A 72,089-nucleotide genomic window follows, 5' to 3' on the forward strand; every position below is an offset into this window, starting at 1 on the left:
CTCAAAGGGCTACAAAATCCATAGCCACATCACCAATATTGTCCTCCTTTGAAAGGGATGGGAGGTACGAGGGAACCACCAGAGGAGATGGTGGGGGATGAGATGGAACCTGTGGGATAAGTGGTGCACAAGAGCGGGAATAGCTACAACGATAGAAAGCTACCTCAGAGGACCCTATACAAAGGAAGGGGAATGGATCATAGCTAGCTCCCACTCCATCCAACCAATCACAAAAGTGGCTCTTATAGAAGACACCTCAACAAAGATACCCTGCTTGATGAAGACAACATGGGTCCCAAGAATAGGAAAACCATGAACTGAGAGGAGAGGAAATCCCAAGTCAGAAACATGTAGAGCCTCAGAAACAAACCTTGATGGATGGTCCAACAATACATGCAAGGTGCCAACACCACTAATAGGCACCAAAGAAATTTCACCAATAGTGAAAATACCCTCTAATGGAGATCCTGTAACAAAGCACCTTAGGGAGTCATAGGAATCGATGCACCAATAGTGACAATACCCTTGGATAGAGATCATGTTACAAAGCACCTCAAGGAGTCAGAGGACTTGATACACAATTGTCAAAGAGCCAAGGCTGCTTACAAGTCTAGACAATTGAAAAAGGCTCCTCCACCTGATAAATGTGCAAAAACACTGACTCAATGGAAATAGCATGTGACAAAGTAGAGGTAGACGAAGGCTCTAATGTAGATCCACCCTTCGCTCCCAAACAAAGGTGAGGGTATTTCCTCTAGCACTTCTTAGGGTGTGAGATCTTCCCACAAGGAGGACATGTGGAATGTCCTCTACACTTCCCCTATAGATAAAGATGCATAAGCATGGCCACATACATGAGCTCCACAAGAATTTGGCTTACTATGTGCACATGCTACGCAAGCACCAATGGAACTAGCTCCTCCCAAGTGAGAGTCTATCAGCTATGAGAAGTGAGAAGACTAGTGTAGAATACATCATATGTCAATGATGGAAGATGTGAGAGAAGTATCATAGCAAGGTTCTTTGAAGAAATGTATGTACCAAGGAATGAAGACCACATAATGTGTATATAATGGACTAGATGCTACCACTTGCCCACTTACTAATGCAAGGCTTGGTTCTGCAACACCTGTGCCAAAGGATGATTATAGAAAATGCAAGTCTATTTTGGTGTCACTCGACTAATAGAATGGCAATCCAACCAATTTGATGCTACTCAAGTACATTAATGGTGCTGCCCAACCTAGTAGAGGCTACCTAGGAGTAAAATGCAAATCGGTCTTAGTAAATGCAACCTAAAAAAAGGATTGAAAACAAACTGCCTTGCCCTGTTTGAATCCAAGCACAAGTTCTGCAACATGTGGAGATGACATCTAGCAAGTTTTGTTGCAAACAATATGTTTCTCTTCAAGATCCCCGACTCCTATGCAAGCATGGATCTAATACCATGTGAGAGTGCACAGCAAAAAGAGGAAAGTAAACATAGAGAGAAAAAAGGAGACAAATAGAAGGCATGAGAGAGAAGGAACAATGTGATTGTAATGGCTAAAGGTACAAGGCTACAACAATCAACCCCAACACACAGCTCTATGCATCAATGTGGACGCCAAGTGATAGTAGGGGGATGAGAGAATGAGGAGGACTAATTGATCACGAAGGATCAATTATGGATAATGGACAATGAAAGTGGGAGGACAAGCTACTTAAATATAGGCACAAAAAAAAAATCCCTAAATGTGGTCAAACCCCTAAAAAATAGCCAAAAGTGAACAAAAAGAAATGCATTAATGTGCCCTCCATCTAAAGTGTCTAAAATCCATAAAATGATAAACAAATACAATGTAAGAGCTTGTAATGTCTTTGTCTAACTCAAACTAAGGCTCACAGGCATGAGATGACCACACAAGACATACATGACTACTAACAAAAAGAAATCTCCATCCAAATACTACTTCATTTAGTATGTGCTAGGGTAGTGGATACCCAACAAAAAGAAGTACTCCTTGAAACACATAAGATGGGTAAAATATTAATGAAGACCTTTCTTCAACCAACTTAACACAACCATGTTGTTGCATAATACTGGCTTGCATGTTTTAATCAAAAAGTAATTTTTTTACTATGGAGCTACAATCATCCAAAGTAACACCTTTCCTCTTGAGATTATTCAAAGTAGGTCTACTTGAAGCTTGTGCAGACAAAATAAAAGAACAACTTACAAATTCCTTAGGTTTGTAGCACCCTTGGGAGAGCAATAGCTACCTTTGTTACTTTCACTTGAACACCTATTCAGGAGAGTGATGTTAACATTGTGCTACACCTTCAATTGATTAAATGATCCTTCAATTAGTTTGACCCCTTTGTCTTTCTTGTTACTGAAAAGGTTTGTACCATTTTTTGTAATTATTAAATTTTTGGACATAATAAGCACCATACACTTGTAATAGGAAAATACAAAGAGAAACTTTTATTACCTCATAGGCTTCATTTGCCACACACTTAAAAAATAACAACATTGAGGCTCAATGTTTCAGCTAAGAAAATAATTTAGCATTATTCATCGCATACTAGAGTGCGTGATCACACCATAAAAGTTTGTTATCCTTGCACTCAATACATTGATTAAGAATGTCACAACAACACTTAATGAAGACTCTAAGATGGTTGAAAACTCTATACATGCACTTAAAAGCATGTTTACCCATCATTTGTCATAGTCAACCTAGTAGCCAAGTAGACTCCATAAGAAGAGAGAAGATGTAGCCTCAAATGCTAACTTTGCAAAGTTATTTTCAATAATAGATATATCTTCTATTACGGTAATTTCTATGAAAAATATTATTTATTTATTTACTCTTATGAATGTTAATTATATCTATGAACTACATGATTTGTGACTTTATATGTGCACACATGGCATTAGTCTCATTATGCTAGTAAATAGATGGCAAGAGACTAATATGAATTATGTTGTGGTAAGCAAATTATTAGACAAAGTTATGCAAATTAATTGGTTAGATTGGAGAACAAAGAAATAAAAATAATTGTAATAGCGACATTAGGGAAGAGATTGCTCTAGGTTGCAAACAATTTAGCAATCCGCAACATTAACTGATCCACGAAGTCCTCCTTTTTCTTGATTTTAACCAGTGGCTTCCCCTTACAGTCTTGCCAAAAACACAAGGGATCATCAACATTGACCACAAAGGATGAGGACCAATTCTCATTGACATTCTGAGTAGTCCATTGAACCATGTCAACTTCTTCATTAGTTAGTGCAAACTCCATAGAAACCTCTTGCATGGGCTTGAGGTTTAAAGAAGAGGTGTCCCACAAATCAAACCACTTGTTTTAACCATTCTCGCAACAACTGAGTGCCATGCCCGGATGGACTTCCGAAGGGGCACACCCATCTCTGAAGGCAAAGGGAGAGAGCCAAATCGTGATTGCCAAGGAAGGATCACCCCTCGCACATTCCCTACCCCGCCAATGCATCTTAGTTGTCACACCAAGTCGTTGTGGCCAATCGCAGGGAAATAGCCGGATGACTCACAAATAAAGCGAGCATCAGGAAAAGGAGAGAATTTGAGCTCCACCCAAATCTCAAGGCAAAGAGCTCCAAAACATCAGCTGCTGCCTTCCTTCTGTCTCATAAAATGCAAGCACACTTATCAGGGCACATGAGACCGTGCTAGGAGTTCTCTGACACATAAACAACCCTCCCCTACACTTGATCAGCAAGTATCTGCCACCTCCCCTTCCAACCCGTCAGGAAGGGGGCGGAAAGGGATCCACACAGGGCAGGGCACCCATGGCCCAAAACCTTATCTGCAGAGAAGTTGGCTGACCACGGTAGGACAGAGACATAATCGCCCTTGAAACCCCGCATGGGTTTCGTAGGTTTAGCTAAACCACTTCTCAAGTTCTAGCTCAGATAAAACTCTGTAGACATGAAGTACCGCTCTGGAATACACAGCAGAACGCTGCTTGAGGCGAGGCAAAGAGGAGGGAGCAGCAACATGGCGCACCACCCACCATTGTTGAGAGGCTTAGCTTTGGCCTACGTGGTGATTAAGCACCCGCAGCTGGTCCAAGTGGAGGTCCGCATTCTCCATTTCCGCTGGCGTATCGACGCACTGTCCATCCACTCTTGAGTACTGACGCGAAAAAGTAAGCTCCGTTCCGTCATCAGAAGCTTTCCTAACTTTTGCCATTGTACCTGCCATCCTCTGTCGGGCTTCTGCTACATACGTGACGCGAGGACATCCCACCCACCCAGTGACTCGCATGTATAACTTTTACAGGAGCTGCATTTGTCGCGTTTACATGAGAATTTTGCCAGTACATGGCATCATGCCCTTCCAAAGGTTTTGCAAAAGCTTTTAGGCTTACGAAGTAGGGCAAGAATCAAATTACACAACTCACTTAGTGTCATGGAGGGCTCTACTTTTGGGTTTAAAAATGACAAAAAACGAGTCCTATACTTTATCGTAACATGGCTTAGCAAAATTTCTACAAAGGTGACATATCAGGTCCAAGCAAGATATATTAACACGGTTTGCTAAATCACTACGCCTCTACATATAGTGCAAGAATGTGTGTCATAGTCAAGAATACATTCACATGCTAAAAGATCAAGAAAGGTGCCAACAACAAACAATATGTGTAGCCAGACATGATAAGTCCTAGTTGTTTGCAAAGAGCACAAAATATGTGCATCATAGTTGCTAACATAAAATTATCTATCAAAATGTGGGGAAGAGTGCCTGTCATATGAAAATTAAGACAATTGTGTTTGTTCAAAACAATTGGCAACCCAATGAGGCTCAAAATCCAAATGAAGCTTTGTGCTCCATTAAATCATTATTCCAAATGAATGCACTCAAGGAAAGTTGATTTTTCCTAAGAATGCCTTAATAGGCTTTGTCATCCTAGCCTAGGTTCTATATTGCTTTGATAATCTTTTATCCAAGAAAAGCTAGGGAAACCAAAACATGTGTGACACCCTATATCCACTCTAAAAAAAAGGTGATGAAAAGACTAAGTGGACAAGAAATTAAGAAATTACTATCCTTGACTATGTTTTTTTTAATAATAAAGTAAATATACATTGTCTCCCTGGCCTTTAAGATGCTAATGCTTGACCTTTTAGGAATCTACAAACATAAGTGCACTTGATGAATTGTGTAAGATCATTATCTATATGTTATATAGAAAATTATTCTTGATTAATATTCGAAGAAGGTGCTTACAAGCAAAGCACATTGAAGTAGAGAACTTGTGCCACCTAACCTTATCATTACCAAAAGAACCTCTTAATTTTGGTGAGTGAGGTAAGATTTGTCCTACCATGAATAGTGATTGCCCTCTCTTAGCAACTATTAGAGTTGCCTATGCAATATGCTCATACTAGCAACACAAGTTGCAAAAACAATGCACAAAAAGCCCAAAATTCCTAGCGCAACTCATTTATATGCATCCTTTTTCATATACAAAAGTTCAATGGTCTCAAAAAAGCACAAATACGGATGATTAAGTTTGGACTATTGCCACATTTTCTCATGACAATACTTTCAAAATAACTAAGAGGTAAACTTGGAAACTATTAAAGTAGAATGTGTGATGGGGACCATGTGTCAAACAAGACACATTTGAAATTTTCAATTAAGCCTACACATGGCATGCTCCTTCCTTATGCAAGTATGTAAAGGCTTAAAGTTGTTAAAGACACACTCACATATAAATGCTTTTCAAGTATAGGAGAAACCAAACTTCACCACCACATGAATATTTGCTCATTAGCACTACAACACATTGTTCAACCTTTGAAGCAACTTTCTTCGTGTTGGATAGGCCAAAACTAGTTGCAATGTTAGGCCACGATCACTCTTTAAGCCTAAAAATCCTTTTGAACCATAAGCATAGTTCTAGATGATTTAGCTACTTAACTCGACTCTAGATACATTTTAGTTAACCATATATGCTATTCTAATTACTTTAGAGGTAGACATGGATCTACAGACTTCAATAAACAATGGGAGACAATTGTTATTGAAGAGAAAAATGGCATTCATGGCTCAAAGAAAACTTTACTCATCCAAGTTTCAACACTTCTAGGTTACCCCATCCATGGAAAAAGGTTTTTATCTATTAAAGATATTCAAATGCTAATGATGTTGAGGTAGTACTACTAGGTAAGAATCATTGCAAAGGCATCTAAAGAGAAGTATCTAAATATTGACACATCTATTAAAGCATTTATCATCTTAGATACAAAGACCCATGTCTTTAGGGAGACCCCTCAAGTACAAGAATTTAAGCCTTAGAGTATGAAGCAATTGCCTTTCTTCAATAGAATTTAAATGTTGTTGAAGTGGTAAGAGAAATCAAAACACAAGACTACACTTTCAACTCATTGAGCTTGATGACATTACATTAACTAACCTACGGATTCCATGTAGAAGTAATAAATGATTTTCAATTCATTTGCAATTTTTGTGTTAATATATACAATCATCCTTTATTCTAAAATTAATGACAAGCGGACCACCAATTAAACTAACCCTCCCTCAAAATCTACATAATTAATAAGTTAAACAAGGTTTTAAAAAAAACAAAAGGGTATTCTTTACTTGACCAATTCAAGCAACAACAATGAGGAAGAGGAAGTTATCTCTATATATTTCTAGATAGAACTTTTAGTAACTCCCCTAATTTCATTATTATTTGCTCGAGGATCTAATCTATATCGTTGCTACCCACAAATTTCCATCACCATTCTCATCTCGCTTTCACCCAAGTTGATGTTTATTATGAGGACAACGTTATTATATGCTATTTTACACAAAAAGTTGGAAAAGACTCCCCTTACATAAAGCATAACTTGTTTATAAGTGCACACACACACACACAAGGAGACAAGTATGCTCTAGCAATAGAAGTTTGACACAATTAACAAATGGAAGAAAATCTCACTGTCGTTGACTCTGGAATTAATTTCATGCTTCTCCCTAGATGGTTCTTCATACTCTTCGTTACATGCCAATTAACTAGTGCAAGCCCAAATTGTTACACTAGAGCAACATGAAAGGGAGTCTTAAGCTTTTGGAATCTTGCATCAAGATCAAGGCGCACAAGTTTGTAGTATGCAACTAACAAAAGTTTATGTTTATGACTCCTTCCCAGTAGTTGTTAGGGTGGGTGCAATTCCTTGAAATATAAGTTTTACTTCGACCTTCACGTAACGGTTCCTTTGTATAGAGGTTAGATTTGGTTGGAGCTTTGCTTTGTTTTTTAAATGCTTTAGCCCACATTTACTAATAAAATATTCTGTAGACACCTGATCCATTCTCGCTTTATTCTAAATCCTTTATCATGTAGACGCTCGAATAAGTATCACCTTACTTCTCTATTCAATCTCTTTAATAGTTTCATTTTGTCCTTGCAGTTGCACATCTTTTTTAAATGATTGCCCTTACATGTAGAGACCTTTACATGAATGGCTTTCGCTCGATCGTTTGGTAGCACTCCGCAGAGACTCGGACGCTTGATATCAAAAGAAGCTAACCGTTCAAATTGTGTAGGGTCGTTCCTGTTGATATAAGCAGATGCCACTTTGACTTGCCCTCCCTGTTCCTGTTGATCAATTTTGTAATGGTACAACACTTTGATGGACCAAAACAACTAAGGAGATGCACCTCGCAAAATTGGTCAAAAACCTTGGTATTAAGCTGTCAAGGCATACGATACTGTTGCACTTGATAACATTTGCGACCGGTCATTAGACCATCTGGTACTTCGCCTTCAACTGGAACATGAAGGCTGTCATTTCTGCCCTTCACGTTTACAATTTGCTATACCTAAGCAGGGTTTTATTTTTATAACAGCCTGATGTCCATCCTCCTCACCACTCTGATACAAAAGATTATAGCCCGCCTAGAATCCCTTTCAAAATGTTGCTGTAAATACATCTTGATAGTCTTGATTGCAGATTTGAGGAGTAACCTGTGCCTTGGAGCACCCACTTTCACCATGAAGGGATGACTTTGCACTGGGAACATTTGCAAGAAGGACCTCACTTCAGACTCGGAAACCCTCCCCTCGCTAATACAGTGGTGATAATTGGACATGAATACATAGCTGTGTATAATGACTACAAGTTGACATATCTACATAGTTCCTTACTGAAATCTACCAGACAGCTGAAATCCCTTGTGCACAGTGGACCAGTCTTGTCCTCTACAACAATTATCCGCAAATGGGTGGACTGATCTCTCTTGTGAGATATGCTTGACTCCCAGGCATCTATTCCAGAAGCTTCAGTCCTGACTTTTGCAGTGTACAAGGTCTCCACCTGTTTAGATGCCTATAAAGGGAACCACAAACATACTTGCCTCAATCTTATTGCAAGAATGATGGATTGCACTAGGGTGCAAGAGATTTTGAGCAAACCCCAGGTCCATGATCAGGATAGTTATGTTACAAATGCTTGAAGTGTACACTGCATTACACAGCCATACAAAATGACAATGGCCCATTTCCATGTACTTCACAGGTCCTGCAATTTTAACTCCCAGAAGAGACCTGAACAGCACTTGGAGATTGAGGTTGCAACTCATACTCAATACCAAACTCAGCTACACTAAGCTTCACATCTTCGTCCCACATAAATTTGGGGGATGCCGCATGTCAAGGTTAAACAGTCAAATTTTCAAGAGTATTGAAGAGTCAATCTGCTAATACCCAGAAGATAAAAAGTACAAAATGCAACTCCCCACGTAGTTCAAAATAAATAAATTGGATACAATCACTCCTCCACATATCAGTAATACCAATACCCTCACCAGATAGAAGCCAGTAATCAGCACCAGCCTGTAAGAGCAGCAAAACACACATCATCAGTGACCATGTAGTTATAATGGACAATAACTTTGACAAACTGTACTCACATCCACTTCTGCAGGTATTATTCTCATCATGCCACAAGCATCCTGGGGACTACTGAAACCCGAGCATAATGATTGGGCACTTAAAGTCTCTGGTTCCATGCCCATTGCCATTCCAGGTTCTAGAGCCATTGGTGTCGCAGTGTTAAAAGTCCCTACAGCTGCAGTAGTGATCTCTTGAGGCATTTCAGCCGCATTCATCCCTTCAAATTTTTCTTCAAATCGGCTATCATTCAAATTGCATTGAGTGAGTCTTGAGTTTGAAGTTGTTTTCTTGAAGAAAAGAGAAATATTGATAAGACTCACTAAAATTGAAGGCATGACACCAGTACCTAACAAGATAAACATCTATAGGCCCCATGGCACTTTGTAAGAGTATTTGATATCGCCTTAGGGGATATTCAACAGCCTGCAAGGTTGCAAAACATGTTACAATGCTCATGACAACTGAGAAAAAACCAACAAAATTTCAGAATTCGTCCACTAAACAATTCAAAACCAAGACTACCTCATCCGGATCAGGAACTTCTAGTGTAGTACCGTGTGGTGCTTTGATAGCTATTAAGGTCTCATTCTGACACTCAGAACATAAATAATGTCATGAAGGTCGTTCAAAACCCTCCTTAAAAACCAGTCCATTTGAGAAAGTAGAGGACTGTGAGTAGTAAACAACTGCGTCTTAAAAGGACATCTTACCTGAAAGCAGGGAAGACTTTTAATGTCTTCCTCGGTAACATAGAGCCATCTACAAAAGGATTAGTCAAGCCTGAGCAAAGTTACAGAGCCTTTAAAGACTTTTTCCATCTTTACCTAGCCCCATTTTCAGCCCAATCTTCTATCCTTCAAGAGAATTGAAAAACAACCAAAGGCAGAAGGATACTGCTTATTGTTTTCATCTTCACTTATCACCCTTAGCCGGTCACGTGCTTCCCTGCACAATATGCAATCATAAATTATCAAGGTTTTAGAAAAGTACATTTTGAGAAAGAAATGAGTAACGAGAAAGAACCTGATGCAACTGTCCAGCCTTCTCTCTTTTGAGCGCAAGCCCTCTACCTCCACCTAGTAATATCACTAGAGTAGATTGATAAAAGTACACTATGCCATAATGCACTGACTAACAGGTGCGAGAGTTGCAAGCATTTTCCTCTTCTTACTTGAGGCACTTGCTGTGAGCATTCCAATTTTGCAGTTCAAAAGTGTCATATACTGACCTGTAAGAAACTGGCTTCATTCATTTCTTTTGTGCTTGCAGCCCCCACACCCCTGTGTCGAAACCCCAGAAAACATGCTCAATGTGATACCAGTTTAGAATGGGCGTACCAAAGTAATTTACAAATGTAGCAGTGTTTAAAGCTATGCTTTAGCTACAGCATTTTTCAAAGATATCGACAACAAAATAGGCAATCAATTGATAGAATCTTACCTCCAACGAATCCTATTTTTCAGTTTCTTCTCAATCAATCCAACGCCTTCAAGTACATTTGTGATATCATAAATTCTGCGTTTTTGAACCTACAACATTGCAAAAATCAAGAATATTTCAAGACTTCAGTCTTACATTTCTGTTGCTAAAAGGCCAGTGTAAAATTCAAGAAGAGCAGTTGGGAATCCAAACTCACATGTAACGTATCAGCAGCTTTGTTAAGATCAAGAACCCCGTCATCTGCTTGCTTTAATAAATTTATAAACTTCTTTGTGAGCAAACCTGAGGGAGAGAGCAAGAAGCAGATAAGTTGTATTAGATATCTTCAAAGGCCATAAAGAATGGCACCTCTAAGAGGACCCACGAACTGTAGGCCTTGGGTATCGTTCTCAATTAAGAACAATTTGTCTGATGCATTAGCTCCAAACAACAGCTCATTACCGAGAGAGCTGTCATAACGACAACTGCTGACAGGTGTACGGATCTTTCTAGAAGGCGACACTGTAACATTGAAAAGTTCAGGCTTTGATTATTGGCAGTTCAATGAAACAACAATTAGGAGAAACCTACCAAATATGCATCAAAATCACCTGCATTTGACCCTGGTGTCTGTGGCCCCATGTTTGAGTTTCTAGTAGGCCTGGCAGAGTTGACCCTTCTCCCTGCAGGAGTAGCCGCACAGCTTCCATAAGTATCCACATCAGGAAGTCCCTCATCAGAACGCCATGCATTAAACTCCATCTGTTTAGCCTCGTTCATGAGAATGTTTCCTACCTGTCAAAACACCACCTGCTCTCAACTTTTAGTCAAAACACTACCTTCTTTTACCTTTTACCTTTCAAGACCAAGAGTTTCCTTACCTGTAAACACCACATCTTTCAAAGTTTTGAACTTAAGAGACCAGAAAGTAGTGATTACATATTACAGTGAGCAACATGAATCATGTATCTCAAATTTGGTACCCCCCCAAAAACAAGTTGGGGCCTCAACTCTGAAGTAAATACCCATCTATAAAATTGCTTAGGTATGAGGAGTTTACAAGGGCAAAAAGCAAGTTTACACTTCTTGATCCATGCATATAATTAGCTAGTTAGAAAATCAAGAAGCTACCACTCTATCATTTGTTATTTAATTGCTGAAGCCTCAGAAGTTCTACCAGGTCAAGACACATAGCACCTCAACTCCTTAGAAAATGATGAGAAGCAACAACTTTACCTATCATAGGACCAGGAATATCTGGCATTTGAAATAATACATGAAGCAGAGCCTACTGCCTTTGTTGGGAGACTCTTTCAAGCTTTTGAGTTGGCCTTTTGGCTTCTCGTACATTTTCCAGCTTTCCTTGATGAGTCTCATGAGGCTCTTCACATTTCCTTGTGCACAACAGCTTTTCTCAAGAAGCCAGCCTCAAATGGTGTTAGATTCCAAGAACTGTTTCATATCTGGGATCTTGGGACTGAGGCACTTCTATAAAGATCAAAATTTCCAATTTTTGAAACAATCAAAAAAATGTATTCTTTGGGACAGCCAAATATCTGACTCCTATAAAACCGATTTGTCTGAAATCAAAGGCCAATACTTGGGTAAATTACTCAGTAGCAGCTGCTGCAAAACCCAAACATACCAGCTTGATCGCAACTCTGAGTTTATGCTCCATAATGATTGGGGCTTTTACCTGGCTATCACCAAAAACCTTTCTTGTACGCAAGCAAGAAAAGTTCAAGCAAGGTCCATATCTCAAAGACAGCATACAAATAAAAATATGTCTCATATAATTGCATCCAGTGCAACTTCTTCAACATTGTAATTGTCTCATGAGTCATGGCTCTACCTATGATAACCCAAGTCTAATCTTTGAGTTAAAGGTTCCTTACATTCAAGTGCTACATGCTCAAGTCCAATCACCAAGCATATATCCCTAGGTCTGGATCAATCACAAGACTCTTCTGGAATGAAGCATCGCATGCTACTGGGATATGCCTATCTCCATCCAAAGTTCACATAATGTGTTGTGATTCCACACAGGCAAAAGAGCCTGAAGAACAAACTAACCACTACACACAAGAAAATCTAGCAACTCATTTTGGAAAAATGATAATGGAGAGCTCTAACTGAAGAAGCAAGAAGTTGAACACATAATGAATGAGTGGTAACCATCTAGCAGTGTTGGCAGGCCAGTATAAACTCAATGGTCATACTAATAAATCTGAACAAATTAGGCAAAAACAAGTATGTTGTGATTTGCTAGGTCATCTTCAATGCTCAACCAACTCCATTTCTTTTATGTGTCAGTGGCGGTAATTTTCTAAATATTATTATTAAGACAGAAATAAGGGAATATTATTATTGCAAGCATAATTACAGATATGAGTCAATCATTCTCTGCCAGGTAAAAGGAAAGGATGCTTCACACATAATGCAAGGGCTTTCACCTTGGAGGGTGCCTGCTCTCATAGCCTTTCATACCTTCCAAGTACCCTATTTCACATAAACACAATGCCGATGCATAGGACAATACAAGGGGCGATGCAAGATGTAATGGAAAAAGGGATGCAGTGCATGAATCCAATGGTACCACTTGGGCAATGCTTGCATAGGAAATGGTTCGCTTGCCCAAGCGCCCTTTTACACTCTTTTCCTCTAAAGACAAGCGTTCCCACCAATCTGACCGTCGTGAAGAGCAACACAAAGAACGATGATCAGAGCCTCATTCCAAAAAGCAAAATCACTCTAGCAAGTCTCAAAGATCAGAGCATCTTTCTCCTCCCGCTTCTTTACTGTTTCAAATAGGGCTCGCCCTTCTAGCCCTCATATTACCATGATGGCACCCTCTGTACAAGTGCCAATTTTACCTTCCAAAGAGAATCGACTTGACGGGTCCTCCCTTTGGTCATGCAAAGTGGAGTGCATCCTTAACACCTTTGATATTTGGGATTTTGTTACTACTGCTATTCCTCGACCCATGGAGGATCCTACCATTGGTCCTACTATGGACCAAGCAACTCTCTAGGATCGGCTCAATTCTTGAGCTCAATCCTTTCTTTTTATGAGTCTACAAAATCTGCCCTTGTTCGTGTACTCAAATAGCAAATGACAGCAAAGGTGTGAATGAAGCTCTCCTCCCTCTACCATCAAAAGACCTTTGCCCATTGTATTACTCTCAAGAAGAAACCCAAAACGCTTTTCATTGATGAATCTCCTTCTATAAAGGATCACATCAAAAAGGTGGAGGATATGCGGGATAAGCTTATTGAAACGTACCCCTAGAATCCAACATGCACGTGATACTGGATGCAAGCCAAACTCACAATAAAAGGGACTAGATATCAGACTCACCTCCCAGCCAAAGAGCCAAGCGGCTCACCCTTGAGCCTGGGGACTAGCAACACTCCCGGTCATGACCACATCCCAAGGGTTGGCATCCCAATGTATGGATGCATCGGCCAATAGGCCAAGAGTCCAACAGTAGTGATCACACAATGAGTGTTCACAATAAAGCCTTGAGTCCTATAAAAGGGACTCGATTGCCCTAGCCTTGAAGTGTCCTTAGTCAATTCGCACTAAGTCATTTTATGACCAAGGTGACCAATACTACTAGCATCCATCCGAATGTCTAAGACCATAACACTTCCCCCCTTATGAATGATCGATGTCCTTAAGAATATCCCCAAGGACAAAGTGAGGAAAATGACCCTTCAATGAACGTATAGACTTCCAAGTAGCCTCCACCTCGGAGCAATTTTTCCACTTGATCAAATACTCAAGGTAAATGGTCTACCGATAGGACCCTTTAGTCCTAAGGTTAAGAACCAATTCGGATTCGAGTGAAACATAATGAGCAATATCCTTAAGCCAAAAGACTTTCTCAATCAAGACAATCGATTCACCTTGTCCCAATCGTTCTTTCAAGCAACCCAAGTAGAACACAAGGTGAACTTGGATTTCCAAGGTAAATCCGGCTCATAGAACATGCTACTTACCTTATAGGTATTCCAAAAAGAGCCACGATACCTTGAAAACAATTTATAATATTTGCTAGTAGTCATTGAATTAGAATCCTTTTGAACTTTAAGGTAAACCCACATGCCTTCTTGGAGCTCTCTAGGAGTACAATGTTGATTAGCATAAAACATGACACAATCCAAAGCCGTTTTGATACTTTCCCTAGCAATTGTCAACATCCCTTACATATTGTCCAAAAAGTTGACTATGAACTACATTCTCATCCCCTTGAGCTCTATGACAAACAGTGATTTCCACTCATAGCTTTACAAAAGCATAAATGAGCTATAACCAATAGCCGAACACTTAGCACTATTACAAGCAAACTCAATCTAAGAAAAGTAACACTCCTAATTGGATTGCCTTCGAGAGGCATACGCACACAACATATCATCCATGGTTTGATTTGTCCTACTAGTATGTCCATTGGTTTCAAGATGTTTCGAGAACATGGACAATCAAGTTTTTAGTTTTTAAAAACTATTTGCCACAAATTGTCAATTAACTTAGGATCCCAATCATTGACTATTTCATCGAGCAATCATTTAGTCTATAAAGACATTCGACAAAGAGACCAAACGACTCATCTTTTCACAATCATCTTTATAGAAATAAATCGAGCCATTTTTGTCAATGGGTCGATCACAACCCAAATTGCCTAATGATGTCAATTCATACGAAGCAATCCTCCTACAAAATCCACAAAAATGTTACTCGATTTTCTATCGGAAATTTGCAAAGGATGCAATATCCCCATCTGTTTGTGCTACTCAACTTTATTAAGTCGATACTGTTGGAGCTCTGCTGGGGATGTGCAACAGTTTGAGTGAGAGTAACGACGAGAGAGAGAGAGAGAGAGAGAGTGAAAGTACAATTAGATTTTAGTGTACCAACAATGTGTTGGTATACAAAGAATAAAATGTATTTATACTTAGGACACATAAGGGTGCATTCACATGTACAACTGAATAGTGCATGTGTACTATACATAGAGGTCAAACGGGCCTTTATACCAACACCCTCCCACTTAAAGGTCCGAAGTGAACCTCTAACAAACTCCCACTAGTCGTATGCAATACTCATGCTGAGCTCTACTTAGACTTTTAGTGAGAACATTTGCAAGGTTGTCCTATGTTTTGATCTTAGTCAATGCGAACCATCTTCCAAAATCTCTTTGATAAAGTGATATCGCACATCTATATGCTTTGTGCGTGAATGATACATGGCATTTTTAGCCAAATACACAACACTCTGGCTATCACATCCCAAAACTACAGTATCCATAGACATGCCGAGATCCTCTACAAATCTGCTCAACCATATAGCTTTCTTAAAAGCTTCAATAGCTAATATGTATTCAGCTTCAATAGTACTCAGTGCAACGATATTTTGCAAACTGGAACACCAAGAAATAGCCCCACCAACAACTGTAAAGACATACCCACTGGTGGATCTACGAGTATCCAAGTCACCTACCATGTCTACATCACAATAACCCTGCAAACTAAGTGCACCTTCCCATAGCAAATACACTTTCTTTGTATACCCTTTAGGTACCGAAGAATACACTTGACAACCTCCCAATGTGTTTTGTCAGGATTTGACATAAACCTACTAACAACTCTCACTGTATGAGCAATGTCTGGATGAGTAACAACCATAGTATACATAAAAGAGCCATAAATTGATGCATAAGGGACTCCCTTCATAGCATTTGCTTCCACATCATCTTTTGGGCTATTGGCTTTACTAAGTTTAAGGTAAGGAGGTAAGGGTACCCCAAAAGGCTTAGCTTCAACCATGTTAAATCTGTCCAATACCTTTTCAATGTACTTTTCTTGAGATAAAAACAACAATTTCTACATTCTATCTCTGTAAATCCTCATTTCCAAAATATGCTTTGCATTCCCCAAATCTTTCATGGAGAAGGCTAATTTCAACTGATTTTTGAGAGCATCCAAGCTAGTCTTTCTTTTCCCAGCTAGTAACATATCATCCACATACAAAACAAGTATGGTGGGGCTGCCATCTATATCCTTTTTCATGTACAAACAATGATCTGCAAGCATGGCTGCGTATAAACCCATGAGATAGCATAAAAGTGTCAAACCTTTTGTACCACTCCCGTGGTGCTTGCTTCAGCTCATACAAGCTGCATTTTAGTTTACACACCATTTGCTCTTTTTCAAGAACTACAAAGTCCTCAAGCTATTTCATGTAAATTTCCTCATCAATGTAACCATGCAGAAAAGCTGTTTTTACATCCATTTGGTGCAACTCCAATATAGCAATGAGAGCAAAAAGCACACGTAGTGTGGTCATCTTCACAACCGGTGGAAGACCTCTTGGAAGTCAATCCCTTCCTTCTCTGTGCATACCCTTTAGCAACCAATCTTACCTTGTACTTGGGTTTTCCATCAACTGTCTTTACTTTGTTTCCATTTGTTTAAAAGAGGCTTTCTTTCTTTGGACAATGACACAAGATCCCAAGTATCATTAGCATACAAAGATTTAATCTCTTCTTGCATAGCTAGCTCCCACTTATTGCTGAATTGGCATGACTTGGCCTCTTTGTATGTAAGAGACTTAGCCTCATCTGTAAGCATCACATAATGCAAAGAGGAATCAAACCTGTGTGGTTGCCTTCTTACACCTGTAGATCTACGTACCCAATGATCTACATTTTCAAGAATAGGATCTACATCTAGAGGTATGTCATTTTCAGCATTTATTGGCTGTTGTATGCCATTTTCAGTATGTTGTTCATGTTAGAGACCATAGCCTGTTTTGGAGGGCAGCTGCACAATCAGTCGGACTGCTGTGCAGTCGGACTGTGCAGTCGGACTGCCACGTGGCAGTCCAACTGTCTGCAGCCCAATCGGCTGCAGGCGACTTATTCCAGGCTGCGCCCTATTTCTGGCGCCCCAGTTCATGGCAGTTTTCGACTATTTATAGTCGACATTTCCAGCAGTCTGGATACTCTCCTCTGTCGCAGATTACAGACCGGTGCCGCGCAGTTTTCTGTCTCTGTTCACAGATTTCAGACAGCAGACAGTGCAGACTGCAGCAGACTTCGAGGTGGACAGCAGGTCGCATCGTCGAGGTGGAGACACGCAGTCCAGCGCACTGCGCCCGTGTATATCTTTGTATTCAGCATTCTTTATACAGCAGATCTTCATCGTCCACTGTCTCTTTCTCTCCCTTCTCTCTCTGCGTTCTCTCTCTCTCAGTCCTACGCTTCCGCACCGCTGCACTCTGACATGGTATCAGAGCAGTGTTTGAGGGCTGACTGAGCACAGAATCAACCTGAAGAGGAGTTTCCATCGCAACACAAATTTGCGTTTTTTTGCGTTTAAGGGCAAACAAGAGGGCTGCGCCTTGGAACAAGGCTGAAACGAGTGTGGGCGCACAGGAAAGGAGTACAGGTGGTGGATTTGCTGCTGTTTACTGCTGCTTGACGCGGAGAAAGTTTGAGTTTTCAACCTAAAAGTGCAGGTTTTGCTTTTTCATCGCCTCCGGCGGGTGAAGAAGCTTTGGGACACGGAAGAGCCTTAGCAGGCTGAGTTTACCCAGTCAGAGGGGGCTGCTTTTGCGTTTGAGAAGGCATTGCAGGTGAAGATGTCTACAGAGATGGACCTGGAGTTCCAGGCGATTATGGACCGAAAGGTGCCTGTCTTACCGGCTCTTCCGACAGATCAGAAGCTCGACGGCGACAACTACCGCATTTGGCGCGTCATGATGTTGGCCATCCTTGAGTCCTATGATTTGGCGGAGTTGGTACAGGAGGAGATTGACCGGCCCTCGGTAAGAGATGAGTCCAAACTCTCTTCCGATGCTCGTGCGGAGTTGGCCAAGGCCCAATCTCATTGGGACAAACTGAATGCCAAGATTCGATCCTTTCTCTTTCTATCATGCACTACAGCCGTGATCGCTCATATCGAGCACTTGACGGTGGCTCGTGAGATATGGCTGGAGCTTGATCAAATGTACAATCGGATGACCCTGATGAAGAGGGTTTCTTTGGAGGTACAGATGCGGACCTTGTCCGTCAATAAGTCTTCTTCGCTAAGGGAACACATTAACAAGCTAAAGCAGCTTCAGATGCAGGTTCAAAATGCGGGAAAGCCGATTTCCTCCGAAGACATGGCGATCACACTATTGTCCCAGTTGCCGCCACGATTCGGTACATTTTACTCTACCCTTATTGCTTCAGGGCGAGAGTCTACTCTTCGCTGGGAAGAGTTGGTTCCTATGGTCTTGGACCAAGAGGAACAGCTAAAGGGACAGAATGCTTCCAAGTCGGAGACGTTGACAGGTCAAGCCTCTCAGAAGAAGGGAAAGGACCAAAAGAAAAAGAAAGGGAATAACAAGTCCAAGAAGGACAAGGACAAAGACTCCACATGTCATATTTGTGAAAAGACTGGCCATTGGAAGAAGGATTGCCCTGACAAAGACACGAAGGACACCAAAAAGAAGGATACCAAGGATTCTGGAGCGGTGGCTGCACCCTCATCAGCTGCATTTCTACATCTAGTTGTCATTGAGGACGCTTCACTGAATGCTTCTGATGCTGCGATGACGGCTCCCCAAGCTCGAGAGTGAATTGTTGATAGTGGTGCCTCACAACACATGACTCCTTCATCAGATGGTGTTGCCCAGCTGCGACCTTCGCGTGGGCAGGTTCTCATTGGAGACAGCTCTTCAGTCTCTGTTGCAGGTCAGGGTAAGATGCAGCTTATTCCGGATGGACGAGGTGGCACCCATACCTCAGAGGTTTTGCATGTACCAGGATTAGGATACCATCTCCTTTCAGTTCATCAGATTTGCTCCCTTGGTCTTTTGGTGGAGTTTGACAGTTCTACTGTGCGAGTCCTTGATCGTGGATCAAGAAAGGTTCTCTCATCCGGATATGAGGAGAACGGCATTTACAAACTGAAGTCTTCCACTGCCCTCTCTACTCTTCTTCTTACCTCACAGTCACAGTCTGAGTTATGGCATACTCGGTTTGGTCACCTGAACTATGACTATCTTCGGAGGGCGTCACGTGGACAGCTTGTTCGAGGGTTGCCGGGTATAGTGGTGAGCCAGCAGCCATGTGTCTCCTGCATACGGGGGAAGCATCATAGAGATGCCATTCCCCACACCGCTTCGCGGCAGTCTACTTCACCGATGGAGCTAGTATCTACAGATCTATGTGGCCCTATGAGGAATGAGTCCCTGCGTGGGAGCTCGTACTTCATGCTGATCGTGGATGACTACAGCAAGATGACATGGGCCTACTTTTTGGCACTAAAGTCAGAAGCCTTCTCGCACTTCAAGGATTGGCTTCTCTTTGAGGAGAACCGATCAGGCCGGAAGTTGAAGACCTTGCGATCCAACAAGGGAGGTGAATTTGTGTCTAATGAATTTGCTCGGTTTTGTGCAGATAGAGGAATTCACCAGGAGTTTGCCAATACCAATACTCCTCAAGAAAATGGTATTCTAGAACGGAAGAACCGCAGTGTGATCGAGATGGCGCGCACCATGATGTAGCACCGACAAACTCCTCAGGTTCTGTGGGTCGAGGCTGTGGCTACTGCAGTCCACATTCTTAATCGATCCCCTACTTCGGCCGTGGAAGGAATGACTCCATTTGAGGCTTATTTTGGGACGAAGCCAGATGTTTCTTACTTTCGAGTCTTTGGGTGTGATGCCTATGTTCACATTCCCAAGGCTCACCGTGATAAATTTGAAGCGGCTTCTCGAAAACAAGTATTTGTTGGCTACAGCTCCCAGTCCCAAGGCTACCGCCTGTATGATCCCGTCAAGCGGGATGTGTACACTAGCCGTGATGTTCGGTTTGTGGAGGTTCCGGCTTCTTCAACAAGTGAGAAGCATCTCTTCTTGGAGATCCAGGGGAGAGTTGGGCTCCTTCTACAGTTCCACTGGAGCCCGTGCCTTTTGATTATGATTCTGTTTCTGACACAGAGTCTACTGTTCCACCGGACACCCCTGAAGAGTTACCACTGGTGGATATTCCAAAGTCTTCTGCTGATGGAGAACGACGAGGGGAGGTTCGGCCTCCTCCTCGCTGGGCTCGTGACACACTCCGTGATTCAGGGATCGAGGGGGTTCCTAAGGAGTGGGGACCGCAGGATGGTCCGCGGCGGTCACGGAGGCACCAGGCGCATTCTTCGGAGCTTGTTTGCTCCAATTATTGTTTGATGTCCCGTGTTATGCAAGACCGAGAGCCCACCTCCGTAAAGGAGGCTTTACAGTCCGCCCCATGGAAGAAAGCTATGGAAGCTGAGTTGGAGGCTATTGAGAGGAATGGCACTTGGTCACTTGTGCCACGCCCCCCGAAGAAGAAGGTGATTGGAGTCAAGTGGGTCTTCAAGACCAAATATCTCAGTGATGGTACTTTGGATAAGCACAAGGCTCGCCTTGTTGCTAAGGGTTTTGCCCAACGCCCAGGGATTGACTATCATGACACCTTTGCCCCCACAGCTCGTATGGCAACCATTAGAGCTGTTCTTGCTTTGGCTGGCCATAGGAGATGGTCTGTTTATCAGTTGGATGTGAAGTCTGCCTTCCTGAATGGTGATTTGAAGGAGGAGATCTACGTTGAGTAGCCTCCTGGCTTTGGTTCTTCAGATGGGAAAGTCTACAAGTTGAAGAAGGCCCTGTATGGCCTCAAGCAGGCCCCGCGAGCTTGGAACGAGAAAATTGATTCGTTCCTCCAGTCTCAGTTGGGATATCGGCGGTCCAAGGCCGATCCGCAGCTGTATGTTCACACTTCCGAGGATGGTTGTGTGCTGTTTGTATTATATGTTGATGATTTGATTGTCACAGGTGATGATGTACAGCAGGTCCAGGAGACAAAGTCAGCTTTACATCGGACGTTCGAGATGACGGATTTGGGGCTACTCCATTTCTTTTTAGGCCATGAGATTTATCAGTCTCAGAGGGGGATTTTTCTCTCCCAACAGAGATACGTACAGGAGCTCTTGGTGTCTTTTGAGATGGAAGATTGTCGGACCCTCTCTACACTTATGGCTCCGAACTGGAAGGCCACTTCCCATTCAGCTTCTCCTTTGGCGGATGCGTCCCGCTATCGACAGTTGATAGGGTCCTTGATTTGGCTTCTCAACACCAGGGTTGATCTATGTTTTGCTATTGGGCTCTTGGCAGGTGTCATGAGTGAACCTAAGACGGTGCATTGGCAGGCTGCTCAGAGGATACTTCGGTATCTGAGGGGGACGTCTGATTTGGGGATTCATTACCCCGCAGGGACAGATGGGTCAGATCTTGTACTTGCAGGTTGGAGCGACTCGGATTGGGCCGGTGACGTGGACCACAAGCGGTCTACTACAGGTTACTGCTTTACTTTGGGTGCAGGTGTTATTTCATGGAGTAGCAAGAAGCAGCCCACGGTAGCCCTTTCGTCTACTGAGGCGGAGTATCGGGCCGCGTCTTCCACCACATGCGAGGTTGTGTGGCTTCGGAGATTGTTGGAGGAGCTTGGGTGCCCCCAGACTCGTCCTACATTGCTGCGATGTGACAATGAGAGTTGCATTGCCTTGGCAAGGAACCCTGTTTTTCATGCCCGAACGAAGCACATTGAGATTCAGTACCACTTCATCCGAGAAAAGCTTCTGGATGAGACCATCACTGTGGAGTATTGCAAGACGGAGGACAATCTTGCGGATTTGTTTACGAAGGCGCTTCCTCAGGCTCTACTTCGGCAACATTCCAGATCCCTCAGGCTTCTGCCCTGTCCAAGCTCTGAGAGGGGGTGTTAGAGATCATAGCCTGTTTTGGAGGGCAGCTACACAGTCAGTCGGACTGTGCAGTCGAACTGCCACGTGGCAGTCCGACTGTCTGCAGCCCAATCGGCTGCATTTAATGCAGCCGACTTATTCCAGGCTGCGCTCTATTTCTGGCGCCCCAGTTCATGGCAATTTTCGACTATTTATAGTCGACATTTCCAGCAGCTTCTCTGTCGCAAATTACAGACCGGTGCTGCGCAGTTTTCTGTCTCTGTTCACAGATTTCAGACAGCAGACAGTGCAGACTGCAGCAGACTTCGAGGTGGACAGCAGGTCGCATCGTCGAGGTGGAGACACGCAGTCCAACGCACTGCGCCCGTGTATATCTTTGTATTCAGCATTCTTTATACAGCAGATCTTCATCGTCCACTGTCTCTTTCTCTCCCTTCTCTCTCTGCGTTCTCTCTCTCTCAGTCCTACGCTTCCGCACCGCTGCACTCTAATAGTTCACGGTATATAATACCTTCATTTTCATTAACCAACAAATGCATTTTCATAATCAACAAGTCTATCTTGCTGTCCATGACCTCCTTGTGCTCCTATTTGCTATCCATCATCATCTTGCTCAAAAATAACTGGCTGATCATCAGTTTCAGCTTGTGGTATAGCACCATGAGGCTCATTATCTGAAGTAATAGGTAGCTGCAAATTCTAAAATTTGACCTTTTTCATATCTTCATTAGAGACTAAAGTACCTTTCAACAATTTTGCCTCATTAAACACAACATTACGGCTGCAAATAATTTTCTTGGACTGAGGTAATCACACTCTATAGCCAAATTCACCCTCATCAGCATAACCCATGAACATGCCTTTGGTGGATTTTGGGTCAAGTTTGTTCCTCACCTCATCTCTAACATGTAAAAAAGCATCACAACCAAATATGCGTAAAAAGTCATATGAGGTCGATTTGCCAGACCAAACCTCCTCAAGGATGCCATCATTTAAAGACCTACTGAAGAGCGATTGCAAATGTGAACCGCGGTTTTGAGTGTCTCTCCCTAAAATTCATAAGGGAGATTAGCAATGTAAAGAAGGGTTGTAAAAAGCTATAAGCTCCCTCTTAATTCCATGCAAGTTACAAAAAAACTTAAATTCAGTAGATGTGAACTCACCCCCATTATTAGTCCTCAAGCATTTCAACTTTCTACTTGTCTAAGTGGTCACAAATACATGAAAAGTTTTAAAAACAACAAGCACTTCACTTTTCTTTTTCAACACGTATTACCCAAATCTTTTTGGAACAATCACCAATGAAGGAGACAAAATATACAACACCACCCAACAATTTCACGAGCATACTACATATATCAGAATGCACTAAGTCCAAGACATTGGACTTATGAGAGACACCAAAGTAAAAGAAATTTTTCATTTGCTTTCCAAACTAGCACTCATTACAAAAGTCAAGTTTAGAGCCTTTTCCATGAACCCTCTTCAAAGAGGTAAAAACATCCAATCCTTTCTGGCTCATATGGCCTGATCTCTTATGCCATAACTCCAAATGACATCCAATTTCAGCAACTGCAAGAAACTTGTCATTCAAGATTTTACAATGCAAACAATACAAAGTGCCTTTCTTGGTTCCTTTTGCGAACCCTTTTTCACTTTCTAAAAACCACCACCAAACAATGTAATGTAACCATGCAAGTCAAGCTGACCAACAGATAGTAAACTCTTTTTAACGCTAGGCACATGTCTGACATTTTTCAACACAAGCTCTTGCCCATTGTCTAAAGACAAGTGTACACTGCCAATCTCATCAATGTTGCACGCATGGTTATTTCCAAGATACACCTTTCTATAACTACTTGCATTGAACATAGCAAAACACTCCAAGCAAGGAGCTACATGAAAAGAGACACCAAAGTCCACAATCCAAGTCTAAGTGACACCATCATCAACTGACAAAAGTGCATCAATCACATCAGCCTTGGTAATTTGCATAGCTTGCATGTGACATACAAGGACATCATAATCAACTGCACATAATGCATCAACCTCTGTATCCAAAAGCTCCTCTATGACCACACCAAAGGCCACATTGGCCTTTTACTTACCTTTGACTATCTCAAATGCATGTCTTATCCTCCTTTTTGTCTCTTGCATTTTTCTTTCTCTTGTTCCTTCTTGTAATACCTGCAATCAAATTTCTTGTGGCCCTTCCGACCACAAAGATAGCAAGTGATGTCACTCTTTTCCTTTCCTTTGCTCCTGTTTCTTTGTCCTACATTCGCTCCTTTTCCTTTGCTCCTTTGCTCCTTTTCATTTCCTTTACTCCTGTTTCTTTGTCTAGCATTCGCATTTTTCTTTTTAACCCTACCTCTTACATTATAAGCTGAGTTGTTGCCTTCTCTACTAGTCATACGTCTAATTTTTTCATTTAAGATTAAACCCCTCACCCCATCATATGAGAGATTGGGGTTTATAATGAGAGAAACCACCAAGGTCTTCCAAGAATCAAGTAGTGTCACGATCAAAAAGATCGCCCTCAACTTATCATAAAAGTTCGAATTTGCATCCTTGAGCTGATTTAAAATACCTATAAATACACTCAAGTGCTCAATTGCAAGCGTTGACTCATCCAATCGCATATCCATCAACTTGCGCATTAAATGCACTTAATTAACAAGTATGGTGATCTCATAGATAGTTTTCAGCTTCTCCCATATTGTATAACATGTATCTAAACCCTTAATATTTGTCAAGATGTCATCAATGACACCCATCTTAATGTAAATCACAACCTTTTTGTTTACTCCGGCCCAATCTGCATCAGATATTTGTGCGGGTTTATCTTCTTGCAAAGCATCCTCACAATCCTTTAGGAACAATATGCCCTGCATGCAATCTTTTCAAAGGTCAAAGCCATGACCATCAAACCATTTAATTTCCATAAAACTCTTGATGTCTAAATTAAAAGAAGTTACAACAATTTTATCACGAACACGAATAAATGCCTTGGATTGTAAAAGCACAAGCTGAACCAACAAACACATTGTTGTTCTTCCTCAAACAGTAATAAATCTCTACTGTTTGTACATGAATCAACCATCACAAAGGCAAAAAATGCAAAAATTTACCAAATTCTGCACAAAGCCCCAAAATCTCAAGTCCAAAAGTGTATAAATATCAACCAATCTAACCCAGCTGAGCAAAATTTTACCAATACATGAAAAGGCCCAATTTTCTAAGATCCAATGTCAAGAAATTTTACTCAAGAGCAAAATTCTGACAAATTTGGCAAAATCCCCAATTTAATTAAGATCACCACACGCAATGTCTGCAATTTCTAACCTGAATGTTGCTGTCAAGCATGGACTAGATCAAAACCAAGAAAAGCCCCAAATATTTTTTAGCTAAATTTGCACAAATCTGTGACTCGTGCTTCAACGCATGAACCCCAATTAAAGAAAGAAATTTCAAAAGAGATTTAAAAGAAAATAAGGTTTTTGATTTGATGAAAAAATGACGAGGGAGGGTCCGTTGACTCGTCAAGTGAGTTGTGTAACCTGTCACATCCCCTGCCCACTAGCGTTGGCCCACTGGACTCCGTTTGATCAACCGCCCAACCATTGTTACATACGCATACCACTAGTCCCCATGCTGCAACCAATCAACTGCCCATTGTTGCATGCGCCTACAACCTAGTCCCCACGCTGGACCCCTGTCGTCACGCACAGTGCCCGCCCATTGCTCGTTGGACCTATCACCTATTGGTTGAGAGACTATCTGCTAGTGCTTGTTAACTATCATATCCAATCCGTTTCTCCCGTCTGCTCTACTGCAACTGTAGCCTACAACTATTGCTTGCACCTTAGCAACCCATTTGACCTATCAGTCTCAATGACAACTACACTGTGTGCAATGACTATCAGCTTGTACCATCAACTCTGATACCAATTATTGGAGCTCTATTAGGAATGTGCAACAGTTCGAGTGAGTGACAACAAGAGAATGTGTGTGTGTGAATGAAAGTACAATTAGATTTTAGTGTATCAACAATGTGTTGATACACAAAGAATAAAATGTATTTATACATAGGACATATAAGGATACATTCACATATACAACTGAATAGTGTGTGTACTATACACAGAGGTCAAATGGACCTTTATCCCAACAAACACTACAAACCCTCCCACACATAAGACTCAACTACACTCTTTAGATGCAATTAATAAAAACAATGAGTGACCAAGACAAAAGCCTAGTGTGTGCCAAGGTGTCCAACACTCAATGCGTTGTGACACTCGTATAAAACTTCTTTACGAATGTCTCAATCAAGCACACACACTTTGCTTTGTTTAAAAACTAATCCATTACGAATGGAATACTTTCAAGCATCCAAACCACCAAAGCTTTCCAAGCTATTAGATCCCTTTTGAACTAGTTATCAAACCTTACCAAAGTAAAGGCCATTTTAACAACACCCTTTCAAAGAAAGATAGAAACTAGTCAAAATTTCAAAGAAAAACAAAGCATTAACTTCAAGAATTTAACTAAGAGCATTGGCAACCATATTAGCTATAAGCTTTCTGTAGCGAATTTTGAATATAAACTCTTACATAAGCTCCATTCATCTCGCTTTGTGGCCATGGAGATCAAGCTAACTACAAAAATATTTTAGTAAATTGTGATCTCATCCAAATAATAAACTAAGCGTTATACAAATAATGACAGTATAGTTTAAGCATGGATGACCGCCAATAATTCCTTCTTTTAGGTGATAGAATATATTTGAGCATTGGTAAACTTAGAGCTCTAAAATAAAATACGTCGATCATCCTAATAAAGGACAACACCAAAGCATAGTCGCTCACATACGTATAAACCTCAAAAGGTTTATTCAAATTGATAATATGCAACATCAATGCAATGGTAATAATGACCTGTTTCAATATTTAAAAACATCAATCAAACTCACTAGTCCAAACAACCAATGGACTAATGGTATTCTTCTTTCTTCGAATACTCTTAAGCAAACATATCAAAGATTCAACAATATAAGCATCATTTTTTATGATTTTTTTTAAACGTAATAAAGATTTTACTTACCCTACAATCCGCAAAATAAACCAATCAAGCACTTCTCATGCCTTATCGCGATTAATCCAAATATCATCAATGGAAATAACATAACCAAGGTAAAACAGCTTCATACGAAAAATTTAGTACTTAAATAGTCTAGCAAATAATTACTCTCATCTTAAGAGATGTAAAACAATGCTTAAATTTTTAACATGATTCTCCAATGACTTATTGTAAATAAAAATATCAATAAAAATAACTATTTACTTTTCGAGATATACCACAATTTGTATAAAAATGAGCAAGCTCAATAGAAGTAAATTATCCGTTATTCGATCGTAGAATCTTCAATTTCTAGCCCAAACAATTATCATCAAAGAGCAACCAATGCTTAAAGTAAAAGAAAGCCTCTAACTTCAACTTTAAGAAATAAGCCTAAGTCATCTTACTATAATCATCCATAATTAGCATGAAATACAAGCTCCCTCGAAGAGACTTCGTCCTCATCGGTCCACAAAGATTGGTAGAAACAAGCTCTAAGGATATTAAAGACCATCTTGAAGTCTTGTTGAAAACAAAATTATGAGTTTGCTTTCCACAAATGCAAGATACACAAGGCTATTGGCTCATCATAATATTCGACAAACCTTGAACAAGCTATCCCTTGGATGCCTTCCGAAGGTAGTCATAATTAAGGTGGCCAAATCGAGCATACCAATGCTCAAACTAAATTTTTCACATTTTAAAAAAAAAAAGATCAAGGCAAAAGAAAACCGCAACTTGTAGACTCCATTTTCTTCATAACCTGAAGAAAAAACATATCTCGATCCACAATCAAAAATCGGTAAAGAACCCACATCAAATTCGACTAAGAGACCAATGGCACAAATCTTATGCACTGAAAGTAGATGATACCCTAAGGCTAGCACATAAAGCACCTTAGATATATAGGTACCACCTCATCCATTTGAAATTAAAAACATATTTTTTTATCCCTATACAAGAATAGACAAACTATCACCAATGAGAACCTAACCATGCAAAGACGTCATGTGCCATGAGACACCACTATCAACAATCCACTCTTAAGTATGTGGAGCCATCACCACAATATTAGAAGCCATCGGGATCAAATCCTTAATCACCTCCAAGTGAAAAAAAACTTCTGCTTCAAAAACCTTTGAAATTTTCTCTTTCTTTTTCTTTATGTTTTTTTCCTTGTCAAGGCAATCCTTCTTCTAGTAACATGTTTTGCCATAGATATAATAAGTAGACTCTTTTTCTTTATTCTTCTTTAATTTATCCTCATTATTTTTTCAATCCTTTTCTTTGATTTGAGAGAGCCGACCAACCAAAGCCTCAGATTGAGAAACATTGATCCCTTTCAATTGTTTCTCTTGATCCAAGACCATAGGAACCAACTCTTCCCATCAAAGAGACTCAAATCACCTTGAAGCAATCAAGGTGAAATAGAAACCACTAAAATGAGACGGTAATTATGAAAAAAAAGTTATATATTTACAACCATCACAACTTGTTAATATGCTCCTTTATAAAAGATAACTTATTGATACCCATGGCCCACATTTCCACTTCCAAAGAAACTTGCTTTATAACAGTCATATGATTGTATATCTAATCAAGCTCCAACCATATCTCCTAAGCCACCGCCAAATGCTCAATATGAGAGATAACAATTATAATATATGAGAAATAAAAACAAGCAAATGTGAGCATTAAATTTATTCCAATGTAACAGAGCCTTTACCAACTCCACCTTATCATTGGAAGAGAGTTTGGACTCATCTCGCAAAGAAAAACAATGAATAGCTTCCATAATAAGCTTCACCAAATCATAAGACTCTAAAATAGCAAGCATCATGATCTACCATATGTAATAATTTCCACCATCAAGCTTTTAATCTGATGAAAAGGCCAATAAGACATGCATATTTTAATTCATAATCACCTAAAACTTTGTCTCGATCTCAAAAGACATCTTTATCTACAATGTCTACACAAAACACAAAAAGTAACTGAGGATATAGTCTATAAGGACTCTTGACTACTCATCTCGCTTCTTCACTTGTCAAAGATAATGAAAAGATAAAATCTACACTTTGAGGCCCAAAACACAACCTTCTTTCTCCTCTAATAACAAAAACCAACAATAGCTTCAACAAATCTTCTCTTTTCTCGTATACCCATGCTCACCTCAACCTTGTTTTAATACACAACCCTCTTGCTTGCTCTTAAACACCAAAAATGCATCCTTGTATCGCGTTGAAATCTCTTCTTCAAATGGATCCACCCTAGGTTAGCTCTTCAATGCTCTGATACCGTATCAAAGTAAAGCAACGCAAAAGCGAATGATCAAGACAAAGAGTAAATAAAGAGAGGAGAGAGAGAGAGAAAGACATTGAAGCACAAAAAATCTACTATAAAGAATATTAGACACAAGTATACAATAGATAATATACAAGCTATATAGTGCAAGAATAGAGTAAAAGAAACAAGAAGCAACACTAAATTTTCATAAAATTAAAGGCTTATACCGTGAAATTGAAAATTTTACCAAGTAAACAACTCATTTTGAGTTATAAAGCAATAATGATACTTCAATTTGGTCCAATGAGCAACTCACTTGTGATTAATTATCCAAGCATCAATTGGTCCCTAATTTGATTAAGATGCAGCTAGCAACCTTATTTAGAAAGTTAATTTAGCTATTTAGAGTCTCTCACATTTGAGCAACTCAAGTTCGAATACAACTTTTCTGTTTTTCTTTGATATAAAAGTTACAAGTTTCAAACATGAAGAATAAGCTAACAATATATATTGAGTGCAAATAGCAAGCAATCATCTACTCCCGATATAGAAAATCCAAGCCTACAATCAACCACTAATTGCATTATCACCTTATTTACGAGAAGAGTAGACACATTGAGCTACACTTTTGTAGCTTCATGAGTTTACTATGGTTTTATATATATCATCGTGACACATGATAGAGAGCACATTATTACTCATAACACCAATAAAATGCCCATATAAATCAAAACTGCACACATAGCATGACACAAATGGCAAATCATACTAAACATACAAAAGATATAGAGAAATTTGTATCATACTCACCTTCTAACCATATAGTGAATACAATCTACCCTTGAAGCTTAGGATCAAGAACATATTTCAAGCTCCCATAACAATACATAAACTAGTATCCCATTCTATTAGCCAAAAATAATCCAATGTACTAATGAAATTATCAATGGATCTAGATTTCAAATGTGATTCTCGCAACATTTTGAGACATATTCACACCTATTGGACAAAAAGTCAATACTACAACCACCCAATCTAAAATTCTAGACTTTAATTGTTAACACATGAAGTTTTAGACACAAAGTTCATTAAAAACTTTATGCGTGTACATTGTTAAGTGTAAAGAGTTTACAACTCACTTAAATGAATTAGTGAGAGAATCAAAATACAAGATTGTATCTTCATAGCTTGGCCAATCAATCTTCATCTTTTTGCACTACTCCTTTCATTTCTATTATATATAAAACTTCCTCAATAATAATTTTTAAAAACAAAATATATACAACCTTTTCTCTACATTACAAATTATTCTAAGCCAAGTTTTTGAAACTTATCTCGAAACCCTTAAGAAAGGAGATGAGTCATCCTAGTTACATTTAGCATTTGTAAAGTTGTTAGAGTAAATATCCCTTGAAGAGAAAGTAAATCTTATTATATAAGATAAACTAGCTTTCTTTTTTATTGCATCACCATGATCTTTTTTCTACATTATGGTAAACACTAAAATTTTATGTTTAAAAGTAACTCAATGTTTTTTTTATTATTTCAACACAAATATGGTAAACGCTAAAATTTTATGTTTAAAAGTTTAACTCAATGTTTTCTTTATTGTTTCGACACAAATATTCATCTACCCTTTCTTCAACATGGCATTTCTATTATTTCTTTTTCTTGAGCATTCCTTGACTTTACTCAACATGACACTCAAGATTTTCATGATTTCACTTCAACTCTTCTATCTTGGAAGAGTCCACAACAAGCCCCATAAGCACCAAGATTTAGCTCAAAGGCCATAAGTAGTCTAATGACTAGAGACCAAGTAATAATGTTACTTGTCTAACCAAATTCCATATCAAACATGTTCCTAAACCATTGCTGCCCCTTTTAGATGCCATTTCCAACATAGTTATCAAAGCTCTTTGCTCCCATGTCTTTATTATACCCACTTCTTATCAATAAACTTCTATTAATGGAATCCTCTTACGTGCTCAATATGAATCCAAAATTTATTATGTCACAATTGGATGAATCTAGTACTATCTTAGACATGAACACATCCAATAATAGGATGCAATTATTGTCTAAAGCACATCCACGATATTATCCATGGAGTGAACACACAAGAATCAAACAGCTAGTGTGCAAAAACATACTGGGCAATTGGTAGTTTCTATCAAGGAAGCCATTTTACTGACATTAGGCATTTTACTGTCTCCACATGCTTCAGCAATGGAGAACGCTCATGCCATGACATCATTCATGTTTGCCAACCATGGCCAGCTCCAGCAACCCATCCGTACCAACTCCACAGCTGAGCTTCATACATGTGGATTCTACTCTATGGAAGTCATCCATCCCATCATATAGATCTGCTTATCTCACTACACGAAGTTGTAGAATCGCTTAACTACCATTATGCATGATGACTTGAACTTCGTATTCTTAGCTGGTAAGCTGAGAACTAGTCAGTATTCTTGCCTCTTTCAATCCTCACAATTTGTCTAATTTTAACATTCAAACGACCTGTCCTCGCCGTAGGAAGTAGGTTAACATACCGAAAATGTCAAAAATAAGGTGCCGATTTCATGATTAGGGTTGGCGAAAGACGGCGAGGGAAAGCCTGTCTTTGAAGCCCTCGTAGATGGTACAACGAGGGTAATGGACAGAACCGATGAATGTCATCTCCCAAAGCCGTAAGCAAACCTAGCGCCACCGCCATCGTACTCGAGAGCTTGCAGCCCCTCCGTTCAACATTGCCAGAACCCTAACCCTGGTTGCACAAGTCCAGTCGGATCTGCATAAAATCGGGGCCCAATTCGCCGACGGTGAAGGCACGAATTTCAGCCCAGGAGCTACATACACGCGCGGGGAAGAAGATGGAAGGGAAGAAAGGGCAAAAGGAGTTAGGGTTTGCAGGATAGCGAAGGGTGGCGTTGGGAGAGAAAAAGCTGAGAATTGGTTGCGGGAGAGGGTGTGTGAATGGCAGGAGGGGGCAGGAAGGAGGAGGATGGGAGACGACAGAGACGGGTGAGAGAGAGAGAAAGAGAGAGGATTAATTAAGGCTATGTAGGTGGACAGGATACTAGCCCAACAAAGAGAAGAGAAGAGAGAGACTGCGTTTTGAATGGAGAAACGCGCGCGTCCCCTTTCCCGGGGCGCGAACGACGAAAATACAATTGATACCTTTTCAATACCTGTGCGCAACGTATGGCCTTGGATATTATATATCCAAATTCCAATCGTCTCAAAATCTCGTGTCGTGCAACTCTGATCAAATGAAATAACAAAGGATTCTCGGAGTGGATAGGGGAGACAAAGGATTCTCGAAGGAGTGGATAGAGGAGTTGTCTGAAAGCCAAGGTGGATACGAACTACCTTGTGAGTCCATTATGGTCTGAAGTGTCGTAGCTAAAGCATTCAAGTGCTATAGTGTCATCCACGTAGCATGGGTTTGGTGAATGGCAGCTCACAGAAGTTACGCTCGCTAAGCAATAGAACACAACTTGAATGCATTGCATAGCCACGAGATTGATATGGCAGCAATAGCAGGCCAAGCATAATGCACTGTGCAAAGTGAAGGTGCATGAAGGGGCTAGGGTGCATGAGGCCTTAGTTGCCCTTTCGCTAGATTGAGTCCATCAATGTTATGTTGTGCTCTTGGCTTCTAGCGTCTATATCTATTTCCTTGGGCACCCTCCAATGGAGGAGGACTTCTAACAATGGTTTGACAAAACATACAAAGGTAAGGCAACTCTTGCACAATTCAAATTTGTTGGAAAAGGTTTCTATTTGGTCATTTTGGGCTCCAAAGCAAAGAGGGACTGGGTGCTTGCTCCCTTGGTGAGATACAAGGGAAATTTGGTTTATGTGCTACCATGGTCCTCATCTTTTTCCTCGTAAGGAGTACCCCAGCATGAATGCCCGATGTGGATCAAGTTCACTAGCTTATCGCCCTAGCGGCTAGTGGAGGAGACATCAACCATTGCAATGACATTGGGTAAGATATTGTACTCTCCATCCCCGACAACATCTTGGGGCTTACTTAAGGCCACTAGTAGAGTATGTATTCTATGGGACATAAGAAACAAACCCTTGGAGTTCTTGCAGTTGTAGGATGACAATGGGATGGAGGTGGTTCTCACTATCAAGTTCTCGATGTTCTTGGATGCATGTTATCGTTGTAAAGCTAATGGGCATTTTGCTAAAGCTTGTCCAATTAAGGCAGGCATTGAATCCAAAGTTGATGCTAAAAAGTCGAAGAGCAACACGGGCATTGCAAAAAATGATAAGTCGAAACTTGAAGAAAAAGGCAAACAGAAGGTGGATCAACCTAATGTTGTTGATAAGATGGGCAAGTACACAAAGATGGTTGAAGCCCATGCTGCTAGGAAAGCTCATAGTGAAAATAAGAAGAACTTGACTCCTTCAACATCTAAGGACAATTCTCTACAACAAAAGGAAAAGGCTAGCATAAAGAAAACATTGCTCCAAAAGGATTGGAGACTAAATGCTCCAAGAAGAAGAATTGCGAGCCCTCGATTAAGAAGCTTCCCCGTCGACCTCTAGTTGATAGGAATCATTAAGCTCTTCTTGATGGTCACGAAATGTTGGATGAACCATCTTCCATGCAATGAAAGGATAGCTATGTCTCCCAACTTGAAAGTGGCCTCTCGGAATGTATGGGGATTACCTATGGGATGATAAGGAAATACAAGCTCCATGTGTTGACCTTGTAGGATATTAAACTAGGCAAGGATGACTGTAATGTTCTTCATGTTAATGGCTATCAGACTTTCTCGGATGCTGCCACGAGAGGAAAGGGGGTACACTACTGCTAGATAAGGAGGAGTTGAAGCCACTTTTCATGTTCCGCTTTGGAGAGGGTTATGTAGGAGTGCAATGTAACTTCCTCAAAGAATCATTTTTTGTGTGCTTAGTCTATGCAATTAATGATCTAGGCCAGTAGGATTGCACAATGGAAATTTTTGAAGCAGTAACTCGACGGCAAGAATGCAATGGTAGCTAGTGACTAGAATATAATGGTGAGGGACTATGATCAGTCACATGGTAATGGCATGATGGTAGGTGCTAAGAGAGAGGGTTGGTTTTCCTTAGTGACCTCGTATGGCACTGCTGTTTGATAAAAAGAGAAGCTAAAGTATACATGGCATAATCAACATATTGGTCCCACATGGAGAGAAGCAAGACTAGATAGATTATGTGCAAGACTTCATAGCTATATGTTCATTAGGGCATCCTTGTCAAATCTCTCCATGTACATTGTTCAAGAATGCTTTAGCAGTTATTAGCATTAATGGATCCTCTACCCCTGCCTTTGATCTTAAGAGATCTATTAGGTAGGGATGCCCTCTAGCTCTTCTGCTCTTTGCACTTATCATCGACCCACTTCTCTGAAAGGTGGACAAAGTAATACAAAAAGGTACTATTAGAGGCCTCCCCCTTCTTGATGGCTCTCAAGCTACAATTCAATTTTTACAAATGACTATGCTTCTATTGTTGAAGCTAATCACCAATTTGTGTCTCACCTGCTTGGAATTTATGATGAGTTCTCTACACTTTCTGCCTTCAGAATCAACCAATCCAAGACAGAGCTGCTCCTAATATCCTAGAAGGACCCTGACCAATGGGTTATCTAGCTTGGTTTCAAGGTTATCAAGTCGAGAGAGATGGTTTGTTATTTAGATGCATTGATTGTAGTTGGGTGATGCTATCCCAATGTTTTAATTGGTTTTCTAACAAATTGATGGTCAATATGAAAGGCTGGATGCAATAAAATTATATTTTGCTGGCAAGCTGACCATTATCAAGGCTATACTTCTATCTACGACCATCTATATTGGATCATTGTTGCCTTTTAGCCAAGCAACTTGGATGAAGGTGGAGAAGCTGATAAGAAACTTTCTATGGTCAAGAAATGGCAGGAGATTGCAACCTTAAATGAGCTAGGACATACTCATAGAGGATAGGTCTAGAGGAGGAGTAGGGTTGAAAAGCTTACCTATGAAGTTGCTAAGCTTAATCCTATCACTACTCAAGAGACAACAGAATGCACAACCTTAGACCATCATTCTAAAGTACTAGATTCTGACAACCAATATCAAAGAAGGTCCATGGTGTCAGTTACCATGGCAAGATGCTATCTCTTATCCTCAACTAAAGATATCCATCCTGCAATCAAATGTGGCACAAGCTTTAGTGGCAAATTGGCAGAAACTCATGTTTAATGGTTGAATGGTTATCTAGGGGACCAAGACAAGGTGACACTTCCTCAAGTAGGAGCATTTGGCTATCCTCCTTTGCCTATGACCTTGCATTTTCACCAATCCACCAAAAGCCCAAGCTTGCAAAGACCATTCATGAAAAAGGCATCAAGATTTGGGATGAACTATGGGATAGGAACATCAACTCATGGATCTCAATAGAGGAAGCTCAATATAAGTTTCTTCTTTTAGATAATGAAAATTATAATTTAGTTGTAATCTTACAGCATAGGAGAGTAGACTGTGAAATACGCAGGATCTAGAGCATGGTAAATGCAGAAGCTATGGAGGTTGAAAGAGGAAAAAGAAACTCATGAAGACATTGACCCTGACTAGGACAAATTGTTACACAAGTGAATTAGGTTCCAAGATTGAGACTTGGACTCATAAACACAATCTTGTGTATTGACAGTGACGTGACACTTTACTAGAAAGAAAAGAGTATTATCATTGCATTAGAAAAAGAGTGCAAGTACAATGCTTTATAGGAATTGAGTGGTGGTACTTTCTCCTACTATGCATATGGGATTCTGGTCCTGAGCCCTCACTGCTTCTCACAAAGGGACTAAAGTAGGTGTGATTGCAAATATCTCAACACCCCTCCTCAATCACAACCAAAAGTACAAAGTGTGTAGAGGCTTTAGTGAAAGCAACACCTACAAAGTGTGGGCACGCCATAAACATGGCAAAAAACACCAGAGACTGTCGTAGAAAAGGCTAAGTGTGGGTACCACAAACATGATGGACATCCAGAGGCTGTAGCAGGGACCTCACAAAGTGTACAGAGGCTGTAGTATAAGGATAACTGAGGAGTTTACAAGTTTATGTTTGAGGCATTAGGGCTAGGAAATACAAAACCAAAAAAGTCTATCTGAATAGAAGGACTGATGAGGTTTGTCCTTCTCCTGGTGGTCTTCTTCTTCTTCCTTTGCTCCATTTTCTTCTTCTTCTTTGACTGCAACTAGATAGGCCTTTTGGGACCTCTTTCTAGCATGGCAAAACTTTTCAGTGTGTCCGGTCCTTTTGCAGAAGTCACAAAAGAGCTGATTCTTCTTGCCTTTGTACCTGTTTGCCAACATATAATGCATGCTCATCTCTAGAGGTACTTGGTTCTTCCTTAGTTTTTAGCTTCTTTTCCTCCTCTAACAGTGATGCCTGGATATCAACAAGTTTAGGATTTGGCATGTTGATTTAAGTTGTTGATACATTATTATATTTAGGAGGCAAACTCTTAAGTAGAACACCAATGCAAACATCTTCTTCCATTTTAATATTGATTCCTGCAAGTTGGGTTAGAAGTCCTTCCATGTAATTTAGATGTGTGGCAAGTGATGTGCTAGACTTCATTTCAAGCTTGAAAAACTCAATTAGGAGACCATACTTTGATGATTTAGACTGTGCACCGAACAAGGTGTCAAATCTCTTCCATGTATCCTGTGAGGTCTCACAGTTATCCACATGGTGGATATAGCTATCGTCTAGCTCCGGTTGATAATGGCATGAACCTTATCATCGTTCTTTTGCCAAGTGACAGCAAGATCCGCATCACGAGGCTTCTTTTCTTTTCCAGTGGTAATGGCCCAGAGGCCCTTCTTCATCAGGATCAATTTGATGCGGGTCTACCAGGTATGAAACCTGACTCCTTTGAAACGGGCAGTTGGAGAATCTTTGCCCATGTTCGACTTGAGAGACCAGCAGCAAATTAGCTTCAAATGATTGAGAATAACTAGGAATGAGTTGATCTTTGTATGTGTCAAAAGACACAAGCAATGGCAGTGAAGTATCAAAAGATACTAGTTTGAAATTTGATGTTTGTTGCTTGAGTTTGACTTGATGATCTTCAAAAAATCTTCATGGCTTTTCCTCCTTGTTGATTTTATGGTTGAATACTTGCTGAAAACTTCAGATTAGAGTGGCCTTGGCTTGGTTTAAGTGGCAAGAGAGAGAAAATGAAGGAAAAATGAGCTTATAGGTAAGTGGCTATGGTTGTCCTGTCAGCAACTGGTAAATGAGCTCCCAAGTGCTCCATAGGTTGAATCTGCTCAAACCCTTTGAGATGGAGGACCCCCACTAATGGGTCTAACTCCCCCTAAGAGGGTTTGTATTCATTATACTCCAGTTGAGAGATCTAAGCCTTCAAAGTGGTTGCTATCAAAACTGCACCTAGATTTGGAAAAATGCAAATGCTGAGCATGGTGTGCATCAATCTCCTTGATTTTTGTGCCAAGAAGTTGCTTTTGACCTGAAGAACAACTCTCGAGGAGAAAGCTTGAAGAGATATGGCCTGGTTGATGAGATATGGCTGCTCCAATAGAGGTAGGTAGGTGCTTTCCACAAACACAGTTATGGCAGCAACTCTGAAAAGAGGCAATGCTAAAGCTATAGTTGCCCAATCTCAATGATTGAGGTGCCAAGAAGGAGCTAGAGAAATACTTCTCTAGAAGGTAGTTTAGAGAGATTTGGCCTATGGAGAGAGATATGAAAGCTTAAAATTGACAGGGTGCTACTGTCTATGGCTGCCATGGAAGCTTCATTGAAGGTAGGAATGCAAATGAAGTTGGAGATAGGGTCCAGTACTCAAACTGAGCTGAGAAGAGATGGAAAGGAGCTGAGAGGAGTGAAAGGAGAGTTGGGCCATGCTCAACTGAGCTCTAATACAATGTGAAATATGCGGGATCTAGAGCATGGTTGGTAGATGCAGAAGCTATGGAGGTTGAAAGAGGAAAAAGAAACTCATGAAGACATTGACCCTGACTAGGACAATTTGTTACACAAGTGAATTAGGTTCCAAGATTGAGACTTGGACTCATAAACACAATCTTGTGTATTACAGTGACATGACACTTTACTGGAAAGAAAAGAGTACTATCATTGCATTAGAAAAAGAGTGCAATTACAATGCTTTATAGGAATTGAGTGGTGGTACTTTCTCCTACTGTGCATATGGGATTCTGGTCCTGAGCCCTCACTGCTTCTCACAAAGGGACTAAAGTAGGTGTGATTGCAAATATCTCAACATAGACTGGCCTTCATCAGTTGTCATAAGAGATGACTCATGTTTGAAGGACCTTGTTTCCATAATAGGTAAGCAATTGTGCCACTATAGATCATCTAGAGAGCTTTGTTCTCCATCTCATGCTATCTACATGAATCTACATGCTAAATGGAAAAAGGAATCCCCCTTGGCAAGAGTGGATACATGGAAGAGGCACATTGGTAAAGTCTGGAGAGCGATGCCATCTCACAAATTCAACGTTATGAGATAGTTGATGTATAAAAAGCTTCATTTACGAGCTAGACTGACTAGGAGATTCCCAATTTCCCCTCTCTATCCATTCAGTGGAAGATTTGATGAGATGGAGAAACATCTCTTCTAGGATTGTATTCATCTCTTCCTTGTTTGGAAATAGGTCAAAAGGTGGTTGAAGAAAGCAAACTTGGTTGACAATTTTAGCATGTCAATGGCTTTTTTTGCAGACCCAACTTTGTTGGATGAGAGCATATGAAAGCCAGTTGCACTCCTAGCTACTATAACTATTAAGTTTATTTGGGTTCATAGAAACAACTACTTGTTTGGGTCTTTTTTTGTAGACCCAACTTTGTTGGATGAGAGCACGTGGAAGCTAGTTGCACTCCTATCTACTATAATGTGGGAGCTCACACTCGACCACCAAGACCCATGGACTGCTTATTTTTTCAAGCAGTTCTAGCCAAGTGCAATGCATGATTGAGTTGCTTTCTCTGACGAGCTTTTTTGTAGCTTCATGATCAAAGGTGCAGGCTAAAGCTCCAAGCTCCAAGCTCCATTGCCACACACGAGACAAGAGAAGAGAAGAGAATAAAAGAAGAAGATAGGAGAAGATGGAGAGCTTCTCCACCACAGTTTCTCAACCTCACACACTCACTCCCTCGCACTCCCTCTCTCAAGCACAAGCACAAACAAGAAGAAGAAGAAGAGAGCTAGTTTTAGCCACACACAAGAATGACCTTCTTCATTCACTTTTTGCATTTTATACATGCCCTACCTCCTCCTTAGGCACCCATCTCTTTTTTACATGACCGGTCATTTTAGCCTAGGTCCTCTTTCCCTGTTCTCTTCCTATTTACATCGTTCCTTCACCCATGCCTGTCTACATTTACAAATTGCACAAGAGGGAGTCTAGCGCTCTTTTAAAAAAATTTGAAGTGTGCTTCTATATTTAAAATGTACCTTTTTCTTTTTGCACTCACCTTGGACTTTTAAAGTTGCTCCTACACTTTTGGCCTTTTTCCTCTAATTTTTCTATTGGACCACCTTTTTCCTCTTTGCCCTGCATCTTTTGATTTTTGCTTTCTTTGCACCAGGGTTAATATTACACCCCTCCTAGTCAAGTGCTAGTCCCATGGCACTTGTTGGTGAGGGCTTGGATGGTTGAAGGTTTGCCATATGGGTTGATGATGGGGCTTTGGGGGGATTGGCTATGGAGAAGAAGCATAATAAAATGGATGTGAAGTTGTGGAGGTCGAGAAGAGATCAAGTGGGTGACAAGAGTCTCTGAGGTCAGTTGATCATGGGTTATCAAATGTACTTGAAAAGGAAAAGGAAGTGCACTACCCGAGGGTGTGCCTACCTCACCTTGCAGTGTATGGTGTCTATGCCAGTGGAACTTGACCTTAGAACCTTAGGCAAGCTTGTGGCATTGTCTCACACTTGAGGACTCAGATCGTGCAAGGGGAGGTGTTGTGGGTGTCACTTAGGGAGACATGTCTAACCATAGGTGAGGGAAACTCCCTAAGCATGTCCTGCCCTTGATGTACCCTAAGTGTGAACTGGTGGAAGGGGCTAGGGATATAATTGTCCCTAGGTATAGTATCTATGACACTCTTATGCTACATGAGAATTCAATTTCTTCATTTTCTTATGCTTCGCCTTTATCTTTTCTTTGCTTTTTAAAAATATTTAATACATTAGGAGGGAGCAGCTAGATGTCATCCCGATGCTCTTCATAAGAGCTACTTAGAGACTTGGTAAGGAAGGGTCTACTCTGCAAGTAGCCTTTTATGTTAATGTGTACATTTAGGGGTGTCATTGATAGGAAGGGGTGATTACACTTGGTGAAGTGGCTATTGTTCATATCTTTAAGGACTGCTATACAAAAGAAAGGTAGGAGTGTGGCCCTTATCATGAGGCGTCAAGCCATCGTGCAACTATCGATTCCTCCATTGAGATAAAAAAAGAGTGGCGGTAGCAACGCAGGCTTTTGCTTGAGCAAAATAATTACAAATAGTGATGAATGCCAAGTTAGGGTAGGATGAAAACTCATTGAGGAAGTGTGTGATGGATGAGCATATCTCCCAATTAGTGAAGCTTAAGCACTCCTCTAGACTCCCTGCATTCACATTATAGATCTTAGGAAAATCATACCTGACATGAACATTCAGGTTGTAGTCTACTCCTATTCTCTGCAGATATAGTATGTAGGTGGGATCATTGTGCTTCTCCAATAGTATGGTGTTACAGAAGGCCATCCAAGCATCAAGATTGGAGTCTTAGACACATGGCCTCCATTTCGATTGGGCTTCATATCCGTTGACGGTCTTTGGGATCTCCCAAAACTTGCCTTGCCCCAATAGTCCATAGCCTCTTTTTGCCACCTTGTAGGGCATTTTTCTCTTTCATCTGTCCATGGATTTCCTAGTCATTGTGCAAGCCTGATCACCTACTCCACCACTCTTAGAGACAAGACCTTGTCTAAAGAGTGAGGGTAGTGGAAGGAGAACTCAAAAGGTCGGCATTTGTTCTCCCACTGCTCCCAAACAGCTAGTTCCTAGGCCCCTTTGCGAGATTTGGACTTCATGAACTTGTTGCAATTGGGCTCTCAACCTCCTCTGTGCTTGCTCCACCATCTCTCTTCTCTTCCTTTTTGCTTCCATCACCCTTTCTGGAACTGCGCTTTCCTCGGGATCTTTGGGTGGCATCTCTTGCCATAGTGGGCTAGGTTCATATGGTTGCTCTTCCTCATCTTGGCCTTGCTCAAAGTTTGACCCCTCTTCCTATATTGGCTCTCTTGACTTTTCAATAGGGTGTTGCATCTGTTGTTCCTGCTCTCCAAACCCTAACTCCTCGAGCTCCTTTGTTGAGAGCCCAGCGTGTCTCAAGTACTGTCATTGTTACTTTGTGCTTAGGCTAGTGCTGGTTGTGAGGGTGCGCTCCTAGAGATTGTACCTTATGGCTCTTCTTGTAATTTCTAGCTTCCTTTTTAGCCCTTCTATTGTATCCTCACCTTCAGCTAGGGTCACATGCAGCATGGTATTAAGAAAGGCTTACAATTGGACTTCTATACCTGCCTCCACTACTTCCACCCTTGCTAGTGCCATGATTCGTTCACTTTCCATCAAGGCAAGGTGTTCGGTAAGGTCTTAAGCCTTCTAGCACTCTTTTCTTTCCAAGATCTTGACTTTTTCTCCATATATTTCTATGCCTTGAATCTGGTATTGCGACAACATCATTACCATCTATTCTTGCTTCTTCCAGGTCTCAAGCATCTTCTCCTTGTACACTATTTGTGCGGCAGTTCAATTGCTCTTCCAATCAATCCTTCTCTTGGAGGGTCACATGGAGTCAGTTTTGCACCTCTATCAGTCTTTTAGCTAACACCTCATCTTTTTGTGCCTTGGCATCGTGTAGTTCTTTAAGCAACCATTCCTTTTGTTGTATCTCCGTACGGAACTCTACATAGGCCTGAGTCTTCACTCTTTCTAACTCCTCAGTGAGCTCATCTCCAATTTTCTTTAGTTGCTCGAGGTGCTCCTCCATGTTTTTATTTTATTGTAAGAGGACTGAGAAATCCATCTCCATCCATATCTCCTTCCCTACCTTCGCATCATGGGGCTCTTTTTGCGCTCTCTTCTTCCTTCTTTGCCTCCACTTCCTTCTTCGCTTCCAACTGCTTCTTTAGGTCATTTATTTGTCTCTGATGGGTGGCTATTTGTTGCATCTTCTCAAGCTAATAAGTTGTGAATGCATCTCTTTCCACCTTCAGCTCTGCCAACACTACCTTCCTCTCTTCCTTCACCTTTTCCAATTGGGCTAACAGCTCTTTTACGTATTCATCATAATTCGTTGGCACTGACATAGCCAAGGGTACGTATGTCATTGAGGCTTCTATTCTAGGCTTCTTTAGGTATTTTCTTGACTTTGCATCCACAACATCCAGCCTCTTCATCTCCCTAGCATTGGGGCTCCTCCACTTGGTGTGCTGGGCCAAGCTGCTACACTATGTTGACTAGGTATTGTACCCAAGCCATCACATTGCTTTGGTTCACTATGGCTTCTGTGGTTTCCTGTGTGGTGGTAGGCATGGCAACCATGACAGGTGGTGTGGAGCCTCCCGCTTGTCTACCATTGTAGGTCCTTGAGTTGCTTCTGTTGTGCTAGCGGCATTGGTGCCTAGTGCATCTTCTAGGCTCGTCCTTGCCAACTCTTTTGATTGGGAGGTTTGCTCAACTGACAATCTAAGAGTGAGAGCCATCTGCTCATCATCTTCTCTTTTTAGCCTTTCCTCCTCCTCTTTTTGCTTTCTCCTTTGTTATTCTTTAGCCCTTTTAGACTCTTCTTCAACCTTTTGCATGCATTCATCCTCTTCCTCCTACTTCTTCATTTGTTCATCTTCTAACTTTCTTGATTCTTTCTATGCAGCTTCTAAGTCTTTGTCCCCTTCTACTATAGTTCCCTTCTTTTTGCTTGGAATTCTCAACATAATCTATCCCTTTACTCCCTTTCTTGATGGAACATAGCCTTCCTCACCTCACTTGCACTAATAATTATTTCACTCAAACCCTCCTGTTGTTGTTGAGCTTCCTTCGTCAATGCAACTTGCTTTGCTTTTGTACTCTTGCAATTTCTTCATTCCCCAAGTTTTTCGGTAGAGAATGAAACTAGGGTGCTCACCTTAATGGTTGAATGCACTAGCAACCCATGGGCCAGTGAGCGCTCATGTGTTTCTTCCACCACTTCTTCCCTCTCTACATCTCCCACAACTTCCTAAATTATGGCAGTTAGCATGCCCCCGATTTCTTGTTGTTCTTGTTGTGGAAGCCAGAGACTCCCCACCTACTTCTTTAGGGCCCATGGCTATCACTTTTATTGAAGACTCGGTGGTCTTATGCACGTAGCCTACGTATGTAATGTAGGTCAAGACATTAGTTAGAAAGTTACTAGAAAGCTACTAGTGATGTGCAGTTCTTTCTTGGTCAGGATTTGATCGGGGTGGGCCATAACATGATCTTCTAACGATTGATTATGAGTGATGGCCAAGACTCTGGACGAGGAAGGAGCCACATAGGTTGAGTCGTACTCAGAGGTTTTGATAGCATGTCTCTACTCGGTGTTGGTCATAATTTGGTAGCTCTCTTGTTCCCATTGGAGACAGAGAGCATACCAATTTTGCAGGAAGAAAGAGTTAGAGTCCACTAGCTTTTTCAGCTCTTCTAGCTCCTGGTTTTTTCAGAGACTTTGTGCTTGCTATAGAAGGTGATCAACCACTGTTTGAGAGCTTGCTCTTGAGAAATCTTGTTTGGCGATCAATTCCTCAGCTACCATGGGAATCTTGACAAACATGAATTCATATTCTTCCCATGTGAATAGCAAGGAGCATATATTTGTTGTTGCTAATGGCTCATCTAGGAGGTCTAAATCCAACCATTCATAGCTCTTAGCAAACATGGTGAAGGTGGCGTCCAAGCATTTGATACAAGTGACCAAGTCATCCCCATATTCATGGCTAGGTCTAAGGCCAAAGTAAGGATAGATCTCTTCTCATAGGAGGGTCTAAGGCCTGTGGGAGGTTGGGGTTTGACTAGATTGGATAACTTAGCAACAACTAATGCTTGCTTTATGGACTGGTCAATAGGATATTTGTTGACCACTTGTGCAATGGGTTGGTCTTGCAGCTCAGTTGTTGTTGTGTTGCTTTTTGCTTATGGAACAACTAGGACACTAAAAGTGTCAGGTTGAGTCAGTTTCAGTGTAGAGGGATGCGATTTTGGTCAATAAGCCTGTTGTGGTCCTAGGGGTTTGGTACCTTTTAGGTCAATTGGTTTCTCATTTCTAGTTGGCTTACTATCTTGGGGAGATGGGCCGAAAGGCGATGTCTAAGGGACACATGTGCCACTCAACCTTAGGCAACCAAATCCATTTTTTGCCTTCGTAGTAGCCTTGAGTGCGCAATAGGACTTTAGGGACCCATCGCGGCTTGGCTATTTGTCTGCTTCTATAGCGCAGCTTTGTCTCCTAGGCCTAGGGCATGAGGTTCTAGGATTATGAGTTTGTATGTGGGTTGGCTCCTAGATGGTGGCGATCATCGTTTGGTACCCATTTGAGCTATTGCTTAGTGGTGTTGGGTGTGTCTATTGGGGGTTGCAACCGATTTACTTTGGTGGGGTGGGACTTGTCACGACCCCCCTCCTTAGGCTTGGCACTAGCTTTCTTGAATGGCATCCTAGTAGCATTTCCTTACTAGTAGCCTTAGTATTAGGTAACACGTAGAAGATCATTGGTAGGCTTTTAGTCTCAATAGAGACTGCTAGTTTGCACTTTTTTAACAGTGAGTAAGACTGCCCCCCAAACAAGCTAAGTTTAGCATTAGTAGATTGTAACTAGGGATGACCAATGAGGGTTCAATGGTCATGTGTAAAAAGATTAAAGTTATCTCCCTCGTCAATGAGTGCATCAAAGGCATGTGTCTTTTGGGCAATGACTGATATGTGTAGGTAGGCAAGTGCTACTGCTTCCTCATTCTTATCCTCCTCTATCTCAGTGATGGTGATTCCAACATTGGAGGCTTGTGCAGCGGATGCATTGGAGGGTAGTACTTCTTGAGATGACTACCATTAAAGAAGCCTATGCCCTCTCCTTCTAGATTCTCAAGCTCTACAATACCAGTTCACCTAATGTTGCGAACCTTGAAAGGTCCCAATCCTCTAAACTTCATCTTCTACTTATGGCCCTTTATAAAGTATAGCAACACTAGGTCGCCTTGCTCGAAGTCAAGTTATTTGACATGTTTGTTAAACCAGCTCTTGCATCTTGCCTTCTTACAGATCATGGCATGGTTTGCTAGGAGTTGGGTCTCAGATAGGCGTTCTAACTCTACCAGGCATTTCGTCCATGCTTCCTTTCCATCCTATCTCTCTTGGACTACCACTTTCAAGCTTGAAATGAAGAACTCCATTGGCACGATTGCTTTAGTCCCATAGGTTAGTTTGAATGGTGTTTGCCCTAACGGCCATCTTATAAGCTGTCCTATAGCTCCATAGTGCTACCATGAGCTTGTTGTCCCAGTCAATACATGATGTGGAGACTACCTTAGTCAGGACATTTACTAGGATCTTATTTAGGGATTTCGCCTGACCATTAACTTGAGGATAGTATGGTGAGGATTTTCTATGGATGATTAAGAAGATGGACAGTAAATGGGCTATCACTTCATTAATGAAATGCATGGCTTGATCACTAAGTACTTTGATGGGGTGGCTGAATTATGAGATCACCTGCTCCCAAAGGAACTTAGTTGTGATCCTAGCATCGTTCTTTCTGTTGGATCAAGCATTTGCCCATTTCATGAGATAACCCATTGCTACAATTATGTAGTTCGCGTGTGAGTACTGCACTGCAGGGTTGATCGGCCCAATGAAGTCGATTCTCCATTTTTCAAAGGGTTGTCATGCTATTACTGGGTTCAACTCCATCTTGTCCTTACGGATGGGGATTTTGGTCCTTTCACACTTGTCGCAATGCTTCACAAACTTAGTTACATCGCAGAATAAGGTGGGCCACCATAGTTGAGTTTGCAATACCTTGTGTGTTGTAGTGTCTCCGCTATAGTGTCCTCCAACAATTCCACCATGCACTTCAACAAGTACATCATGCATCTCATGCTCACACATACATCTTCACAATAACCCATCCTTTCCTAGCCTATAGAGCTGGCCAACTATTAATAACTGATAGGGCTGAATCTTGAGGATAAGATGAATTAGCCTAGCCTTCTCTATAGGTCTTTCAGGTAATCCATGCTCTAGGACTTGGACTATGTCATCTATCCAATATGGTGTTAGATCGGCCCTAAACAGGTCTCATTCACTGGACATGCTGAAAAGGCGTGCATTAGATAAGTCATCTGATGCCCTATTTAGTAGCTTCTCCTGTGGGTATGTGGGACATAGAGAAGTCAAATTCTTCTTACCTTTGCATACAACCATAAGAAGTCAAATTCTAGAAGCAGAAGTGACCATCTAGCTATGCATCCTGTAGTGCAAAGCTTGTTCACCAAATAAAGCAAAGCTTGATGGTCAACGAGGAAGGTAAGGGGTAGCTAAAAGATAATGACAGAACTTCTTTATAGTGAACACCATAGCTAGGCCTTCCCTTTCCATTGTGAAGTAATTTGTCTCTGTATATGTGAGTTGTCTACGATGGTGCAATCATGGGGGCCACCATAGGGCTTTCATAGCCCCCCCAGTGGGCCATCTCCCTCTAAGAGGGTTTGTAGAAATTCCTCCTCTCCTGGCTGCTATAAGCAAAACCCTAATTGTGGGTTTCTGGTAGCCATAGCCAGAAAGCTTCAAGCTTTTCCATTTTTCAAAATTTTCAATTTGTAATCATTAAAAGGGATTCTAATCACTGAAGCATATGCTCTAAAGTGTGTTCCTAGTCTGTGAGTAGCACCAACACTCGGGGGACATCATAAGCTCACCGAGAAGCGTGACTTCAATGTCAGCAATAAGTCAAGTGTCTCACTAAGCTTGATATGGTAATACCTAAACATCTCAATCTTGAGATTAGTGCTTCTAAGCACTGAAAAGGCATTTACTAACATTAGTACTATTGCCCTATGAATACTAATGTGATTGAAATCTCCTCAGATTGTTCATCAAGTGTTGAGGTCATTAATCAACCTTGCTCAACCAAATGCTCGTATACTAAATCGCAAGGAGGGGAAGAGCTAGAAGTCCAGTCAAAATTCACCTCATTGAAACCTAGGAAAACAATAAAACTTAAATCAAGGGTTGCTCAAAGAATAGGACCATCAAAATCTTATCTTGAGATATTACATATGTATGATTTCCAACCTTTTTCATCTTTACAGTTTTAAAGTTGGTTATCATTTGTAGGGCTATCAATTTTGCTATTTGGTTCTCGTACTTGGCCACCTGTAAAGGACTAGACATTGTCATTGCTTAAGGCAATAGGTAAGACCTTCCTATAATGGCCATGGCCTATGCAGATATAAGGCCTCAAATTCACAAGTTCAATGGAAAAGATTTCATCCTTGGCAAGTCTTGGTAAAATATAAAATGATGGAATGAGGCTATTGGCCCTTCATGAAAGGGACCAAAGTTATTGACCCATCCAATCCCCTTGATGTAGAAGATGATGAAAGAGCTCAGGCCATCATCATGCTTCATTTGGATGAATCTTTAATTCATCATATTGACCAACTCTCCACTGCCAAAGAGAAGTGGGATGAGGTTGAAAGGCTCTATGGCACTACTGGGAAGAACTCCAAGATTTTTCTAAAGATTGAGTTTTGTAGCTTGGAGCGTAAACATGGAGAAGATCTAAGCAAGTTTATTTCACATATGAAGGGGCTCATGGCACAACTAGTCTTCGTTCAAGCACCAATTCATGATGAAGATGCCATTGCCATTCTTTTGAAGTCTGTGAAGAAGGTCTTTCCAACCCTTGTGACTACCCTAACTAATATCCCGAACCCAACCTTGGTAAGTACCATTTAATCATTCCTGAATGAAGAGAAGAGGAAACATAATGAAGGGACTTTAGCATTTACTTCCCATGAGCAAGTGTTAGTCCATACAACTTCTATAAAGTGCTCCTTTTGTCATAAAAAAGGGCATATTGTAAGCAATTGCTAGAAGAAGTATCCCGGCAAAATGAAGTGCAATAAATGCAAAAAGACAGGGCATATCACCATTAAATGTCCCAGTATTCCAAAAGTACCTAAGGAATTGGAGGCCAACTTTGCCTCCCAATCCACAGATGATCGACTCTTTTGAGTCTTGTAACACTTTCTACCTATAACCATCTTTTGTAGCCTAATTTATAAAGGCATCTCATTATGGATTAAGGGGGGGGCATCCTATCATGCTTTATCCAATGCCACTTGGCATTGAGGGGGGATGTTGAGAAGTAAGCATGTAAACTCTCCTTATACTAGAGAGGATAAGGGTAGCTAGGTATAAATGGACTGGAGGACAAGGGAGCAAGGGGAAACCCTAACCCTAAGGCTATATAAATTGCCTAAAGTACACCCTCATAGTTGAGGAGAGTGTACTAGTTGTACCTTTGAACAACTTACTAAGCAATATCTTATTATTGTACTTGAGCTCTCTCTCTCCCTCTTGTGCACACTCTCTCATGCTTCCAACTCTGATTTGCAACATCTCTCTCTCCTCCTCTCCATCTATCCTCCCCTCTTCTTTTCTTTCTCCCTCTCTTTATTTTCCAAATTTCCTTATTTTGTCTCCCTCTCCCTCGCCTACTCTCTCTCTCTCTCTCTCTCTATATATATATATATATATATATATATATATAGAGAGAGAGAGAGAGAGAGAGAGAGAGAGATGTTGTGTATATATATATATATATATATATATATGTACACACACACACACACACACCTCTCTCTCTCCCCCTCTCATAAACACAATGTAGAAAGAAAAGAGAAAGAAAGAAGGAAAGGATTACCTTGAGGCTCTAAGACACATGCTTGCTCTCTTGAAGCTTTCATTCATGGTGGTCTTCTTCTTCTTCAGGGTGTCTTCTCCTTTGCACTCTTCTCTTTTTTCATCTCCTTTACATGCTTTCTTTTGCTCCCTCTCAAAGCTCTCCCTCTCTTTCACTCTCCTCCTCTCTTGCTCTCAGTCTTGCTCTCTCCTTCTCCTATGTGTGTGTGTGTGTGTGTGTGTGCGCGCGCGTGCGCATGCGTGTGTCCCTCCCTCCCTCTCTCTCTCAAGAGTCGTGGTAAAAATGCCATGACTATTTTGGTGTGTTTTTTCCCTTATAGTAAGGTGATGCTATTAGCATTGCTATATGATAGCAACACTGATAAAGACTATGAAAGTGAAATAATTAAACTACTTGCCATAGTTTTTGAAGGTATCTAGTAGCTAGTCGGTTTTGGGATTCTATATCAAGGAAATTCATCACATTATTATATAGACATTATGTAATTACTTCTCTAAACACTAACTTTGAATGCCTATGTTGGGTTAAGACAACCTATATAGGAGCTTTCGAGGCTCCTAAAATCTAGTTAAGACTATCTCAGAAAGGCTTCTAGTATATCTTGTCTTTGAAATTACATGTGTAAATCTTTTAATTGTAGATGAACTACATTATTAGTTAATTAATTTTATTGCAATTTTATTCATGCTTTGATGGGATGATCCAATAATATGTATAGTAGTGCTTTTTTGTTTTGTAATACCAGAGGTTTGAAGATAAGTCTCCTAACTTGGTTGAATCATTATGGGTGGTAAACCTTGTCCAATTTACATTAATAGTCATTCTTCTTTTTTGCCTATATATGCATGTCTTGTTGATGAAAGCTAACTGAATATCTTTAACAATGTTCTTCTTAAATGATATTGCATCAATTGTATATTAATAGTTTTGTTTTGCAATATTCTAATATTCGGTAGTAACATTGATATAGTTCTTAGGGTTTGATTCTTTTCTAGTATCTTTGTAGGTGCAACTTGGCCTTATGACTACACTTGCAATACATATAGATGGTAAGGCTTTCACCTTCATCTTTTATATGCATGCATGTAATAATGGGACCCTTCATCCACTTAGGCTTGGAAAAGACTACTTCTAAGGGCTACTTCAATGATATTCATAAATTTTTACATATTTATATTTATTTCAATGCCATTTTTTAAATACTATCTCAAAATATAAATTATGCATATATGTTTTCCATATCCAAAGGATCTTTGTTTGTTTATAATGTTTAATTAGCATAAGTTCTTACCTTGTTATTATGCATATAAATTAGGTATTGGATTTGTAATAAATTATTATTAAATTTTCAATAACTCTATATGGTTATTTTTACAAAATGGGATTTTTATACTAAACACACACATTCACTTTATTAGGACCTTGGCTAGGTTAGTATCATATAGGATCATTGAAAAATTAATAAATTATATAAAAAACAAAAGTACCTTCCAATCTTTCCTTGTGCTAACCAATTGGTTTTGTAAAAATTGTGACTTGGGTCTATGCGATTGGGAACATTAACATGATATTTACATTGATAACCCTAAAATCTAGCTATGATTATTGTGGGTGTTATGGGTCCTTTGGACCTAATGTTTTGAAGGGTTATTATTATTTGCCAATTTTTATATGAATTATTGGCGTAGTATAATGTAGCTTACCTCATGTCTCATAATTTACAAGTGTATTCTAGTGATACTCACAGTTAGATTCTTTGCCATATGAGGAGGTACTTTTTCTAATCTACTATCCTTTCAAATCAATCTTGGATATATGTTGCTATATGATATGACACATTGACACATTGAATGCAATGATCTACTAATGATTTACTCCTAATATACTCTTGAATATCTCAGAAGTACATTTGTTTCTACTGGGGAGTAGGGCCACTTGGTAGGCACTACTCCCCACCTTGTGGCCCTATCCTCGCGAATGGGATAGGACACACACACTAGTGTACTCAATCACTTGAAGATATCATCCATTTGCTTCTGGACAAATCTATGAGTCCCTAAGCTTAGTTGCTATCCTTTATGTATTTGAGAGATGTTTTGGTTATCCTAGATGAGAACATTTTAAGTTGTCATGTGAAAGATGTTATTTTAAAGTTTGATCTATATATTCATTTATTGGACCAAGGGGTGTATGTGTCCTTCTAAGCTATTTTTATTATATTTGCTATTGTGGAAAGACATATTGGCATCTACAATTAGATTCTATCCTACTTAAGCCATGCCTTCACATTTTAAGCTATTCTACTTATACTTCTTGTTGTGAAAAGACATATTAGCATCCACAATTAGATTCTATCCTACTTAAGCAATGCCTTTGATGTTTTACAAGAAGGGATGCTTTTTATTTTATTTTATTCCATTTATAATTTCATAATTCTTTCTTTCAAGCTTTTCCCTATCATTATTCTACTCACCTTCAAAAATCCCTATCCTCTTTTATTGGAAAATAGCTCATCATCTTTTATATATATCCTCTTTTATTGGCAAATGGCTCATTGTCTTTTATATATATTTCCCTCTCAACTAGTTGTCCTATCTCTATTATTCCCTCTCAACTAGTCTTTTATATATATTTCCCTCTCAACTAGTTGTCCTATCTCTATTATTCTCTTGTCATTTGCCATTCACCAAAGCCCTACATTCATGTTTTTATTTTGTCATTTTACTGTCAATTGTAGCTATATCCCAACCCGAGATTGCCTTTCTACTTCTAAATGTCCTATTTCATCTACCTTTTAGCAGGTTTCCTTCTACCATTTTTTGTTACCATATTTCAGTAGCGGTATGTGTGATTACATTTAGGAGCACTTGGGTGCTTTTTTCCCTCTCTAGGAGGTTTTTTCCCCATAGCCTTGTATATATGCCTATTCACTTTAGGACATACTTAGCCTTGTAAATATTCTCTATTAATACTCTCAATACAATTTGTTTTGTGTGTTCTCAAGCTTCCTTCTCCAAGCACTGTGTGTGTATTCTTGCAATTCTAAATCCAACGAGTGATATGATGTATCTTCATGATCTCTCATGTGATGATACAATTATTACTTCTGGGTCACTATGTCCTAGGTTGTATAAGCTCAATAATTATGGTTTGAGGGATTTATTGTATTAAACCCTCCATATCACATGCATTCAATGCTTATTTTAAAAACTATTATATGTGATTTTTTCATGAATAAAACACACATTTTTCCCATTCAAACTATGAACCCCACTTTAAGTGACATCCCCTTCTATATGTTAAAACAACAACTTAAAAAAGGAATTGAAAACCCCTTCTATTGAACCCATGTGATAGACTAATATATTTATGATTGGCCCCTAAGAATTATCATAGTAAATGTATACAAGACATGACATACGTAATTGTAAATCCTCTAGTTGTTTTAGATGAAAAAATCATGCATATTTTGGTCATTTGAAATTTTCTAGTTTGCTGCACCTACAAAAATCTTATATAACGTCTTCATTGCCTACTCATGAAGCACCTATAGAGCACGTTCATGAGGGCTACATATTGGGCAAACTACAATGCTCTTCCTTTCTAAATGATGATTCAATGAGAGTTATAAACTAACTTGTACACAATAATGTTTGTGGTCTAATGCAAACACCATCTTTTAGTAACTTCCTGCAATTTCATTAATGATTACTATAGGTATACATGAGGATATACTTTGAAAGCTAAGCCCAAAGTATTTTTGTGTTTCAAGGAGTTTAAAAGCATGGCTAAAAACTTGTTAGGATGTAAAGTGGGAACTTTGCATTTTGATTGAGGGGGAAGTATATGGCTTCAAAATTTAATGCATATCTAGTTGAATGCGGGGCAAAAAACCAATGTGTAATGTCACATAAACCACAACAAAATGGTAGGAGAGAGAAATGATAGATCTTTGATGGATGGCATGATGTATCATTAAAAGTCCATTAAAAGTCAAGCTTTGCTACATACTTTTTGGCTTGAGTTTGGTTTGTGTACATCTTACATGCTTCAACCAAGGCATCACAATCTATCACTCCATATGAGGCTCATTATGGTTAGAGGACATTTGCTGCTCACTTACATGTTTTTAGTTGCTTGGTTTATGCATTGATAACAATGCAACAATAATGTACAAAATGGGATGACAAGGTTGTAAAATGCACTTTTATAAGTTATAATACTAAAAGAAAAGGTGATAAGTTTTATCATTCGCAAACTAAGCATATTGTAATAGTCATCATGTTGTCTTTGTGGAAGATGTTGTTAAACCTTTACTTTCATGTACAAAAGAGATAGATGCTTAACATGTGTGACACTTTGTTGTCTCTTTTCAATAATGGGATAGTTTTTTAACAATCATGTCATTGACATAAACCATAATGCCTTGGCTTGGTCTGCACCTCTTGTATTATGGGTGTAGCTCGAATGAGCGTGTCTTGCAGATCCGTTGGGCGCATTGATTCCAGGCGAGTGTTTATGGGTGGGTTTAATCCAGCACAAAACTTTGACACCTGTTGTGTCGTATCCATTTGTGGCACGTACTTTAAAAGAGAGACGAACTTTGAATAGTATTCATCTAGGGATAGACCAAGCTGCTTGAGTTCATAGAACTTATTCATCTTCTGTGTGCGGTAGGCAGGTGGTAAATATCTCCCTCGCACAGCTCTTTTAAGCTTCTCCCAAGTAACTGTCCCTTCCGAGATCCCTTGGTCTCTGCACCATTGTTTCCACCAAAGTCTTGCTTCCTCGATAAGCTTCAGTTTGGTGAGTATCGTTTGGTTGGCAGGTGCAGTTCCTACTGCCTCAAAATAGTCCTCCATGGACTCGATTTAGACCTCGGTGGCAGTTTGAACAGCCCTTCCCTTACCATCAAATTCAGGTGGCTTGATTTGTTTGAGAAGGAACTTCTTCTCTTGAATTACAGTTGTACTTAGTGTAGGGGTTGGACTAGGAATCTGCACTTGAGGTTGCACCTGAGCAATAAGATTCTTTATGTTAAAAATTTGCTAAACGTTTCTCACGTTACACTAATATGCCTAGTTCAGCTTTTAGCCAAGTGACCTAATCACTTAACTCCTTTACCAACACTTACAACCATGACAGACAGTGATAAAAATCTTATTCATTCATGTGAGCATAGCCCTTTTTAGTACACTTATTTAAGGAAGGTAGAACAAGCTAATACATCAGTTTGGGGAAAATAGGATTGTGTTAGATTCAGCTACGGGGACTAAGTAATAATATGGAGTGGGGTCATGGATTTTTAGGAATAGATAGGTCATAGGAAGCTTGGGTTATTTATTCCTTTGATACCCGTTCTTCTCATAACGTCCCAACACCTTGATTTTGCCGGCAGGGATTATTCGAGTCACTTCCTCGTACATATACTTGTTCTACTTGACCTTCCGACCGCTGACATGTAGGGTTGTGTTTGCGTGAGCCTCGACAAAGATGAACAGCTTCATGATCTTTAAATCCTCCATCTACTTGATTCTCTTCAAGTTGGTCTGAAGGTACGCAGGTCGGTGGGCTGCTATGTAATATATCCCTGATTCACATGCAGTCTAGAATATTCATCATACCTAGCCTCCGTCGATAATCCGAAGTGCGCATTGCAGTCATAAACATAAGCTAGAACACCAAGAATTTGTTCCATGCTTCGCGACTCTATAGCCTAGCATCCATAAGTAAGTAAGGAAATGTTCTTAACGGCAACATTGCTCTACTTCCCCTCATTAAGTGTCCTTGTAAATATTAGATCCTGTTGGTTCGTTCTGATACCAATTGTAACATTTCCCCCTGTCCACTTGTAGGACACATCTTAGCAACCCATCAGGAAGAGAGTCTAGAAAGCACCGCCCGACACTCACAAGGAATGTCACGGGGTTTGCGATCAAGGTCTTCCCGAGTCTGCCACGAAGCGGAAGCATCTGGCCGTTCCCACTTAGGACCGACTTGAATCAGGGTTTTCCTAATAGTCAAGTTTCTAGGAGGTAGCTAGCATCGAGTCCCAAACGAACCACTTTGCACAGAAACATTAGGGTCGAAGAGGATTTATACTGCACTTGGTTCAAGGAGAATGGGAAACGAGAGGGATGCGAAGCTTGACCTCTCTGCTCGTAAGGCATAGTCCCATTCCATTCCCCTAAAACAACATAAATCGGGACTCTAACTCTATAGATTCTAGGTCATTGTTACCCCGCTGTCAATTCCTTTGAGAAAAGTTCATGGCCAACCAGGACCACCCTTTCGTAGGACGGACCCAGAGTCACATCTGCCGCACTTTCCTCGGGTTGCTTAGTTATCTAATTACCTACCACATTTAGTTTGATAAGCAAAAATAGCTTCCTTAATTAACCAATTAAACACTGGTTTTTTCACATAACTTACGCACTGACACAAAAAAAACAATGTCAAGCAAGTTCCTTTTTCAACATTTGATCTTTATTTATCATAGTCTTTGGAATACATCAAATATCCAGCCCGAAGGATATCCCAGCAATCCTCAGGGATCACTATTCCAAGTTCCACCCGTTGACTAGTATACAGGCCTTGAGATCCCATCTCGAGTCACGTCGGCCTTTTGTGCAGGATTCGAAGGTAAGGAATTTACGGCCAGAGCCTCCCCTGGCACCCAAGCGTCCTCCTGCTCCAAGTAGCACCCATGGAGAGACCTCTCGCAGCGAGTTTGGTCCACGTACTCGGCGCGGCTAACAATCCCCTTGGATCCTGGATCATTCGTGACTTGGAAAGATCTCAAGGGTTTCGTAAGCTGAGTTGCTTGTTTACCCTTTTTCCTTGGGTTAGGGTTTATACCCTGTTGACCCAAATTGTCACTACCTTAGGTTTCCTTATATTATGGTCAATAAATCCTGGACAACCCCGTCGCCCTAACTTCGTTGGTCAATTGCTTTCTTGGCAATTCATAACTACCCTAGCTTGACAAATCAGTATCTCCAAGGAAGAGTGTTGTAGCAGGACGACTACTCAATTCCTAGGAAATTTAACTTGTAATTAGAACTTGCCAAACTCGATCTAAGGTGTAACAGTACTATTTTGTGATTTAGATGCAAGGGCATATGACGTTGCAGCTTGTTGCACGAGATAGGTGTCAAAACCTAACTAGTGGGATTATATCTCCCATCATACGGTATTTCTTGATCACGATATAGGGTTTGGGAGTCCTATTGACCCCAATCCAAAACCCTAATCCTACTAGGCTGATAAACGTTTTGTCCCTAGGGTCCCTAAATTCCTTGCGGAAGTCTAGCATTTGGTCAACTGATCCTTAGGGTGAGAACCCTAGATCATTCTTACATGGGTGATTTGATAACCCTAACATTTTGCGAATGTGGGTAGAACTTTTAAGATAAAAAATATTAAATCGGCATCCCAAGTGCGATACTAAGCAGAATTTTATCATAGCTTAAGCCTACGTAGCACATTGAGGTGACCGTCATTTGCTAGCTAATCATATCTTTATGAATTTCATATAAGTTAATCAATTACACATGAATTACTTAGTTGATCTAACTAACCTACGATTAAAGATGATCTTCCCTTTAAAGATGCAAATACTTTCTTCTAAACTTGCAAGTACTTCCCCTAAAAGATGCAAGTAACTGCAAGATATATGAGATGTATCATTCCATGCAAATATGCAATTTCAAGACCATAGCCCTTTTGCCTTTATGCAACTATAGGATCTATAGTGATCTTTCTTTTCCTTGCCCTATACAATATTGTTTAACATTCAGAGCTAATTCTTATAAACCCTACGTTGATGCATCGAATTCAAAGCTTTAGTATTTTAATGAAGATGCATCCTTTCCCAATTTCGAACTTCGATAAAAGAACTCTATGCATGGATGCATCATTCTTTCATGACCAGATGCCTATGAATACACCATTGATTTAATCCCTCTTTTATCGCTTATCTCAACCTAAAATGTAACTATCATTGCATGCGAATTGCATAATATATGCTTTATTGCCAAAGTTCATAAATCTTTTCCTTTCATTGCAACTATTTAGACATCATTTAATGACTGTCTATGATTATCTTATACACGAGACACAACCAGGAATTTATTACATAAGTGTGTTATGTGTTATATACCCTATACTTTGCGTGATGTAACAAGGACACGATCTTAGCACAATTTCATCTTTTAACTTATGCATCCCACGTTCAAAAATGCGACTACCCTTGACCATGGAAGTGCAAGCAAATGCAAGTACTCATCATGCAATAGAACTTTGTAAATAGAACAAGTATATAGATTTTCCAATGCATTTAAGTTTCTCTATGTGAATAAAAAAAATGCTTTATGCATCCTTTCCATGCGGGGATATTTTTCGGAACCTGGGCATTCAATATCGGGGCGTTGTCCACTCTCGTACTTTGGGTGGAAGCTCCCGTGTGTGCTCCTCTCGACTTTTGCTTAGGAGCCATTTACGAAGTAAATCTCAACTTAGCAAACTCTCCTTGGTCCCCTTTTTCGATTTCCGAAATTTCCTACTGCCCTAGATCTCCCTCACGACACGGGAAATAGGCCTTGGGGAACACGGTCTAAGCAATCCAACACCGTGGGTGAACTTGGTCTAGAGAAGCTTCTCAAGCTTCTGGAAGAACAGAGATGACGTGTGATGGTGAGGATGATTGGAGTGATGATGGTGAGGATGAGGATGATGATGAGGATGATGATGGCATTGACGGCGACAATAACCGAAAGGGCACGGAAAGTATGGGGGCGGCAGCAGGTCGACAGCAGGCAGCTCCTTAAGGGCGAGCAGCACAGGTAATCACACAGATGGTCGATTGCATGCTCTCCTCCCCATGCCCCTCCACAAGCTCCTACACACACACACTCTCTCCCCACCATGCAACAGGTGAAGGAGAGGTAGTTAATATATATAAAAAATTTGCAATTTATTGATTATTCCTTTTCCCCTTGAAGGGGAGTTCCCGCAGTGGCTCATCTTGAAGTAGACAAGTCCTTCATCAACACAGAGGTTTTGATACTTGAATTTGATGTTAGGGTTTTGTTCTTTGGCTTAGACCTCCCTTAGCATGTGTTTATATCTTGTGTCTTTAACAGCTTCTTATTTGGTCATCTCAATATGCAATTAGAGGGTTTCTATAAGATGAAAGCATTGAGAAATGCTTTGCAGTTTATATACTATTGCATTTCTTTGCATGGCATATACTTGATTTCAAAATCATATTCTTACAAAACCTCAATCCAACAACATTGCCTCATGTTTGGATCTGGCTATGTAAAAATCCACTTGAGAAATTTGGTCAATGACTAGGGAAAACTTGTTTCCAAGCAAATAATGTCTCCACAACTTAAGAACATGAATTATTGCTAGTAGTTTTAAATCATGTGTACCACAATTATTCTCATGAATCTTTAATTTCCTTGAAAAGCAACCCATTGATGACCTTCTTGCATAAGTACTATTGTCACTATCACTAGCAATTACCGATACACTATGGACTCTACTTATCAAGTTAAGCATTTCAAGTGAGTGGTAATGGCTACCTCTCACCTAGCTGTGCATGCTTTCACACAAGGATATATTGAGCTTACTATTGAGTCTGATCATTATAGTCCTCTTTCTCAAATCCTTTGATGGCTCCACGATTCAAGGTGCTAGCTCAAGAAAGCTCCATCTCCATGCTCCAAGCTCCAACCTCCATAGCCATGCATGCGAGAAAAGAGAAGAGAAGAAGAAGAAGAAAACATGAGAAGAAGAGCTTCTCCACGGTCCCTCACTCTCACACACTCACACTCTTCCTTTCTCACACTCCTTCTCTTCCTCTCATGCACAAGAAGGAAGCAAGAGCAAGAACAAGAAGAAAGCTAGTTTGCACACACACCAAGAATGAGCTTATCCATTTACTTTTTGGCTTTTATACATGCCCTTCTCCCCTTGGGTACCCAATCCATTTCCATGACTAGCTATCCAGCCTTGGTTCTCTTTTTCACTATTTTCCTATTCTTTTCTATTCTCGTGGCTCCTTTATATATGTGTTTTCATTTACAACTTGCGCACAAGAGGGGGCCTAGCTCTCTTCTATAAGGCTAAAATGTGCCTTATCTCTTGTATGCCATGTTCTTAATTTAAAAATTTTTCATTGCGCTTCTTGGTATTCTTTTTCCATTGGGTTGTATTCTTATGCTCCTTCTTAAGCCTTCTCTGCACCTTGTATCGTCAAGGGTTAACATTACCCCCATTCTAGCTGAGTGCCAGTCCCATGGCATTAGATGGTATGGATTGGAGAGGTTAAGGGTGGTCTGAGGAAGTGGTACTTGGGGCTTTTTGGAAAATTGGTCATGTAGGATAAGCTTGTGACATATGATTGGAGATTGCTAGTGCTAAGGATATGTTGATTGATTGAAGAGGGTCTCTAGAGTTGCTGGCTAGCTACACATATGCAAAATGTACTTGTAAAGAAAGAATAGTTGCACTACCTAGGGGGTGTGTTTGCCTTACTATGCAGTGCATTATGTAAGTGGTGGTGGAACTGGGAGATGGGTTAGGTGTTGTCCCACACTTGAGGACCATTATGTAAGTGGTGGTGGAACTGGGAGATGGGTTAGGTGTTGTCCCACACTTGAGGACCTAGTTCGTTAAAGGGGGAGGTACTATGCATGAATCAAGGAGATAGGTCTATCACAAAGTCCTACCCTTGATGTAGTCTAAGTGCATGGAGTGGTGAGGGGCTAGGGATTTAATGCTTCCTAGATGTAGTGTTCATGGTGTTGAGATATCGAGCTCCACTCGTGATATGCCAGGGTGACCGTTGTGCATTTATGTCACTGACTTGTTAGCTTGCAGATGCGGTTGGTACACCGCCCATGAATAATAGTTAGATGACAGCTATCCTTATCTACTCTAGTTCGTGGCTCAGTTAGTATGCCACCTTAGTTAGTTGAGTTTGGTTTGAGACCCATATATAGGGTTCTTCTATTTCTTTGTACTAGAGTTCTTTTTGGCTTACACAAACTAAGAAGAGGAAAACTGTTTTCAGCCTCCACCTTTGTGTGAATCCCCATTGTGCAAGCAAGAAATCTACAAGTGAGACTCCTTCCTTCTCTCCCACAATCTTGACATGGTATCAGAGCCTTGTTCGTGGTAAGGAGCTCAAGAAAGCAAACCAAGTTTGCGGTGTTCTAGTAAGAGGACTAGTGTTGCTTTCATTTTTCTGTTTTGGGAGCAAGTCTTTGCAGGTAGCACAGCCGGAAAGTGCAAGAGTGCATTGTCTCAGATTGAGATGTCGTATGCCTGTGCGCAGAGACATTGGGAGTTACAGAATCATCCTTGTTGCCTGTTGATGCAAAATCGTCACTAGGAAGTGAGTGTGTGGTCAAATACCACTTTCGTCAGTTTTGCAGATTTGCCCTTGTGAGGCTGAAGCTGTGTTTTTTGCAGTGACAATTTTTTGCAGTGTTCTGTAATGGCGTCTGATTCTCTTTCACAGATTGTCACTGAAAAGTTTGACAAGAACAAATTCCAAGCATGGAAGTTTAGAATGACGAATTTCCTTATGGGAAAAAGATATTGGGAATTCGTTGCAGGAAACAAAGAAGAACCAGTTCTTCCTGATGTTCCCAATCAACAACAAATGCAAGCATTTAAAGGATGGCATGAGAGAGCTAGAAAAGTTATGTACTGGCTGTCTATCAGGATTTCAGACTCTATGATTGTGCATATTCAGGATGCAAGTACGCCAAAGGAGGCATGGGATACTTTGTAAAAAATGTATAGCACAAATACGCAAGCAAGGAAAATGCAGCTCAAGCAAGAGTTGCACAATATGCAAAGAGAAAGTATGAGCATCAATGACTACCACATGAAGGTGAAGAAGATTGCAGATGCACTTGCTTCCATTGGGTCGCTAGTGGAAGATGATGATTTAGTTTCTGTGACCTTGAATGGTCTAGGAAAGGCTTATGCACAGTTCCGAACATCGATTTCCGTCCGTGAAAGATTTTCTGATTTTGAGGAGTTGATTGCTCTTCTAATTTCTGAGGAGCAGAGAAATGGTGGTGCATCTTCTTTAGGAGGAACTTCAAAAGAAGCTGTCTTCTACTCGAATGCTGGAAGAGGTAGAGGCATAGGTAGAGAAGGCCGATCTGGAGGCCGTGGTAAAAATCAGAATATGCAGTAAACTCAAGAAAACCAGTCCTATGGAGGAGGACATGGTAACTCTAGAGGCAGGGGGAGCCAAAGAGGTCGTGGTGGATGGCAAAGAGGCCAAAATGCAAACAACAATGTTGAATGCTACTACTGTGGTAAAATGGGTCATATGGCTAAAGACTGCTATAAAAAGTAGAATGACATCATGAATGGAAAATTGCAACAAGGGAATTATGCATCTTCTAGTAGACAGGGTGATGACAGAAATGAGCATTTGTTTATGGTGCATCACATGATGTTGAGATATCGAGCTCCACTCGTGATACGCCAGGGTGACCGTTGTGTATTTATGTCACCGACTTGTCAGTTGCAGACGCGGTTGGTACACCGCCCATGAACAATAGCTACATGACAGCTATCCTTATCTACGCTAGTTCGTGGCTCAGTTAGTATGCCACCTTAGTTAGTTGAGTTTGGTTTGAGACCCATATATAGGGTTCTTCTATTTCTTTGTATGAGAGTTCTTTTGGCTTACACAACTAAGAAGAGGAAAACTGTTTTCAACCTCCACCCTTGTGTGTATTCCCCCATTATGCAAGCAAGAAAGCTACAAGTGAGACTCCTTCCTTCTCTCCCACAATTGTGACATGGTATCAGAGCCTTGTTCGTGGTAAGGAGCTCAAGAAAGCAAGCCAAGCTCGCGGTGTTCTGGTAAGAGGAGCAGTGTTGCTTTCATTTTCTGTTTTGGGAGCAGATCTCTGCAGGTAGCACAGCTGGAAAGTGCAGGAGTGCATTGTCTCAGGTTGAGACACCCTTCGCGGTGAAGCAAGAGGGCAATATATGCTGCGGGGAAGGGCTTTAGCCCTGGCGACCTTGTTTTTTTGATTTGAGGCCATTTCGGGGCCTGTTTTGGAGGCGGAAGTTTTCTGCACGCACTCAGAAAAAGGCCCAGTTTTATGCTATGCAGCCACTGTTCTAGAGGTCGGTGAAAAGTTACTGTAGAAATTGCATCGTATGCTTGTGCGCAGAGACATTGGGAGTTACAGAATCATCCCTGTTGCCTGTTGATGCAAAATCGTCACTATGAAGTGACTGTGTGGTCAAATACCACTCTTGTCAGTTTTGCAGATTTGCCTTTGTGAGGCTGAAGCTGTGTTCTTTGCAGTGACAGAATTTTTTGCAGTGTTATGTAATGGCGTCTGATTCTCTCTCACAGATTGTCACTGAAAAGTTTGACAAGATCAACTTCCAAGCATGGAAGTTTAGAATGACGAATTTCCTTATGGGAAAAGGATATTGGGAATTTGTTGCAGGAAATGAAGAAGAACCGGTTCTTCTTGATGTTCCCTATCAACAGCAAATGCAGGCATTTAAAGCATGGCATGAGAGAGCCAGGAAAGTTATGTACTGGCTGTCTATCAGCATTTCAGACTCTATGATTGTGCATATTCAAGATGCAAGTATGCCAAAGGAGGCATGGGATACTTTGTCAAAAATGTATAGGACAAATACGCAAGCAAGGAAAATGCAGCTCAAGCAAGAGTTGCACAATGTGCAAAGAGAAAGTATGAGCATCAATGACTACCACATGAAGGTGAAGAAGATTGCAGATACACTTGCTTCCATTGGGTCGCCAGTGGAAGATGATGATTTAGTCTCAGTGACCTTGAATGGTCTAGGAAAGGACTTTGCACAGTTCCGAACATCCATTTCCGTCCGTGAAAGATTTCCTGATTTCGAGGAGTTGATTGCTCTTCTAATTTCTGAGGAGCAAAGAAATGGTGGTGCATCTTCTTCAGGAGGAACTTCAAAAGAAGCTGTCTTCTACTCAAATGCTGGAAGAGGTAGAGGCAGAGGTAGAGGAGGCCGATATGGAGGCCGTGGTAGAAATCAGAATATGTAGCAAACTCAAGAAAACCAGTCCTATGGAGGAGGACGTGGTAACTCTAGAGGCAGGGGGAGCCAAAGAGGTCGTGGTGGATGGCAAAGAGGTCAAAATGCAAACAGTAATGTTGAATGCTACTACTGTGGTAAAATGGGTCATATGGCTAAAGACTGCTATAAAAAGCAGAATGACATCATGAATGGAAAACTGCAACAAGGGAATTATGCATCTTCTAGTAGACAGGGTGATGACAGAAATGAGCATTTGTTTATGGTGCAGCACATGAATAATTCTATGACAAGTGTAGAAGAAAGCAATGATGTATGGTATGTTGACTCAGGTGCATCAAACCACATGACAGGTCATGCAGAATGGATGGAGGATGCAAGGAAAATGGAAAAAACAGGATTTGTGGAGACTGGTGATGATACTGCACATCCTATTGTGCAAATTGGAAAAATTCATTTGTCTATGCAGGATGGGAAAAAGAAATACTTGTCCGATGTATTTCATGTCCCGAATATCACCAAGAATCTGGTTTCTGTTGGTCAAACGGTTGAGCAGGGCTTGCAGGTCAGATTTAATCCTCATGGATGCTTTGTTGAGGATATGAAAAATAAAGGTCACTTGATAGCAAAAGGAAAGAAGAAGGGCAGAATGTTTACATTGGATGCAGACATGCCTGAATTGAGTGCAGCAATGTTTGCACATGGGACCGGTGTAGTTGCAGATATTGATATCTGGCATAAATGCATTGGTCATGTTAATGTACAGCGACTTAAATCAATGCAGGCCCAAGATATTGTTGCAGGATTGCCCAAATTCAAGGTTGCAAAAATGCATAAGGTATGTGAAGCCTGTCAGTTTGGAAAACAGGCAAGGAAACCATTTCCTAGACATGTTCAAGAGAGTGAGAAGCCATTGGAATTAATCCACTCTGATGTGTGGACTACTAAAGCTGCATCTCTTGGAGGCTGTCATTATTTTGTCACTTTTATTGATGACTATAGCAGAAAAGTTTGGGTGTATTTTATGAAAAAGAAAAGTGAAGTTTTTGGGCACTTCAAAACTCTTAAAGCTATGGTTGAAAAAGAAACATGCATGCAGATAAAATGCCTAAGGTCAGATGGAGGGGGAGAGTACCTCTCAAATGAGTTTGCAAGGTTCCTGCAGGAGCATGGCATAAAGCAGCAATATTCATGCAGTCATACCCCACAACAAAATGGAATTGCAGAAAGGAAAAACAGGCATATTGGAGAGGTATCTCGTGCCATGCTCAATGAAAAAGACTTGCCAGATTTTTATTGGGCTGAAGCAGTTGCTACAGTAGTCTACATAATGAGCAGGACTCCCACTACAGCAATACATGGAATGACTCCAGAGGAGAGGTATACTGGTAGGAAACCAGATATTTCTCATTTGAAAATTTTTGGTTGCATTGCCTATGTACATGTGCCAGATGAGTTGAGATCCAAGTTGGATCCAAAAGCTGAGAAGTGCATCTTTATTGGTTACTCTCTGCAGCAAAAAGGGTATAGATGCTATAACCCTTCTACTCGTAAGTTTACAGTGAGTAGAGATGTTGTTTTTGATGAGATGAGTAGTTGGTATAAACCAGTAAATGTGATTGATAATGTAGATGCACAAAATGGTAATGCTGCACAGAATTCACAGCAGCAGTCACAAAATATTAGTGGACCTAGAGCGTCCTCTAGCAGTGGTTCACATTTTTTGCCATGGACAGGCACTTTGAGATCAGGAGAATCTTCTCAAAGTAATGCAGATAGTGGTATGCAGGTATCACAAAAAGGAAAAGAGAAGGTTGATCAGCCCATGTTTGATGTGAATGCGGGTCACTCTTATGTGGATGGTGAATCCAGTGGCTCAGAACAGAGCATTGATGATGAGTTGGGTATTCCTTCTATTGTTACACCTAGAGTAAGGAAGACCAGGGATGTTTTGAGAGCATCTGGGAGTGAACCTACTTTGCGCAGGTCTACCAGAGCTAGGTATCCTGTGGATAGGCTGAAATATGATGGATTTACAGCCATTCACTATGCATATATGGTCAAAGTGATACAGGAACCAGAATCCACTTCTTTTGAGCAAGCCATGGGAAAAGAAAAATGGGAGAAAGCCATGGATAAAGAAATGGATGCCTTGGAAGAAAATGCTACATGGGAATTGGTACCTTTGCCTAAAGGTAAAAATGTAATTGGCTGTAAGTGGGTTTATAAGGTGAAGCACAATGCAGATGGTTCTGTGAATAGATATAAGGCAAGATTAGTAGTCAAGGGGTATGCACAAACATATGGCATTGACTATGAAGAAACATTCAGTCCGGTTGCAAGGATGGCAACCGTAAGAGCAGTCATTGCTATGGCTGCATCAAAGGGATGGTCTTTACATCAGATGGATGTAAAGAATGCCTTCTTGCATGGTGATTTGCAAGAAGAGGTCTATATGGAGCAGCCACCAGGTTATGTGCATGCTGTTCATCCTGAGTTTGTTTGCAGGTTGAAGAAAGCCTTGTATGGCTTGAAGCAAGCACCTAGAGCATGGTGTGACAAGATAGGACAGTATCTTGTCACTATTGGCTTTCAGATTTCCAAGGCAGATTTCTCACTTTATGTGAGAAAAACAGAGAAAGGTATTATGCTACTTGTCATTTATGTTGATGATTTGATTATGACAGGTGACAGTGATGAAAATATCCTTCATGTGAAAATGCTATTGAAGCAGAAGTTTGAGACGAAGGATTTGTGAGAGCTGCGTTATTTCTTGGGCATTGAGGTGATTAGATCACCAAGTGGGATACAGCTCTTGCAGAGGCAGTATGGATTGGACATGCTGTCCAAATATGGGATGACAGGCTGTAAGCCTATTTCAGTTCCTTTGCAGCAGAATGTGAAGCTGAGCACAGATGCAGGTGGGCTTCTAGAAGACACTACTATGTACAGACGCATAGTAGGAAGTTTGATTTATATGACTATTACTAGGCCAGATTTGAGCTATGCTGTTGGATTGGTAAGTCAGTTTATGCAAGCTCCAAGGAAACTACATTTGGATGCGGCTAGACGCATACTCAAGTATGTGAAGTCCACATTGCAGTATGGACTATTTTATGAGACTCGGGTTCAGATACAGTTGCATGGATACACTGATGCTGATTGGGCTGGTAGTATTTCTGATAGACGATCTACCAGTGGATATGTGTTCTCTTTTGGGAGTGCTGCAGTCACTTGGAGCAGCAAGAAACAGCCTACAGTTGCCTTGTCGAGCACAGAGGCTGAGTACAGGGGTGCAGCAATGGCTGCATGTGAGGTAGCTTGGTTGCATAAGCTACTTTATGATATGCATCAGTCTACAGATGGGCCAGTTGTCATTTATTGTGACAACATGAGTAGTATACACTTGGCAAATAACCCAGTCTATCATGCTAGAACAAAGCACATTGAGGTGCATTATCACTATGTGTGAGAGAGGGTTTTACTAGGTCTTATTGATCTAGTTTATGTCAGCACAGAGGATCAGGTAGCTGACATATTCACGAAGGCATTGGGCGTAGAGAAGCTGCGCAAGTTCAGAGACCTACTTGGTGTGCAGGAATTGGGATTGAGCTCGAGGGGGAGTGTTGAGATATCGAGCTCCACTCGTGATACGCCAGTGTGACCGTTGTGTATTTATGTCACCGACTTGTCAGTTGCAGACGCGGTTGGTACACCGCCCATGAATAATAGCTACATGACAGCTATCCTTATCTACACTAGTTCGTGGCTCAGTTAGTATGCCACCTTAGTTAGTTGAGTTTGGTTTGAGACCCATATATAGGGTTCTTCTATTTCTTTGTATGAGAGTTCTTTTGGCTTACACAACTAAGAAGAGAAAAACTGTTTTCAGCCTCCACCCTTGTATGTATTCCCCCATTGTGCAAGCAAGAAAGCTACAAGTGAGACTCCTTCCTTCTCTCCCACAATCATGACACACATGACCAATTCTGTGACAAGTGCAGAAGAAAGCAACGATGTGTGGTATGTTGACTCAGGTGCATCAAACCACATGACAGGTCATGTAGAATGGATGCAGATGCAAGGAAAATGGAAAAACCAGGATTTGTGGAGACTGGTGATGATACTGCACATCCTATTGTGCAGATTGAAAAAATTCATTTGTCTATGCAGGATGGGAAAAAGAAATACTTGTCGGATGTATTTCATGTCCCGAATATCACCAAGAACCTGGTTTCTGTTGGTCAAATGGTTGAGCAGGGCTTGCGGGTCAGATTTAATTCTCATGGATGCTTTGTTGAGGATATGAAAAATAAACGTCGCTTGATAGCAAAAGGAAAGAAGAAGGGAAGAATGTTTATGTTGGATGCAGACATGCCTGAATTGAGTGCATCAATGTTTGCACATGGGACCGGTGCAGTTGCAGATATTGATATCTGGCATAAATGCATTAGTCATGTTAATGTACATCCACTTAAATCAATGCAAGCCGAAAATATTGTTGCAGGATTGCCTAAATTCAAGGTTGCAGAAATGCATAAGGTATGTGAAGCTTGTCAATTTGGAAAACATGCAAGGAAACCATTTCCTAGACATGTTCAAGAGAGTAAGAAGCCATTGGAATTAATCCACTCTGATGTGTGGACTACTAAAGCTGCATCTATTGGAGGCTATCATTATTTTGTCACTTTTATTGATGACTATAGCAGAAAAATTTAGGTGTATTTTATGAAAAAGAAAAGTGAAGTTTTTGGGCACTTCAAAACTCTTAAAGCTATGGTTGAAAAAGAAACATGCATGCAGATAAAATGCCTAAGGTCAGATGGAGGGGGAGAGTACCTCTCAAATGAGTTTGCAAGGTTCCTGCAGGAGCATGGCATAAAGCAGCAATATTCATGCAGTCATACCCCACAACAAAATGGAATTGCAGAAAGGAAAAACAGGCATATTGGAGAGGTATCTCGTGCCATGCTCAATGAAAAAGACTTGCCAGATTTTTATTGGGTTGAAGCAGTTGCTACAGCAGTCTACATAATGAACATGACTCCCACTGCAGCAATACATGGAATGACTCCAGAGGAGAGGTATACTGGTAGGAAACCAGATATTTCTCATTTGAAAATTTTTGGTTGCATTGCCTATGTACATGTGCCAGATGAGTTGAGATCCAAGTTGGATCCAAAAGCTGAGAAGTGCATCTTTATTGGTTACTCTCTGCAGCAAAAAGGATATAGATGCTATAACCCTTCTACTCGTAAGTTTACAGTGAGTAGAGATGTTGTTTTTGATGAGATGAGTAGCTGGTATAAACCGGTAAATGTGATTGATAATGTAGATGCACAAAATGGTAATGCTGCACAAAATTCACAACAGCAGTCTCACAAGATATTAGTGGACCTGGAGCGTCCTCTAGCAGTGGTTCACATTGTTCACCATGGACAGGTAGATTGAGATCAGGAGAATCTTCTCAAAGCAATGGGGATAATGGTATGCAGGTATCATGAAAAGGAAAAGAGAAGGTATATCAGTCCATGTTTGATGTGAATGCAGGTCACTCTTATGTGGATGGTGAATCCAATGGCTCAGAACATAGCATTGATGATGAGTTGGGTATTCCTTCTATTGTTACACCTGGAGTAAGGAAGACTAGGGATGTTTTGAAAGCACCTGGGAGTGAATCTACTTTGCGCAGGTCTACCAGAGCTAGGTATCCAGTGGATAGGCTGAAATATGATGGATTTACAGCCATTCACTATGCATATATGGTCAAAGTGATACAGGAACCATAACCCACTTCTTTTGAGCAAGCCATGGGAAAAGAAAAATGGGAGAAAGCCATGGATGAAAAAATGGATGCCTTGGAAGCAAATGCTACATGGGAATTGGTACCTTTGCCTAAAGATAAGAATGCAATTGGTTATAAGTGGGTTTATAAGGTGAAACACAATGCAGATGGTTCTGTGAATAGATACAAGGCAAGATTAGTAGTCAAGGGGTATGCACAAACATATGGCATTGATTAAGAAGAAACATTTAGTCCGGTTGCAAGGATGGCAACCGTAAGAGCAGTCCTTGCTATGGCTGCATCAAAGGGATGGTCTTTACATTAGATGGATGTAAAGAATGCCTTCTTGCATGGTGATTTGCAAGAAGAGGTCTATATGGAGCAACCACTAGGTTATGTGCATGCTGTTCATCCTGAGTTTGTTTGCAGGTTGAAGAAAGCCTTGTATGGCTTGAAGCAAGCACCTAGAGCACGGTCTAACAAGATAGGACAGTATCTTGTCACTATTGGCTTTCATATTTCCAAGGCAGATTTCTCACTTTATGTGAGAAAAAAAGAGAAAGATATTATGCTACTTGTCATTTATGTTGATGATTTGATTATGACAGGTGACAGTGATGAAGATATCCTTCATGTGAAAATGCTATTGAAGCAGAAGTTTGAGATGAAGGATTTGGGAGAGCTGCGTTATTTCTTGGGCATTGAGGTGATTAGATCACCAAGTGGGATATGGCTCTTGCAGAGGCAGTATGGATTGGACATGCTATCCAAATATGCGATGACAGGCTGTAAGCCTATTTTAGTTCCTTTGGAGCAGAATGTGAAGCTGAGCGTAGATGCAGGTGAGCTTCTGGAAGACCCTACTATGTACAGATGCATAGTAGGAAGTTTGATTTATATGACTATTACCAGGCCAGATTTAAGCTATGCTGTTGGATTGGTAAGTCGGTTTATGCAAGCTCCAAGGAAACCACATTTGGATGCGGCTAGACGCATACTCAAGTGTGTGAAGTCCACATTGCAGTATGGACTACTTTATGAGACTGGGGTTCAGATACAGTTGCATGGATACACTGATGCTGATTGGGCTGGTAGTATTTCTGATAGACGATCTACCAGTGGATATGTGTTCTCTTTTGGGAGTGTTGCAGTCACTTGGAGCAGCAAGAAACAGCCTACAGTTGCCTTGTCAAGCACAGAGGCTGAGTACAGGGGTGCAGCAATGGCTGCATGTGAGGTAGCTTGGTTGCATAAGCTACTTTATGATATGCATCAGTCTACAGATGGGCCAGTTGTCATTTATTGTGACAACATGAGTAGTATACACTTGGCAAATAACCCAGTCTATCATGCTAGAACAAAGCACATTGAGGTGCATTATCACTATGTGTGAGAGAGGGTTTTACTAGGTCTTATTGATCTAGTTTATGTCAGCACAGAGGATCAGGTAGCTGACATATTCACGAAGGCATTGGGCGTAGAGAAGCTGCGCAAGTTCAGAGACCTACTTGGTGTGCAGGAATTGGGATTGAGCTCGAGGGGGAGTGTTGAGATATCGAGCTCCACTCGTGATACGCCAGTGTGACCGTTGTGTATTTATGTCACCGACTTGTCAGTTGCAGACGCGGTTGGTACACCGCCCATGAATAATAGCTAGATGACAGCTATCCTTATCTACTCTAGTTCGTGGCTCAGTTAGTATGCCACCTTAGTTAGTTGAGTTTGGTTTGAGACCCATATATAGGGTTCTTCTATTTCTTTGTACTAGAGTTCTTTTTGGCTTACACAAACTAAGAAGAGGAAAACTATTTTTAGCCTCCACCTTTGTGTGTATTCCCCCATTGTGCAAGCAAGAAAGCTACAAGTGAGACTCCTTCCTTCTCTCCCACAATCTTGACACATGGCACTCATACATTACAAATGAGAACATTTTGTTTGTTTTTTTTTCTCTTCTTTCTTCTTCTTCTTTAAAAAGTAAATTTACAAGGGATGATACTAGGTTGCATCCCGTTCTCTTGTGTAGGATTAGACTTGGGTGGAGGTTTAAGTGACTTACTTAGAAAGGAATAGCTTAGCACATAGCCTTTTAAGTTAACTCTCGTGTTTAGAGGTGTAGTAGACAAAAATAGGTAGTTACACCTCATGAATCGACTATCACTCATGTCTTGTCCTCTAGTAAGTTCATACAAAAGGTTGGCAATAGGGTAGCTTTCATCACGAGTCTAGTCATAGTACAACTATCTATGCCCGCATTTATATCAAAAAAGAGGGGTGGTAGTCAGTCGTCCTCTGCAATGTTGTCATCACTCTTATAAGCACACCGTTAAGACACATGGACCACTTATTGCTTTAAGTGTTTCAAGCCGAGAGCTATGGCTACCTCTCACATAGCTGTGCGCACTCTCCCATACACAAATGTAGTGAGCTTACCTTTGAATCCGATTGAGTTACCTCCTCCCATGAATCTGCCCCCTAGCAAGTCCACAATCCAAGATGCGCTCTCAAGCAAGCTCCGTCTCCAAGCTCCAAGCTTTGACCTCCATAGCCATGCATGGGAGAAAGGAGAAGAGAAGAAGAAGATGATGAAGAGGAGAAGAAGAGCTTCTCCAAGGTCCCTCACTCTCTCACACACATTCTCCCTCCCTCACACA

The 72,089-nt window shown here is 40.7% G+C and overlaps 1 protein-coding gene across 2 annotated transcripts; it reads right to left on the reverse strand.

Annotated features, from left to right (window-relative positions):
* Window positions 1-7,341: 7,341 nt before the first annotated feature.
* Window positions 7,342-32,711, reverse strand: LOC148018444 (transcription factor E2FB-like). 2 transcript variants are annotated; one of them, XM_087661355.1, is made up of 14 exons: window positions 32,096-32,711; window positions 10,962-11,160; window positions 10,813-10,872; window positions 10,568-10,653; window positions 10,372-10,460; window positions 10,160-10,211; window positions 9,955-10,007; window positions 9,826-9,876; window positions 9,642-9,690; window positions 9,454-9,519; window positions 9,278-9,354; window positions 8,949-9,171; window positions 8,805-8,871; window positions 7,342-8,678 (listed from the first exon to the last, which is right to left on the reverse strand). In XM_087661355.1, the coding sequence occupies exons 2-14, from the start codon at window positions 11,128-11,130 to the stop codon at window positions 8,566-8,568; spliced, it is 1,155 nt and encodes a 384-aa protein (XP_087517481.1). In that variant the 5' UTR covers window positions 11,131-11,160; window positions 32,096-32,711; the 3' UTR covers window positions 7,342-8,565. The 2 variants fall into 2 exon arrangements, with proteins under 2 accessions (XP_087517481.1, XP_087517480.1); XM_087661354.1 differs by having other exon boundaries at window positions 7,343-8,678; window positions 10,962-11,145.
* Window positions 32,712-72,089: the final 39,378 nt, after the last annotated feature.

The sequence above is a fragment of the Lygodium microphyllum genome, chromosome 21 (assembly GCF_053477565.2).
Source record: "Lygodium microphyllum isolate KBCC chromosome 21, Lygodium_microphyllum_v1.1.10, whole genome shotgun sequence".
In the NCBI taxonomy this organism is placed as follows: domain Eukaryota; kingdom Viridiplantae; phylum Streptophyta; class Polypodiopsida; order Schizaeales; family Lygodiaceae; genus Lygodium; species Lygodium microphyllum.

Bases quoted from the DNA above. Each gene is read 5' to 3' on its own strand.
- LOC148018444 (XM_087661355.1), bottom strand. From the start codon at position 11,130: ATGAACGAGGCTAAACAGATGGAGTTTAATGCATGGCGTTCTGATGAG. The intron at 10,461-10,567 runs GTGAGTTTGGAT...GCAATGTTGTAG, and splicing joins AAGCTGCTGATACGTTACAT to GTTCAAAAACGCAGAATTTA. The intron at 8,679-8,804 runs GTATCCAATTTA...GACATGCGGCAT, and splicing joins TGATATGTGGAGGAGTGATT to CCCCCAAATTTATGTGGGAC.